This window comes from Zonotrichia leucophrys, chromosome 3 (assembly GCF_028769735.1).
Source record: "Zonotrichia leucophrys gambelii isolate GWCS_2022_RI chromosome 3, RI_Zleu_2.0, whole genome shotgun sequence".
NCBI classification, from domain to species: Eukaryota; Metazoa; Chordata; class Aves; order Passeriformes; family Passerellidae; genus Zonotrichia; species Zonotrichia leucophrys.
In genome coordinates this window covers 33,969,478-34,041,566 of record NC_088172.1, presented here as the reverse complement: position 1 = coordinate 34,041,566, position 72,089 = coordinate 33,969,478, and the positions used below count along the sequence as shown (strand labels likewise).

The following is a 72,089-nucleotide window of genomic DNA, read 5'->3' as shown; positions in this document are numbered from 1 at the left end:
ATGGGTAAACAGGAAAGAGGTGATTGCACAGACTTCACCATGGATTGTGCAACTGCATGGGGGATCTGAGGCACATGCTTTGGTTCCTCTCCTACTCTGACATCATCTTCAAATAGTGTATTTCATGCTTCCTTGGACCATTCTCCCCTGCAGTCACACATGCAGTTGCAGTGTCAACAGACATAGAGAAAAGCTTCTGTGAATTCTCAAAAATAGCAAGACTGAAAGCCAAGCTATGTACCAGGTCCTTTTAGCTAAAAATGTGTGAAATAAAAAAAAAAAAAAAAAAAAAAGGAAGAAAAAAGTTGGAACCAGATTCAGTGAGAAATACTGTTTTGAAGATTTTTGTTTTTCTTAATGGTCTTAGCATTTTGGGGAGTTGCCCCTCCAAACCCCCCTGAAAAAACCAAGCCAAAACATTAATTGGAGCAATTTGGGAGCAATGAATTTATTGAATCAATTCAGTTATTGAAGCTGAAAATCAGGCACAAGTATAAACATAATTTTTCTTTAAAATCTAGAACTTTCCAGGAACTTCAACAGATTTGGGATATTTTCTGCTGAATAAAATAAAAATATCATTATTAGGAATTTTCCCCAGCTTTAAATTTTCAATGAATAGTAATTAATAGCTCTGAACTTCTGACACTCTTTCAGAACTCTGTCCTGATCTGCCTTTCTCCTTGGCTTTGATGCTTAGAGTGACACACAAAAATTTTTCATCCAAAATGATGATAATATACATAATACACTGACACAGGTTTTGAAGTTACATAAAACTTTGCAACTTAATGGGTTTTGAGGTTGCACAGACTTTCGATGTTTCTCCCTTAAGCAAATAAATGCTGCCTATTTTGCACCTTAAATGTCAACTTGTCTCTATGATATCTTTTTTCATTTTTTATTAAGCAGACCAGTGTTTGATTTCTTTAACAGTGCCACATCAAGCTTAACATTTTTCACATTATTTGCCTTAAAATAAGAATGTTCACATAGATGCCATTGAAATCACAGAGCTGAGGACAGGCTACTTCTGATAAATTTATTTTCATTTACAGTTCTAATACCTAGCCAAAAACTCGAATGATACTTGGAGTTAATTGGAAATCTGACTTGCTAGATAAGGAAAGAGCAGCACTGTGGTACCAGTGGTTCTCTTAAAAGAAGTTCATCTCACAAGCCTTCCACCTTCATGAACTGTGTTGAAATTCTATCTCAAAACCTTTATTTCACCCTAAATAGAAAAAAATCCTGTAGAACTAAAAGCAAGTGATACTTAGCACCATGTAAACTGGCACCTGTCATTTTCTGTCAAACTAAAAACAATTTTGGAGTGCGCAGATCCATTTTCTATGTCTTTGTTTCCAGTTTCTTCAGAATTGAGGAGGACTTCATGATGGGCATCTCTTAAGTGTTCCTGCTCTAGGAAAGTCTCACTGGATAAGAAATTCATAGCTGCTTGTGACATATATATTTATTTGATTATTTTATTCTTCCCTCATAGGAGATGGTGCTGATGTATGCTATTTAGTCTGTTTGCCCAGATGGACTAAGGCCACATTTCAAGAGTATTCTAAAAAGTAATAAAACCGTGGTTTGAGAAAAGGGTCCTTGCAAACAAATGAATGGTAAAGATGTATTGGTAATTTTCAAGGGAAAAACCCAACATTTTTACAGACAAACTTCACCAACAGGACTACAGAAAATAGGCTAAAGAGAAATTAGGCAAATACATGTGACTTCTCACCTAACCTTTCCTTGGAATCAATAAATAAGTCATAGCCATGGTAATTTTAGGAAGTGAATCACTGAAGATTGACAATATAATTGATCCAATGATAAGGCAGAAGAAATGAAGATTGCTCAGTCTGCACAACAGCACCTTAAAACTTGGAAGACTTTTCCTCAAGTAGTAAACACGCTGTAACTCTTTGCTCAATCACACTAGAAATTTCACATATCTAGAAATCTGAAATCCTGAATTTATCTTGGAGATTGCTATATTGCTAATGATTGTACATTATTACCATGCAATGCTGATAATTAATGCATTCATTATCTTCCTGGACCTTTTTAACCACTAACAATTAGATATTATGGAGCTACAACATAAATGTTGCCCTAAAAAATTTACACATTGATATCATGACCCTGACATTATATATGTGGGCACTCTTTATTGATGTGATTTAGTCTACAAATAGTAGATTTATTGGCCTATATTTATTCCAGGAGTCAGACTAATGAAAAAAGCTGCCTTTAATCACGATATCAGGTCTAGGGGAGTTATTCCTTTTCATGGAGTATTCTTAAAACTACATCTGAGATAGTGTCCTGAGGCTCTGAAGTAGAAGAGAGGAACTGACAAACTGAAGAGTCTGGAGGAAAGCTGATAACAGGGTTGGGACTGTGAAGCATGTGATGTGGGATGTGGGACAGCTGATTTTGTCCAGCCTTGGAAAAAGAGAACTACATAGTGGTCTTGTTGCTACCTCCAGCTACCTCATGGACACATCTTTGAGGAAGTGGAGCAGCCCACATCCAGGGGTGAAACAGTGAAACACTGAGGGAGATGAAGTGCAGCAAGGGAAATTCCAGTTACATCCAGAAAAGAAAGTTCAGCATGATCAAATGAGTTCAGCATGATCAAATGGTAGCCCAGGTTTCCCAGAGAGATTGTGAAATCTCCAGCCTTAGAGATTATTCAGAAGTCGTCTGGATGTGGTCCTAAGGAGCCTGATGGAGACAAAGTCTCCTAAGGAGACTTTGAATTCAGCTGTGTTTTGAGAAATGGTTGGACCAAATAGCAACCTGATTTCTCTGCCTGTCTAATTTCCTGTGTAATTCCATAATCAAACCAGTAAACCTTTCAATGCTTACCCCTGCATAATATCTGAACTTTCCTGTAGAAAGTTTGGATTATAGGATTCTTCCTACCACAAATCAAGATAAAATATACATAATATATCCATAATTGTTAAACTAATTTATTTTCTGTGTAAGGAAATAGGAAAACTAAAATTCGACTACATAAATAGCACAGAATCTCTCAAAAATATAAAGGAAAAATAAAGTTTATGGTGCAAATTTACATGACATTTCATCTAAGTTGATTTCAAGTATAAGAAAGAAATGTATTTTGGTTGGTCCAGATTCAAAAGATGCAGCTTTTGTAAACATTCTTTGGCTGTCTCAATTGGATGGTTTGCAATCCCGGTAATGTCACAGAAATATCTCTGTATTCTGAAACTATTTTAAAAACATTTCAGAACACAGGGATATGACTTGGAAATACCTTCTTCACCTTGAATAGCAGTAACTCCAATATTACTAGTGGCATTATCATTCATGTCAGTGCTTTTTAACCAAAATATCCAGTGTAGTGTATTTATAGTATACCTATTAAAATCCTAAATCCCTCAGGAATTAAATGTTCTTAACTGCCAGTTCCATGTAGCCATAAGTAACTGCCTGCCATAGAAATGGATTCTGGAAGAGGAGATCATTTGGTTTTGGCCCTTTCCAGTTGCCTGTCCTTTTGGAAAGGGGGAGCCAAGGTGCTGTTACTCTTTTGTCTGTGTATTTCCTTCCCACCTGAGATGAAAGGAATGAACATGCACTGAACCTGCCCATGTGTAATGCTAAGAAACAGGCACTGGGGAAAAAACAAAACTGAAATACAGTTTGGTCTGTCATGGTTTTATACATCAGCACATATCTGAGCCATGAAACTGTACTGGGCAGAGCCACCACTGTGTCACCAGCTGTCACAAGAAATTAAAGGGAACCTATTCTTTGGAAGTAGAAGGATTTCAGTACCAGTTATTTATAGAGTATGATGGTCTTGCAGTTAATAGCAACCATCACAGTAGCAGCTCTGACAACTGAAAAATGGGCATGATAATAATGAGATAATAATGAGATTTTGATAAATTTGTACTAGTTCCTGGTAACACTAAGACCATTATCTGGGAGTGGAACGTAAGTGATTTCTTTTCTGTACTTAGTCAGGAGTGTGTTTAAACTCTTGTTGATGAGTGTATACTTGCTGATTTGCTTATCTCACTTTTACAGCTAGAGTTTATAATTCCCTCTGTGATTTTTTTTTTCCTCTTCTTAGTTTTATCATCCAGTGGAGAATGAGGTGAGATGAGTACTTGTGATGTCTAGCTCATGGTAGACAACAGAATTACCTAGATACAATGGTTCAGATTCAGTTCTATTGGAAACATTCCCAGCACTATCTCCTGGTACTTCCTCTCAGTTATATGGATTTGGAGATGCCCAGGCAGAGTCATTACAGTAGATGCAAGCACAGTGTAGTAGATTTTTAGCTGAAAATAATTTTGACAAATAGCCTAGTGGTTTTTCTCAACTGCAAGGCCTGTGAAGTATTTGTACAGGGAGCAGGAGCCTTATCAGCAGTGCTGACTCCAGTGTCGTTTATCAGGATTGCGCATGTAGGTTAAAGCTGGGTCCGTGAGTGAACGAGCGCGAGCCTGAAACCAGGGACTGCCTGCACCTCCTGTTTACCCCAGCCCTTATCACAGAGGTTATAAAGAAGCTGTTCCACCTGAACTCACTCGGATTATAAAGAAGCAGCAAGAAATACTACTTAGCTTTGATTGCTAAGATGCCAGATACCTGAACTTTGCACTTAACAAATCTCTGTTGGCTGCAACCTTTGCACGGCACAATAAATATGTCTGCTGCGTGGCACTGAGCTCAGGGAGTTAGTAACAGAAAAACAAAGACATTACTTGAAATTAGTCATGTAAAATAACACTTAAATGCAGAAGGAAGCACTGCTGTACAGAAAATATATGGTCTAATTTGTTGAATAAAGAAGTTAATGGAGGAAAAAAGTCCTTGTATTTCAGTACTGTTAATTGATAGAAGCTTTATAGCAGTGTTTGAATTTTACTCAGACATGAAAGTGAAATGTAAATAAATAAAAAAAGGACCTTTTGCCCAGAAAAAACACTTAATGTGTTCCAACTCTAATGCTGGACTGATACCCTTTTTGGAAAACTAAAAAAGGTAAATAATGAATTGATAAACAGATAAATAATTCAAATTGTATTTTATCTGCTTTCACCTTAATTTTTTTTTTACCCCTGTGAAGAGCAAAGAAAATTCATGTGATATTTCAATAAATGTCACCTTTACATTTTTCAGTCAAGTAAACAGACCTAATTTTATAGTTTTAAGAGTTGGAATTTTAAAGAGAGCTGCCCTGGGAAGACAATTCTTTAAGGCATCCAGGCAGCATAAGTAAGTGGGATTGCTTGAAGTAGTGGCATAAATGTAAAACATAAACTGGTGTTTCCATTAGGTGCCTTTATGTATCACAAGATTCTTAAATGCTTTTGTAAACTGGCTGTAGCCATTGCTCTCTTTTCTTCGGGTTTTATTGTTTTAGATTAGAAAAACTAGGTGCAAGCTATTAGCAAAACATTATTTTTTAAAACAAAATAAACCCAAATAAACCAGGCGTAAATTTCAGAAATATTCATGTTGTTATTTCCCAGTATTCATACTTATCTGGTTGTTTTTCACATTCATGTTTTACAGGCAGATTGCATAGAATACTGTTTATGGAAGTGCACTGGATTTGCCCAAAGCCTGAATTTCATCCATTTGTTCTCAAAGGGCAAGGGAAAAAAGAACCACCTTTGGGTACATGATATTGAATGCAGTTAGGATCTCAAACAACAGAGCTCATTAGAGTTGTTTATATAAATCTTATCTGGGCACCTACAGTTTTGTGAGTGCTTGTTATTTTAGTGAAAACTTAATTTGGTGCCAAAATGCTTTATGTTCCCTGAAGCATCACTGTCCTGGCTTCTCTGTTCAGGCTGTTTATGATTTCCAAACAAGGCATTTCAACCTCAGCTTCTCTGGGAGGTCAGTTCAACCAGTGGTCTCCCGGCACCTCTAACACACATGGACAGCATTTATTTCAACACAAAGTACAGCAGTCACAGACAGTTTCATCCAAGAGTACAGCTGGAGGAAGCATCAGACTTGTGTATAACAGTCTAGAGAGTTAAACCAACTGTCCAGGAAATGGGAGTTAGGATTTCCAGACTCTCCTCAGTCCATACATGTTCTATCTGACTTTTCTCAGCTTCCAGGTGACTGCTCAGCCCCTTAGCTGTTAGACAAACATGTAATGCAAACCAGTTATCACTTCTCTTACTCAATAATTTAGAAAATTAATCTGAAGAAAATTTTATTTTTATTCAGATATTAGGTCTGTGTAGCTCAGCCCTGCATTGCATGCTGTGTCAAAATTCTTCCCCGGGCAAGCAGTTGGGCAAGCAAAGAATACCAGGCTAAGCTTTGTTTCCTACAAAGGTAGGTAGCATTGACAAAAGAAGGCTATCTTTTACCACCATCTTTTCCATTTCTAAGGAAGTGTTAATAATAGTGATAACATACTGATTCTTTGAATTGACCTTAGCTTAAAATACTAATTTTCATACTTAATCTTACTTGTTCTTTAGTGGAGAAGACACTGTAGCCCTTTTACTTGCCTAAGTGCGCAAAATAAAAGCAAAGAAATTAAAAAGAAACAACCAAAATAAATAGGGGAAAAACCAACCAACCAAAACAAAACAAAACTAAACCAAACTAACAAAAAACCACAAAAGAAAATAAGAGGAAACAAAATAGCCAAACCATGAATAACTAAACTTCCGCAGTGACAGCTGCCAGTGTTTCAGGAGTAAAAGGACAAGACACTTATTTTAACTATTATTCTGGTTGTCTCTATTATGAGGAAGAGACAGGGGAATAAGAAATGGATTGTGATGCAGGTAGATACTCTAAAAAGGAGTAAATCACTTCAGATGATCTGAAGATGCAACTACATTCACTTCTTAATCTGGAGCAGCACATGCTCCTAAAGAAACCCCCCCTTACTCTTGCTTTGATTCACATCAGAGCTGTCTTGGGGTGCACAAACTGGATTCCTTTGAAATGAGATTAAAGCAGGAGTGCACTTTAAGATCTCCAGTCCTTGCATTGTCTGTGGGACCAGATAAAAACTGGTCTGAAGTCTGCAAACGTGCCTGCTTATGGCTGCTGAGTCCCCAGCATGGGCAGTTCTGCTCTGCATGGTCACTGCTTTGGGTATGCAGCACTTGCAGGTGAAGGAGTAGAATGATAAATGCCCAGGAAGAAAGTACATATTTCTAATGTCTATAATTGAATCTCAAAAGATTTGTCAGATCAGTGTCCAAGAACAAGAGGCTGAATAGGATCAGTTAATCCCAGGACTTTTTCTACTTTTGTGTTAGGCATCACATAAACCTGCTCCTCCATATTGTCAATGTGTGACAAATCCAAGGTTCAGTTCCAAAAGAGTAACATTTTGAAAGATTAATATGAAGTTCTTTCTATCCTTAGTATTTGTTGTGCCTCACATAATTTTTTTCCTGTTAGGAATGTGATCACCATTTTTTACCACTTATGCTGTTTTTAGGAGTGGTAGATGTAAAGTGCAGATAGAGCATAAGGATTGTAATCAAATTGTGATCCACCTAAGAAATCCCTGAGCAAAATACTGTATTTATTAAAACAAAAAAACTAAATATTGGTGTTCAGCTTTTAGCTCTGATAAAGACTCAATATATACTGGCTTGAGAAGTTATTTCATGTCAGCTAAGCTGATCTTGCTGTTGACATATATATGCTTAAATCTATGGAGATGTGAACTTAACCTGACATTGAGTTGCATTTGCTGCAAGCTGGGAGTGAGCACAGGGAGAATTACTCTGGTAACTTTTCAACCAAACCTTCATTCTAGTCCTAGTGGATAAGCATTCAGTCATATGAGAAAACCTTACAGCCATGTACGTTACATATTATTTCTTTAAGATAATAGGGATTTATGTGCTTTATGATTCACTATAGAGCAGTGGGAATGGTTCATGACCTAAACTACATTAAGCTGCAAACCCCAAGATTTTGAATCATCAGTTCTGTGATTTATGTTTAACAGACAAAACTTTCTTTCCACCTCTTTGTAGATAGAATAGTTTTGTACTCACTGGCACTCATAGAAACAAATGGTTAATGGTGAGGATAGCAAAATAAGCTTTGTAGAAACAGTGGTCACCAAATAAATGTTTAACTAAAATAAATTTGCCCTAGATTTCTTTGGCAAAATAACCAGGACACTGAAAAACACACAGAAGTTTTCCCAGCACCTTTCATTCCCTTTTCATGGAAAACAATAGTTTAAAATTCAAGAAAAAGTGTTCCAGTCTCAAAACACTTTGCTTTCTATTAGTATGTTTTCATGAGAAATTCTTCTTAAGTCTGTAGAGAATTTTCTAGGAAAAGTTTTCTGTCTTTAGAAAGTATTTAAAAACTCATCAAAAACATGGTGAATTTCAGTTTGAAAGAGACGAGTTCAGTGTTTTGCTTTGGGTTTTGGGGTGAGTTTTTAAATTTTGGTTTCATTTTATGGTTTTGCTCTTTTTTTTTGTGATGCATCTTTAAATATTTGTGGCTTCTGCATAGTGTTGTAAAGGAGCAGAAGTGCAAATCCACCACTGGGAGGGTCCATGGCAACATGGCACATAACTGCTTTAGGCAGAGGATTCTAGGAGAGCTGTAATCCCAATAGACCCTGAGTGTAACTTTGGGCCAAAAACTGTATTTCAGTAGCCTTTACCTGCTGTCACCTATTTGGTTTGAGAGGCTCAATCTGAGCATTTTTTGTGCCAACCCTTGTCCAAATCAGAGATCTGTTAGTGTGCTGATAATACAAAAATGGAGAAACTGGGATTTTTTTGGCTTAATCTCTTCCCTTAGCAGATTTTTTTTTAATGGCTAAGTAGTGAAATCTTACAGGCCTGAAAGCTTCTTGAAGGCCCTTCCTAAGGCGAGCTGTATTGCTCTCTGTGAACAAAAACTCAAAGGATGAAATCCTGGCTCTCTCGTAGTTGATGGCAAAACTCCCATTGACTTCAATGGGGATAGGATTTCTTCCAAAGTGCATGGAGTATTCCCAGGTCCAAATGTAAGCACACCAGCTTATTAATAAATGCACAGTAACACAGCAAGCCAAAGGCAGTATAAATACTTCCATGGAGTGTGATTCAGTTTAAATGCCAATAACAGACTTACTTCTGGAATCTGTGAGGGATCCAGATGCCACAGCTAAGATCTCTCACATTCAAACATCTGGATTCACTGATTGCTATTCAAAAGGAAATAATTAATAAAGAAAAAGTGGCAGAGTGGTGCTATATATCTAATGGCACAGGACTTTATGGTGATTACGAGCTTTTTTCTAATGTTTAAGTAAGTGAGAACTGGATTCCTTTTCTGCAGTCCTTACTCTACCTTTTTCCAAGAGAAAGTGAAAAATAACAACTGGAGTTAACAGAGTGCATATGAAAATGTCAAAAAGTTTTAAAATTGCAGTTGAAAAATACAAGAGAATATGAGTATTTTAATTAATATATTTTTCATTGTATTGCTATCTCTACAAAATAGCTGGCATTTATGTCTATGTTTGAGTTAGAGATGAGTATCCCACTATTAACGGGTTTATACCAAAAAAACCCCAAATCATATATGGTCTGGGGACATCTTTCCTGTATAGGGCAGTGGTCTGTTCATTTTCTATCTGCTTTGAAAGAGCACATTTGCTAATTAATTTGATTCAAATAAGAAAATTATCTCATACAATAGTTGAATTTGCATGTTAATTTTCAATGTCTCTTATCAAAGAAAAGTCTTGAAATTGTTCTTTCTGCCTGTAAGTGCCACAGAAAAGATATTTCATGCCTGAGAGAAGGAGCGAGGGAGCAAAAGGGAGAAGTCTTTTACATAAGCTGTTTTTTCTGGTTTTTTCTTTCCTATCTTTGGAGACTGGTGACCCTAACCAGGGGATGCAGCAACAACCTTTAACAGTGGACTGATAAGCCTGTGAAGTAATCACCTTTTGTCTAATCATTTCCACCACCATCCTGTAATGAAAGCATTTGCAAGGCAGGGAGCTAGTCAGTAAAAAAAAATTCTTTGCACTCATTGCTACATGATTTTTAGTTTAGGAAAACTATTTTTACCAGCTTGTATAATCATATGAAATGCATCATACTAAGACTGCACTAGAAATTCTTACATGTTCTTGTGACACAGGCCTTCAAGCAGCGCTCATTTTTATACTGCAGGTATCAAACACAAGCAAATGCTGACTTCCTCTCAGTTGTAATTTATGTTGAGTGGAGAACGTCACACATGAACTCTGTAGTTTTTTACAGTGAGTTTTATATTTAGTTTCTTCTTTTTAAATGCCTTTGTTATCTGTTAGGTTAAAAAGTTTATGCTGTGTTTACTTTGATCTTTCTTCATTTTATCCCATGTACTTTGCTCCTTGAGCCCTTCCTCAGACTGAGCTCAGCTTGGCATATGTTCTGTGTGGCAAGGCTGCAGAGCATGGAGATGATCTTGAACTCAGTGATCCCGGTTCTGTTCTCAGGCAGAGCCAGCCCAGGCTGAGCTCAGGGCACCTTTGCTGCCAGTCAATCACCCAGCTTCTAAGGTGGGCTTTGCTGCTTTGTTGGCACGACTGGCAACAATCTAAAATTGCCCCTCCCTCTATTTTACTATTAAAATCCAGAGTTGGTACTTGGATGGTAGCAAGACACTAGAAAATTAAAATCTTAGCAGATTTACTGCTAATGATGCTGCAATAATTGCTGTTGTGTATTTCTTTAATGTCTGTAACTGCAGAAATAAATTGAATTCAGATTCAAAGACAAAGTGGTTTTGATGACACTGCTTGCTTTCTCAGAGATATTCCATGGAAGCAGCTGCTGCTCTGGCCAAGAAGCAATTGTCCTAAGCCTGGGCCTCTCTTCAGGGTTTCACATGAACTCCCAGTCAACACAGGACACACATTTCACATGCAGTGAAACGGTATATCAGGAGTTATACCTTTAAGCAACTTCATATACTTGAGGAAATTTCACCATTGTGGTTAAGAACTCTGAAAACTAATTTATTCCACAGGTTTTCAAATACATTAGTGGACAAAAAGCATCTCACTAGTGCCTTTTAAAATGCACCCCAAAAAAGAATTAAATGTATCACTGAACATCCAAACATTTGGCCAAAGAAAACCAAAAGTTTTTTGAAAGTTTTTTTTTATTTTAATTTTTTAAAAATGTTAAGCTTCTAAGTCTGTAATAAGTATTGGAAGCTGATTTTCATTCAATCAACTTTGTAATCAACTTTTTAAAATTTAATGGAGGCTTGATTCTGAAAAAAATCTCTGTAGTACTTACTTTAATTGGTTACCTATGCACTCATATTTAGAGCAGTTAGCAGCCTCGCTTTAGTTACTACAGTCTTTCAAAATCCTTCTCAACATTACTTTTTATGAGTTTGTCTATGTTTATATCAGATATATGACTTAAGAATATCTGTCTTTTAACTGTGTCCATGACATAATGAGTTTTCCACACTTTAATTTATACCTGTGTTAATGAAGCACAATGTACATGTTTTTCCGCCAAATCATCTGAATATCATTTCTTGGTTGACATAGGCAGCCAGCTATACGCCAATAGAAAACAAATCTTTATTAATAATAATTATCATGAGTAATGGCAGCATAATAGAGTAATACACACACACACAATCCTGCAAATGTGAGTAGTCACTACTTTCTACCAGCAAAGTGTCAACATTAATTTGCAACATTTAGTACTTTATTAAGCTCTTTGCATTGCCATCACATTTCCCAAATTATAACCAGAAAGATAAATTAAAGTTTTGTGGGAGTTTTGGGAATTCCGTTGTCATTGAACAGTTGATTGAAATGCCTTCTATTCCTTATAATTCTTGTCACAAAATGGTATGGATTGCCAGGTGTATCCTAATAAGCAGTGATCCAGAAAGTTGTTTTTTTAATAAAATTTCTTTAAAATGAAAATTACCACTGAAGGGAAGAAAAAATTACGAGCACTTTGAAAGAAAGGGTGGCAAGGTGTGACTGTCAGCAGAGGTGGCTAAACCTTCCTGCTGAAGGGAGCTGGGATAATCCATGGGAATGAATCTCTTTAAATCCTGTTCACCACTTGCTCCAGACCTTATAAAATACTTCAAAGGAAATTATTTTAAATATTATTCCTCTTCATTAATTAATAATAAGTAATGTTTAATAAACACAGTGTTTCATGCAGGCAGTGTTCTTGGGAGCAGGCTGCCTGACTGGTTTATTAGATGATTTATAAGAATAACATTGTCACATTTAACTAGATACCTTATTGAAAATGGCTGTTTTCTACCAGTTTCTGTCATTGTAGGATAACGGGTCTATTTTAATATTGCTTTGCATTATAAAAGCATTTCTTTTTGTTTGAAATGTAATGAAACCAATTTCTTTCATGAAGACAAAATTTGACTAAAGATTTTGAGGGAAAGGAAAAACATGTCCAATTGTGGAACAGTTGGTCTGACAGAAGTCCTAGACTTGTTGCTATGATTGTGTGCATTTTTTTCTATATAACTGGTAGCCCTATCTACATCACTAATTGCAGAAACTATGGAATCTATATGTAAAAATATAATAACCCTTAGACACCTGATTTCTATTGATAAGCAGTTCTTGGTGCCTTTGAAATTATTTCTTTTTGTCTTCCTCTGTGGTTGTGCATTCCCTGACATAATCATGAATCGAATAATGAAACATAAAAAGCGCAATACTGGACTTGAGTATTTCAATGTCATGAACTTTATTAATGTGTGTTTTTCTCCATAGTTGTTAGCCATAGATATCTACAGTTTGTATTTTAAAAGCATTCCTAAAATCTTTGGTGTAGGTTGTTAGTAGGACATTTTTTGTCTTTTTATTTTTCTAAAAACCCATCAGTGTTTGAGGAAAAATACCATCTGATGTTGCAATGAGTGGCTTCACCTTTCAGGGTAATGTTTAACCGTAGGTGTAAATGTGCACAAACAGAAAAGCTTTTCTGTAAGAACTCTGTAGTTTTAGTCTAAGAAGCAGAGAATGTGTATTTTCATCATTCTCTTAATTATTTCTGCTTAGTTAAGTTCTGCAGCATTTCTGAAGAAAAAAAATAAAATTGGAAACGACTATCAAAATCCTTAGGATCATAGTCCTGCTTCCTGTCACAAATAACTGTGTTTTCTTCTGCTGGTCATAAATGTATTAAACTAGGCTCTAAAAATGTTTAGGTTTGGTTCCTTAAATGCCACTGTTTTTCTGCAAAGGCTCATAAACTAATGCATAATTTCCAGTCTTCGGCCTTGATGTACCATTGTCTGCTTTATTTTGCGCCTGTAACACCACCATCCTTAAGCTTATATGGCTCCTCTCTCTTTCTGTCAATTTACAGGGATCAGTAATCACCCTCTTAGACTTTTCTAGGATAGATGTGTCAGGCTGCTTTCTCTCTTCTTAGAGAAAGACGTTTTGCTTCCATATTGATTTGCATGGTCGTTCCATTCCCATCTAGTTTGAATTCATGTTTGCTGAATATAAAGAACAAGAAGTGCTTATAGTGTTCTGCATGAAATCCCAGAGGTATCAGGGAAAATAAACAGCAATTATGATTATATTGTAGTGTATAATAATACCACCAGTACAATACTTTCAATTCCTCCTTTCTGCTCCTAAATGAATGACCTTTCCTTTTTTACTACAGAAACTGATTCCTAATATTTCAATTAAGTTAATTTACTTCCTTCCTGGGCCACTTTCTGACCTCTTCAATGCTGACTATATCCTAGATAACAGAGAGATGTGATAGGATTCAGTCTCAGTTTTAGGTTTGCTCTTTGGCTAGGTTGCTTCCCATCTCTAATGGCAATGTCATTGTGAAGTATCTCTATCACTAGAAAGCATCACAGCAGTTCTGCCACTGTGTGTGCCCCAAGCTCTGATAGAGAGTTGAGTTTAATGCCAATTTAATTTTCAGACCAAGCTTAACAGTAGCTTTCTGTCAACTACTTTCTTCCTATCCTTCCTTTGCTGTTTTTTTTCTTGCGGCGTTCATACATTCCCTCTGGAGTTTTGACACAACTCCCTCAACCTTCCAAGACAGAATTTTTTGCCTCTCCTTTTCTTTGTCATTGTTAATATTGTATTATATATTTTTATATTTAAATATTTATATTCTGTTGAAATACTTTAACAGTATTTTCTGACATTTTTGATATGATTTATTCAGTTAGGCTAGGAGTTCTTAATTTCAAGTTTTATCCTCTTGTTTAATATGGAAATTCTGGAGCAGTATTGCTCTAAAGAAATTACATTCTATTTCCAAGTGCTGAAGATCAGTCTCTTAATTTGATTTTTCTTCCCTAACAATATTCTCTTTTCATAAATGCTCGTTGTTGGCTGACATTGTTGGCTCTGTTTCCTAGAAATTCATAATCTACCTATTTTCCTTCCCTTTTCAAGTTTTTATTCTCATTTGTAATTAAAATTCTCTGCAATTGCACTAGAAGAATTATTGGAGATAACACTTTCTTGACTGTTTTCCCTAAACTGAACTAAATAGAACTACTTTAGTATGAAACCAGCAGAATCATTGCTTTCCACTTACCTAAAATTTAATAGAAAGTTTTTCAGGTTTCCTCAATTTGTATCTCATATCCTTACTTTTGTTTAGCATTGTATATTTTTGTTTACTGCCTACACTTTGATGACAATATATAATTATTTGATGCCTTATTGACTAATTCTAGGCAAGCTGCTTCCCAGGTTTTTTAGATCCGGCCTCTCCCAGATTTGAGAGGAATTGCAGCATTTCTCCTCCCTGCTTTTCTTTGGTCCTTGGGTGATGGCATTCCATTGCAATTCTCTGTATATTATCTTCATGTCTTCTTGGACTCTCCTCTCCCAGGCTACACCTACACTGGGAAACTAAGCAAAACCCTTAATTTTTTGACCCTTACTTTTTCTCACTACTAAATACAGAATCAACAGCAGGGTTTAGTGCCCAGGCACTATTTCATACTTCTCTCGTGTCAGGAATCATTCCCAGTACACAGCTTGCATGTGAGCATTTCATGTCAATGACAGGATTTAAGTTGATGGACATGGATTGTGCTATGACCCTTTGACCCAGAAAATTATCCTTGGCCCATTTTATGTGTGAGCTCATTTTTTAGGTACAAACAAACCCAACTGTCCTCATCAACCTTTCCCCCTGTTACTAGTTTAATTTCTTGTTTTTGCCAGACACTTTCTGTTTGTGTCTTTCATATTGTCCACTACAGCAAATCTGTTTGTCAAAGCAGTCTTTCTGTAGCAAGGGGTGTCTGAATTTCTCTTCATGCAATTTACTATCTGCATTTCTGGACATCTTTAGGTGTGTGAATATTTGAGCATCATATTCACTCTCCTAAATTCTGTGTTCCATCCCTACTTGAACACCATCTTTCCACTCTTCTGATATTTTTCCTCTTATATTCTAATTTTTCAAATATGTCGCTTCATCCAAGTAGTCATCCAGAGATAATACACCTCCTTGCTTTCTGGACCCACTCTTTCCTAACCATCATCACCTTCTCTCTATGGACCCAAACTTTGAAGAAATAGGAGGAAAATCCCATCCAAAGTAACCTGTTTGTAGACTATTTGACTGCTGACCATTTGGTGTTTCAATCTAATCCTGCTTCTGTGCTTTGGCTGAGTTGGATGTCCATCAGCAGTCATTAAAAGCTGAAAGTTTCCAGCACTGGTTGACCTAAGAGCTGCTAAGCCCATATGTAAATTCACCTCAGAATAATATTTTTACCAAAGTGTAAAGTCATGGGAAAATTTAAAGCACTTTCCCAACGTAAATCTCAGGTAACTGAAATTCAACATTAGGCTTGATATTAATCCCATGAAAATGAATAATAAAAATGCTAACTAGAAATTTTAAGTACAATTTCAATTTCAAAGACTTGGAGAAGTTTAACATTCTCATATTTACCTCCTTTAAACTCTATCATCCATCAACAAGTAACGTCATTCTACCCTCTACGTTCTCCCTCAATTCTACACTTTTGAATGCATCAGGAATTATTCCACTTAAGCACAGAAAAACAAATGTCTGCCTATGTAAGCCTGTTAAGTGAAAATTCTATGTGAGGATGCAGCTGTATCTTTTATTTTCCAGCCCCACCAGAATCAGACCTTATGAATTACTATTTAGACTGAAAGATGGATTTTTATCGAATATAAAGTAGACTTACAGAAACAGATACACTCTTTCCACAGCAATGTAAGGTGATTCTGAGAGGTATGCTGGAAAGTATTAGAAGGAGCTATAGAATTACCTTGCTCTGAAGGGAAATTTGTAGTTCATGTGCTTAAGCATGGCAGTTTGGACCATTTCAAAACTGTTATGTGTGATGTAGGTGTGTGCAGGTAATAGAAATATTTACATTTGCATTGTACTCTGTGGAGATCTAAGTGTTTAATCAGATGAGTACCTAATGCTATCTGAGCTTCCTTGTGTTCCTCAACAATGGCAGCTATTTTATAAACAAGTGTTTATAAACTTTTGATGTGGCAGCTGGAAACCAGACAAGATCCTCTAGGATATGAATTTATTTAAGGTCTTCAAGTTTGAAAATACATAAATTACATCCTTTCTGTATTCTTGCATTGTTGTATCCACCTGCTTCAGTATCTTTAGGTTGTATTCAGATCACCAGCTCAGTCAAGAGAAGTCTTCTTTCATATCTTTGTAAAACACTACTTCACAGTCCAACCAGAATAGGACTTCCAGGAGGTAAGCAAAACCAGAAGGTACATTAATAAATATATTTAAACCTGAGATCTCAAAAGCTACCTGTGGGTCATACTTATTCTTCAGTTTTGTTTAATTAGATTAGGTTTTACATTCAGATATATTGCCAACTTTCTAGTTCATTGAATGCAAGATTGAAGGCTTGTGTATCTAGTATACTTTCATCCATGGTGGATTGTCTTGTTTGAGCTTCAGCTGCTAGCTGAGATGGCTACAAATCTTCTGTAAAATTCATATATTGTTTCCAGCCACCATATAAAGTGTCCTTGATAGCCAAGGAGCTAAAAATACATTTGGCTGGCCCTGTGTCATGAATGGATTTCACACACAGGCACCTTCCAAATGTCTTCAGTACTGCAAGAAGAGTAGACCCTCAGTGCTTCTAATTGGTTTGTGTGTCTTTATCTTAGTTCTTCTTATCTGTTTTTCAAACCACACAATTAGAGCCTCTTCAGTCTCTCTCAGATAAGAGGTGGTGTGGCTCTGACCTGTGTTTCTCTGATCCTTCTTAGCTTCCAGCACATGTTCATTGAACTGGAACCACTGGAACTGAATAATACCTCTGTTTGCTTTCTATTATTTTTATTGTTGCTGCTGAGAACATATCATTGCTTGCATTACTACAGTACTGATATATTATTTTAACACTGTTCTCCATTTTCTTGCTTCATTATGTTACTTTTCTTTTTTTACACCTCTACACATTGACCACAATCCTGAAGTGCTCGCAACTATATGCACGTTCTCTGCCCACCAAATCCTTACTGTTATGATAGAATTCATCTCACCTGAATTTAACATCTGAATATTGGAGGCCTGAAGTCTACTCTACACTAGGAAACAAGGCACAAATGTTGCATCACGAGCTTGGGAAATGGGCAGAGGGATGTTTCAGGAAGCTCCACAGTAAAGCACTCTCTGAGGTTATGCATGGTTTAATGCCACAAAAGTGAGCACTTTAAGGAGCTGAAGTGGTGTATGATAAGAATCTGTTAGGTTGTCCTAGCAAAGGAATTCTGGAGACGATAATGGATTACAAGGGCTTAGTGAACAGGGAAATGAGGAGATTTCAGCAGTGTAGCACTAAAGCAAGACAGCAAAATTCTATCTATTAGGAAGAAGTAAAGATAACAATGAGATAGTGCGTGGTATGGGTAATGTGCTGAAACAGAAAATAGGAAGAAGAAATGGAAGAACAATATTAGAAAATAAAATTCTTTAGGTGCAATTGTGGCAAAGAAAAAATAAACAGGGGTACTGGATACAAGGAGAAAATGGTAAAAGGTCAAGAAATAGAAAGCAAAATGTGGGGCAGTCAACAGAGAAATAGCTGCTGAGAACATCAGATGACAACAAAGAGGCAACTTCAGAATAGAGCCCAGTCCTTCTGTCAGATAGATTAACATAACTCCATCATGGTCAACCAATTCATTCTTGCAGATAAAGTGACCCTACTGTTACATGTCTCTTCCTTTTTCATTAAAATACGGCCTAATTGGCATGCCGATATGTTGGAAGTATATGCCAAAAAGTCTAAATAAGAAATCCTCACTCTTGCCAACCAAATAAATAGTTAGATATTTTATTTACCTTGACTAAGCATGTTTGCAAAGAACTTTAAAAAAAATTAACTTCTGAAAGTTTTCTTTCTGTTACTAAATAACATCTGAACTGAATACTATTTGAACAACAGGATGTTCCCAATTTTTTTTTTCCTGAGCTCCTGCTGCTATTGAAAGATAAACCTTAACCTATCTTCACAGTTTATACCTTATCTTAGTGTTAAATGAGGTTTGGTTTCATTTGAGTGATCAGCATAATGAATCACTACACTGCTGATAGCAGAGACAATTGGACAGTCATGCACTAACATGAGACAAAATGTTCCTGAAATCTTTGAATAAAGAAGTTTTAGCTTAAGGGGCAACTGTCTTCAACTCACTATTATCCTGAGAGGCATGTTTTCCACAGATGTCATGGGCTGATTTTTAAAGCTGCAGACCCCAAAGCAGAAGCTCTGTACAGAATCCTGTTACGATGGCAGTCTAGCCCTGGAACATCATCCAATGGGTAGGCAGGGCCAGCAAAGGGTAGCATGCTTATTTCCAGCACCATTCTTTCTGACTCTGTGGTGGAGTTAAAAAAAAACAGATTTTACTGAGAAAAATGTAGTGATATTGGAAATAATTTTTAACCAAATCTTTAGATTTGGAACCCCCTTGATTTATCAGAAGTCTGTATTAATCGATGTATGGAAGTTTGTATCTGTAGACAAGTAAGGAAATAACCGTTCCACATGTAAGATATTTACAGTAGAACTCCTATTTGCTGTGTGAAATAATAGAGACAATTTACTATACTGAATAAATACACCTCTCTCATGCTGATTTATATTCCATCAAGGTTATAATTCATCAAAACTGAACTTCCTTTGCAAACATATAACTGTTACTAATATGACTTTTAGGAGACACATTTCCTTCTTCAGAAATACAATAACAACAAAAAAAGTCTTATCCTAGTTAGAAGACTGATAATTTTTTTTGAAGTCCAAACTGATAATAATAGAATCATAGAAACACATAATCAAGGACAAGAAATAAAATAAAGTAAAATAAATTAAATAAAATGAATAAAAAAATCATGAAGTACAGCAAATGCTTTACTTACAAAAATACATTAAAATACGTTGCAAAAGTTTAGATTTTACAGCATATTTTAGATGTCTTGTTCCTGTGATAGGGAAATACGTAGTATTTTTATGCACCACAATATTGTCCATATATTGTCTCATCCAATTAAGAGTACAATTATTTCATGCACTAATATTACCTTAGTATTAAAATATATTAAAATATATTTAAAATATCGTTTTCGTTTCTGTTAGTTTTATGTTCATCTAGGGTGGTGTATTGCGTTTAGAAAGGAACTCAGAGGTTAAAAAATCCTTTCTTTTCAGATGCCTTCTAAAAATGAATGATTTTGGATACCATCAGTAGTTTGTGCTGTTTAACCAGTAAAATACTCAGGTGTATGGGTGAGCTGAAGATATTTCAATGATGCAAGCCATGTTTAGAGATAAAAGGCAGGGATTTTTTCAAATCTCTGTGACTCTTGGCCTGTCCTATAATTTAAAATCACAACCACTACAATAATGTTTCTAATTTTGAAAGCATTTTTACCCAGGAAAGGGAGTTGAACCTACTGTTTATTAAGGCTACATTTTCAAAGGTGACCAGAAAGTGAAAAACCTTTGATGTCAGCACCAATCAGATGTAGAACATGTCCCCCTTCTTTCTAACTTTTCAGAGCCTCTGGCCCAACAGGCGCAGTTCTTCATCCAGGAATGAGAATTATAACCTGGTCAATATAGAGATTAAAGTTCAGTCCCCACCTGACAGCCATATCTGCTGTCGTCACCCTTGTGGCTTCACGTGTTTTGTTTTCATTTCTGGTATCATGCAAAAGCACTGACTCATTTTTCTTCTTCCTTGTATTTCATCTGCACCTTAGTAAAGGAAAAAATTATGTCTTGATACCTTTTTCTCCTCCTCAGATGAGACACTGGCTGTCACACCTATTTCCTTAGCTGTCATAGATGAGTTCAGTCCACAGAGACTTCCTTGTGGCTTCGAGCTCCTGGTATGTCACAGGCGCACCTTCTGCAGTATCAATTACCTAACATTAGGGACAGCTGATACTGAGGGCTTCCTATGCTCTGTAAGGCAAATTATAGTCTGCTTGTGGTTTTATTCCCTATCACTAATATGAAGATGGATTTTTTTTTTTTTGCCCTCTCCAAGGAGAACAATGTCCTAAAAAGACTCAGGAATGATCTAGTAAAATTACGTATAATGTTGTGTAGAAAGCTGTGTTGCACAATATCAATCAGCTTAAACTGATGGATCAAATTGATGGATCAGCTCAGAGAGAGTGAAAGAAACCTGTCGGAGTCTTTGGCTTTGAATGATTACTGAACAGCACTCAAAAGGAGAAAGAAAAATGAACTGCTCAGAGTGATGGAAAAAATGAGCTCCCAAAACAACTGGAAAATATTTAAACATTACTCCTCAGTGTATTTGTGAGCAGTAGAAGCCAGCAAAAAGATAAACAGCAAGGCACAATTACTGAATTGTGCCATGAATGATAATTCTCACATTCAAAGCTTCCATTTAATTGAAGTGCAGAAGGCTATTTTGCTATAGTGTGATTCTTTGAGGAACATGGTATTCTGTAGAAAATTGACATGTGACAGATAAATATTTGAAAAGAGATAACAATAATAATTTTTTTAAAAAACCAAAACTTAAATAAACTGTTTCTGTTTTGATGAATTCAGCTTGTAAGTCTGGAAAAAAAATTGAGACTCTGAGAAGTGGCCAGATGGAGAGATGAGGAAAAGCATCATAGAAAGCACAGTGGTGGTGTGAATTAATTTTGGGAAAGCAGTTGGAATTTTGCAGGCAGGGATGGCATCCTGTGTACATGAAAGCCTGTGGGCACAGCATGAGCTCCAGCAGTATGAAAATGATGGAGAGCTGAAACCATGGGAGAGATGAAGCAAAAAGGTGCACAGAGTTTCAGGTTGGAGCTCTCAAAAACCATGGCTCACTGAACCCCTTATGTCGTGAATACAATGTTTTGGCAGGGCAGGCACTACTGAAACATGTTGCAACCTGGACAGAAAGGATGACAAAGTGCCACTGGTTCAATGGAAGTTACTGGAACAGCAGCATGTAATTTTACTACAGGAAATCCCCAGATTGTCATTCTGAGAGTAAATGGGTTATTTCTTAGCCTTACCTTTTTTGCAGATGAACTGAACATCTGTACCAGAAACAGTATTATTAATACTAAAAGAGACAATACATGATCAGTCTTCCAGTGGTGAGCTAAAAAACAAGCATATGAATAGAAAGTATGGACAAATAAGAAAGAAACAGAGAAAAAATACTGGTTTAGAAATACATCAAGCACTTCATAATGTCACCTTGTTGATGAGAGATGTTTGCTACATCTTTGTTGGGATGTCTTGGGAAAATTAAAAACTGAATTTAGAGATCCAACCTACCACAGTTTTGAAAAGCAAATTCCTTTGCCTAATGACAAAACAAAATGAAGGAACTGAGGAGGTTTAATACTTTGAAAAGAGAGTAGGAATAAAAGGTTCAAAGGATTCAGTACATTTTCTTGTTAGTGCTAAAAGAAGTCAGACCCTTTGCCCAAGAACATACTCCAAAGAACTAAATAAATATGTAAAAAGGAAACATTTTCCACTACCTACAAGGAGAGAAATTCTGGAGGAGATGGCTTATGCCAAATATTTTTCAACTCTTGATGCCTCAGCAGGCTTCTGGCAGCGTTTCTTAGACAAACAGAGGGTATGTTTGTGCACCTCCAACACCTCCTTTGGGACACACAGTTTCCCCCAATTGCCACTGGGTTATAGTTAGCACCAGAAGTGTTTCACCAAAAAATACAACCATTTTTCTCTGATGAGGGACATGCCAAGACCTGAACAGATGAAACTGTGAACTGGGAAATGCACTATAAGGCTAAGACCAATGTTTCCCAAATAACAGAAGTGCTGGGCCTTGACCTGAACGAGATAAAAATAAATTTGAACGCCTTATAGTGGGTATATTTCTTAGAAGAGAAAAGAAGAAAGAAGGAAGAAAATGGACAGACAAGAAGGAAGGAGAGAAAAAACAAAGAAGAGAGAGGAACAGAAGGAAAGACAAAAATAATTATTTGGAATTTAAGTAGGAAGGAATATAAGGAATATAAGTAACTTAGTACTAACCATAACTGCTCCTATAAACTGTCTGTTTTGTTTTCTTGCAAAAGTCATTGAATGAAAATGAGATACAAAACTTAATAAAGTGGTTCAATGAGTTAATTAAAGAAGACTTATCCTAAGACTATGCAAAAACCTCTCCTAAAAGTACTGTGAAAACATCTGAGCAGTCTCCAGAGAGACAAAGAAACTCTCAGTATCACCAAGCAGACAAAAAGACTACATTCTATAATATCTATAATATAATCATGCCATATATAATATATGCACGTACATAATAGATACAATTTTATATATATATAAATATACCTACACTGTAGAATATATAATTAAAGGTTAATGGAATTTCTCTAATTATATCAGCATTTAGAAAATATTGTTACATTGCCAAAACAGGCACAACTAAAGTAGCTCCTCTCTAGAAGACAGAAATGTAGGATGGAGTGAATTCAGATGAGTGATTTGATGTGGATTTTTCTATGCAGTTGTGGGAAAAGATGAAGTCTGAAGACAGGGTTTCATAAAATAAATTGATCTTTTAAGAAACTAATCTAGATTCTGAATGTCAGAAGAACTACAACATAGAGTTTTCAAAAAATAAAGTGTTAATGCACAACCTGGTTTGGAAACAAAATTTAAACCCAAATCAGTTTAATCGGCTTGATTGAAGTTTGAATGTTAAATGGGTTTTTTTGTTCAATTCTATACATTTAACAATTCCATAATTGCTAAGGCTTTCACAGCATGTAAGAGATTTGGTATATCCATAATATACACCCACAAATTATCTCTCTGTATCAAATTAATTCAGCATATCAGAAGTATTGTTCTTTTTCCTACATTTCCTAAGACCATTGATTCAGTCCATAGGCAGAATGTCTCAGGAATGCGCAAACAATGGGTTTTGTGAACCAGAAGTATTGTAAAGAATAGGAGAGAAATAAAACCCAAGGGAAACAAACAAGTGATGCTCAGTACAATTTCTCATCACTCACTGACCAATGCCCAGCCCATCCCTGAGCAGTGATTGGCAGCTCCCAGCCAACTCCCCCCAGTTCATACACCAGGCATGAGGTTCCTTGGTATGGAATATCACTTTGGCCAGTTTGGGACAGCTGTCCTGGCCATGCTCCCTCACAGGCTCCTGTGAACCTCCTCACTGGCAGAGCATGGGAAACTGAAAAGATCATGACTTTGGGTAAACACTACTTAGCAACAAGCAAAACTTCATTGAGTTGTTAACATTATTGTCATGCTAAATCCAAACTACAGCACTGCATCAGCTACTAAAGAAGAAAATTAATTCTATCCCAGCCAAAACCAGGACACTAGGTAATACAGCAGTATAGAACTGTCACAGCAGATTGGTGTATCATGACCTGCATGCTTATGGGCTGAGTCATAACTTTTGTAACCTTTTTATAGCCATGCAACATGATATTAATACAGTCAGGTTCAACTTCAGGGTGAATAACCACTTGAAGGCAGTAAGAAGACGCAGGCAAAATAGGGAAATATCTAACTCTGAATGGTGGGCACTCCACAGCTCTCTTTATTTACAGTGCTACAGTGAACAAGTAAATAGATTTTAGGAAATAGTCAAAGTCATTATGTTTGCATGCAAAAATTAATCGAATGCTATGAACAAAATGCCATCTTTGGTACAATCTTACTATAAGAAAAAGTAATTTTTACACATCACAGCACATATTGGGGCAGCTGTGGACACAAAAGTAAACAAAACACATTACTTTTTGGAAGTGAAAAAATAAAAATCTGTATTGATTTTTATTGAAATCTGTATCTGTGTTAGTATAAGCCAAGGACAGAAACCAGAACGGTAAAATCAAAGAAATGACTGCTTTTTGGTGTCTCCAACACCAATGAATCCACAAAAGGAATTTTTGCAGGAAATGTCTATGAAATGGCATACTTTTGTTAATGTTATCAGACAAAATCCTGATTACAAGAAAGATGCCTCTCTTATTGGAAAATACAGGCCATCATACATCAATGGTTACCATTTGGCTGAGCTGATGTTAGGAGTTACATGATCTCAGTGCACCCTGGGAAATGTAATCCTTAAGTCCAAGAGAAAGCGTATGAAGAAACATGAGACTTTAAAGATAACTGCCATGATGTATGGTAAAATAGTAACATTGCAGAGTTATAGGAATTACTGTTTAGCTAAGCCAAAATTTGATTTTTGATTCAACAAGCTAAGGAAAAATATTTAAATATGTGAATGTCAAAACATTTCCATTTGATCAGATATATGAAAAATTAAATTTACTGAACAAAATGTTCTTAAATATTTCCATAGTCAATTTTTTTACTACAGTTAGCTTTGATAAATATGAATAGAGAAAGAATTCAAACTACTAGAATTTCTCATGACATAAACCTTGTCTTTTTTGCCAATACACATAAACTTTAAAAAGGGGGATTAGTTTGCATTTAATCAAGTTTATTCTCTTCATAGGTTTATCTTCTTCATTAAGATAAAATGTATCATCTAGTTTTGATATTTTTGCTGTTATTAGCAAAAAAAAATGAACCTAAAAATAAGGAAACAAAAGAATTATGGAGAGCTTACTTTCAATAGGCAGGACCTGTTTTACCTGAATATTGTAAGTCAAAGTAAAATATTTTTTAAAAGGCATATGACAACAGAATATTTTTTAAAAGGCATATGACAACAGAACCAAGTTCTGTTCCAAAGGAAAAAAAACCCTTTCAATCTCCTGCCAGTAGTTGCACAATATTCTGATTTTGTCAAGTACTTATATTCTCGAGCTTATCAACATCTGTGCTAAAGCACGATGCAATGATAATTTCTTCCATCTCCAATTTATGCATTGTAATCACTTATGTAGATGTGGTGCATTTATTTGAATACATTGTTAGAGTCTCTAGCTGGGGGATTTGGCTCTTAAAACTCTGCTTAAGGGAAAGACCAGTGAACTGGAAGTGACTTATCTCCAGCTCAGTCTTGTGCCTTCAGATAAGCCTGGGGGCAGCATGCCAGTGCTTGAGAGACCATGTCCTACCGCAGTCCCTGATCTGCCTCTGCAACAGATGTAGGGCATGGGGACCCGCTTCCATGGCAGCAAAGACACAGGAGCTGTTGATGTGTTACAAACAGGGGATGCACCTGAGAATCATCACATAGGATTTAGAATGCCTCCCCTCAAAAGGTGGCAGGACCAGAAGCAAAACTCTAGTGCACCAACACCAATGCACACAGCGTGGGTATCGAACAGGAGGCGCTGGAAGCCGTCGTGCAGCAGGGATTTTGTGATGTTGTGGCCATCATGGGAACATGGTGGGATGACTTGAATTACTGGACAGCCATAGTGGAGGGCTCTAAACTCTTCAGAAGATGCAGTCAATGAAGAGAAGGCACTTGGATAACGCTGTATTTTAGGAGTGTTGGGATTCATCATGAAATCAGAGTTCACAAAATCATAGTTTTGGATTCTCAGAGGAGGAAGGATGAGGAGCTAGCAGGAGTGCTCACTGAGCCATTGTCAATCATTTATGAACAGTCCTGACTAACTGGAGAATCCCGAGTTTACTGGAGGTTAGCTCAATATCTTAGAGGTTTTTTCCAACCTAAATGTTTCTGTGACTATCAGCAACCAAAGCAGGGCATGGTGTGGAGCGCAGAGAGGATCTGGGACTCTCACCTTTGGACCTTTGGCAATTTGCTCTGAGCTTTCTAAACTGTTTGACTCAGCTGCTTGCTACAGACTATATAAATGAAGGTCCAAGTGAGAAGGCTCACTCTCCCTGAGGCAGCAGGGAAGACTTGAGGAGGGAAGAAAAAGGAGATAAAGAAAGAGCAGCAAGAGGGACCAGGGCTCACCATGGGCCCTGTGCAGCTCTTGCTGCTCTCCCTGCTGCTTAGCAGTGGTGTTCTCACACGTAAGTATTCTCTTTTATGTCAGTGATCTCTACTGCTTTATTTATGAGCCCAATAAAACAACAATATTGGAAAAAAAAAGTCAAAAGGACCAAGGCTTTTAGAATTAGAAAGGTTCAGTGTGGCAAAGATATAATTTCTTCCCTTCATGGGAATGGGCAGTCATAGGAGGATCCCATTGTAGGAAAGTCATTCATGTTGCCTGTTGGCTTTTGATTTAATGTATTTTGCAAGGCAAGGCATTCATTTGTGAGGCATTCACTGTTTTTCTGTAGCATTGTCTTTTTAAACCCTCGTGGAGCTACCATAGCTTGGAGATACCATGCAGACTTGGCCCAGCTGTTGCTAACCTATTTTGCAGCAAATGTGAAGAGAGAGAGCAGTACAGCAAATTGTATTGGCCGGCAATTTAAATGCAATTTTGTATTGAAGGGATACAGTCATCAGAAAAAGAAGTAGGCCACTAGAGGATTTTTCCTAAGACCAGAAAAGACAACTGAGATCAATATGATGCTACGGATTGGGAGCTATCCTCGCTTCCCAAGAAGTGGCTTTTTAGAATACAGCTCTGTAGTGTTACCTAAGGCTTCAAGGAGCTTAAGGAGAAAAGTGAGTCTAGAGGTAATTATTTAGGTCTGGTTTTATACAAAGGTCTAATTCATCATATGGACATCTTTCTTGAACTAATGTTCTGTTCCTGACTGATGTTACACGAATGTATTGCTATACAATAAACCTTGTTTCTAATTGCTATTAATGATATTATTAATTTTATTTTCATAGCAATAGTAGTATTTCTGATGCTGTTGTTACTGTGACTAATGTTACAGTCTATTTCTATAGAGTGGTCTACTTAGAATTTCCAGAATGAAAATGTGGAAAGTGTGCAGAGAACATTGTAAAAAGTGCTGGCCTTCATGTGTGATATCCCAAAGAATGACATAGCATCCAATAAATGCCAAAAATTTAGTAGATTATGTTTAATTTAATTTTTTTTTTTAAATAGAGTCATATGGAACATATCTAAGACTGATTGGAGCAAATAATTCTTAACTTGAATAAGCTTCCAACCAGCATTCTTTTCCTCCAAGGAATAAACTCTCAATATCCAGAAAAGATTTCTTGGCAGAGAATTTTTGTATTAACCTTCAAAGTTGTCCCATTTTAAACATACAAAAAACCAGAGTATAGCCATTCATCCATTTTGCAGTATTTTTGTGTGGTCAAATAGACCAAAATTTAAAAGTAAAATGTGTTATATGGTACATTTTATCTGTCTTGATTTACAAACTTTTTTGCAAACAGCTTTTCCAGTTTTTAATGTTGTTTGTTTGGGTTGTTTACAGAAGAAGAATTGCCTGAAAGTGCAAATCCAGGATGTTCAAGTGAGTGATTTTTTGCATTTCCTTTTTTTATCTTAAGTTAGTATTTTGACTGAAAACATCTTTCAAAGCCTGAGTTTTCTTAATCTCTTCTTCTGAAATAACTTAAATGAAAGTGATGGTAATATTCTTAAGCCCTTCTTGCCATTTATTTTAAGTATTCAATTATCCATTAGGCTTGGTTCAAATAATTTTAAAACTTTCCTAAGACTGGACAAGCTGAGGTTAAGTTTCTGAACCTTCTTAAAGAAACTATTTTCTGTTGGGTTTGTGGGTTTGTTTTTCGGTTGGGTTTTTTTTATTTATTTCTTAATTGTCAGATGCAAATTCCTTGGCCTAGAAATCCCTGGTTACCAAATGTGAAGATTTAACAGTGAGGTTAAGTACACTACACCTCCATGTGGACTGAATCTCACATTTTATTTACCTTTCACAGCTGCTGCTAAGCCCGCATAATTGCATATAGATTTCTAACTAAATACCTGTAGAATAAATCATCAACTCTGTCAGCAAGGACAGCAATTTTTTTAAACAAGCCAAGAGTCAGGAAATGCTGACTTTATGCACTATCTTTGTCATGAACTCTGACTGGTGCTGACTGCTCGGTTAGATACATAATGTTCCACCACAGGGTCAAAGTACTGGATGAGTTAGTTTGTTCTTAGTCTTCAGGGGCTTTTTTTCTCCCTTTGTTGGGTGCTTTAGCACCACCTCCAGGCAATTTGGTTTACTTCAGATGGCTGAACCCCCTGAAAGACTGCTGGGCTTCATTGCCAATTTCTTGTTTATTTTTTGAAAAAATTACTTATTTGTTATGTGTATGTGTAAGCTTATAATTTCTCTATTCCTTTTTTGTTGGTTTCTGTTTAAAAGCAGGATATGAAGCAATAATTTTCACTCTAGCAATATAGATATTGGTATTTCAAATTTTTTTGAGTGCAGTTAGAGACTAAGATAGCCAAAAGTGACAGGATTAGTGATAAATCTTTTAATGGCAGCTAATTCTAGGGTTAAATAGATAATTTAATTTAGTTCTCAAATGTTTTCAAGATGCTGATTACTGTATGACAGTTAGTTATTATTGCAAAAATTCTGTTTAGCAATTACATGAAAATAATCTCAGCTAAAGTATGCAAAGCTTATAAAAGTGATAGTGCAGTGAGGAAATGAGATTTATAGTATTAATTTGTTGTCCTCCCTGTATATGAAATGGTGTGACATAAAGGGCAATGTTAACATTGCCATTGGCTTCTGATGTGACAAAGATTTGATAAAAGAAGATTAAGCTACATTTCTGCTAGCACAGGCAGGCAAAGTCACACAGATTTGATGGTGGGTATTTGGGTTTACACCAGCATTACCTATCTTTGTTTTTTTCTATAAAAATGAATCGGGACTGCATATAGTCAGGCAGTCACAAACAACCACAGAGGAGCAATTTAGGAAATTACCTTTCATGCAGGATCACAACAGAATCAGTTCCAGTGAGTTGCTCAGTCTGAACCAAGGGAACAGTAATTTTTGCTTCAGATTGATCTAAACTGTTCCAACACAGACACTTCAAGTGCCTGATCATCATCTTTAGTTTGAAACAATGGCTGCAGTTTTAGTGGGAGTGATTTGTTATTGAGGATATTGTTTGGGTTATGTTATTAATTTCAGACACTAAAGTAATGTCTTGTATTTCTGTATTTGACATAGAGACTATTTTTTTTCTTTATATTTCTATTAGCACTTTCATTCGTGCTTGCAGGGTTTAAAATTACAGAGGGTTGGGTTTGAGGGCAACAGGGAGAGGTTAAATACAGGTGGAATTCATTCTTTTTAGGAAGTCTATTAGGTTTTTGATAGAAAGAGAAACACCTCTGGAAATATTTCCTCCTGCAATAGTTCTTAATAGGTCATAATTTAGTGGTGTTCCCTTGTTCTGGACGTTCTCTGATTAACTAAAGCTTGTGCCCATTAAAAATAATCTACCCGAGTAAAATTTTCTGATCTAATAAGTGAATTAGAGTAAATCATATTTCAGAGAGTCTGAAGCAGAAAGATTGTCCATAAATTCAGGTGAAATTGTACTGAGGAATGGTAGTTTTGGTGTGTTGTCTATTTCTATGGTTTTTGCTTTCAGTCTCATTCATGTGACTGGTAAAGCAGCCCCTTGTATTTGCATTATGATGGAAAAATCTGAGCTGAAAGGAATCTTTTTATTACCAATTTGAAAATTACAATTTTATTGGCTCAATTTAGAAGCCATAGGGTAGTTTTTAAACAGTTTCAGACTTCAAGTTTTCTCCTGTCTTTCTCATTTGCTTTTTGGGCATGATTTGAAGGACAGGTGGGGTCACACTGTCAGATCCTATCTGAGCAGTGGACCCCAAAATTTATGCTGCTCCCAGAAGTTTTGTCCTATGCTTCAGAAAGTATCCAACTGACATGAAGGCATCACTTCTCTGTCTGAAAGATATTCTGTATAAGGAAATAGTTGGAGCATGGGTCTTCAGGCTTCCTTTTTCTGGCATTTATTTTAGTTACACAACACTAAGCATGCACTGTAAGGATTACATATGCATATCCTACTCAGGTCATAAAACCACTCTTATTTTCCCAATTGCAGAGGATGCAACCAGATTTAAACCCCTGAGAAAATATGTTTACTCATATGAAGCAGAGACATCAAGTGGGATCACAGGAACAGCAGATTCTCGAAGTGGTTCAAAGATCACTTGCAAGGTAGGCAAAGAGGAGTAAATACACCCAGCTGGGGACTGTGTACTTAACAGCATGGGAGCTGGCAGCTGGGGAGCATCCTTCAATGATTTTACAAACAAGATCATCTTTTTGGAGGGCACATATTGAGAATCATGAAGACTAAGCCCCCCCTGTTCTAGACAGAGGCACTGAGGATGGCAAAAGTCCTTCATACCTCTGTGCCCGTGCATTTCAATCCCTGACTGTACTTTTACATGAGAAAGGGGCAAGATCTGCTACTTCATTTTTCCTTAGCTCCCAGGCTCAGTCTACCAATTTCCATCAAACATTCTAGAAGTTGAATTAAAATAACTCATTGATGCCATGAAGACCACATGAGAGCCTGCTGATGGTAACTCAAAACAATATCAGGCCGGTAGGAGTAAAGGGAACCATAGGCCATTTAACTACCCAGTGTCTCCTTATCTTGCCCAAAACTTTCTCAACATAATGTTGGTTTTGAGGTTTTTTTTTTTTCCTGAAATGGAGTAACTGTGAAAGGTATTTTTATTTAGCACATACTGTTCTGATAAAGTCTAAACACATTGATCAGTGTAATGACTCAAGTTTTCATACAGTGATAATGCTCAAAACTCTCAGAAGCTAAGTTGCTCATTTAGTATGATGTCATGCTATTAGCCAAGCAAATACTTGCCCTCTTATCTCCTCCATGGAATTACCTTAAACTGTTTAGAGCACTTTGGAGTCTTTCCCAACAGCTGGTAGCAGGGTGATCCTGACACTTTACAAATCCCAAGGAATTTTCAAAGCAGTAGCAGAGTGATCCTGGAAATGTGATAATGCTAAAAAGAATAACATATAATATTTGTATTTTCAGGTTGAGCTGGAGGTACCCCAGCTATGCCGCTTCATTCTGAGGACAATGCATTGCTCCCTGAGGGAGACATTTGGTGTTGACACCGAGGGAAGGGCTATTCTGAAAAAGTCCAAGAACTCTGAGGACTTTGCAAATGCCATGTCAAAGTAAGCAGTGTCAATTATCAATACTTGGGACCTTAACATGGAACAGGCTGCAGTGTAAACAGTCCATCCTGATTATGTTTTTTCTAGGCATGGAACACATTTCATGATCACATGATAGGTTTGTAAGCTGGTTCCACAGCAGAACTATGCCTGATACTCTGAAGAGTTTACATAGTTCTCATATGCCAGTAGGGAAGGGAATTTTACATAAAACATTTTTACCTGGAATGGTTTCTTAATTTCTGTCATCTACATCAGGAAGTTGTTGGGTAGGGGTAGTGGCTCAAAAGATTATTGCAAGTGTAATTATTATTACTTCTTGTAAGCACATTCTCAAATGGCTGCACTCAGCTGGTTTAAGATAATTTTCCTTTGCTAACAGACTGTGCAATAGAAAGGCATTTGAGACTGAAGTCCAGATTTCCAATCCCAGTCTGTGTAGCTAATCTTTTCCCTACCTATTTGCTTTTGTAAGTAATTTCTTCTACTCCCTCCACTCAGCTAGTCTCTAGTGCTTGTCAGTGCATATTTTAGTCATGCCACCTTCATGCTTTTTTCAGCGCCTCAGTAATTTTGTCTCACTAGTTATCGATCTCAAACCAACTAGAGACAGTGTTAAAATATGTTTTACAGAAAACAGTTAAAGTTTTCTTTAAAGACTCAGACTAGTAGTGAATTCTTTCCATCATTTCGTAGTTTATTGCAGTAGTTAATAATTATCCCAGTCTAAAAGTTTATCTCCTCTCTGCATTTATGCAACTCCAACTTTCAGCCATTGCTCTTGATATTTGCTTGCCCTTAGATGACATAATCTGGCGAAATCAAAATGTCCTTGGTTAGAATTTTGTTGCTTTAATAGTAGTACTTTCTGTTAGTAACTGCAGTGAATAGTAAATAGTGATAGACCAAGATAAACATGATGCTTTATCTCTAGCCCAGTAAGGTTATTGATAAAATGTTCTTCACTGTGTGGCCTTAATATGTTTTCATACTAATTTTGTTTTTCTGGGGGGCAGGAATGAGCTAAAATTCAGCATTCAGGATGGAACCAAAGTCAAGCTGTATCCTGAGAAGGATGAGCCTCTGAATATACTGAATCTCAAGAGAGGTATCATCTCAGCTCTCCTTGTGCCAACAGAAACGATGGAAAACATGAAAACAATTCCAATGGTAGGTCTTTTGAAAGCATTCACTTTATTGTGTTAACCAATGGAAAAAAGCTCACCTAGACAGAGTTATTCCTGAACATCATTTTCAAAAGGCCTGGACATTCAGATCAGAAAGGGTGCCTTGCAGGTAGATCAGAAAATGTCTGACAGCACAAGCAAAGGCATTGACTTCTTTCTTCTTTCCAGGATACTGTGTATGGAAAGTGTGACAGTGAAGTTGAATTCAAGTCCAGAAAAGGGAATGTTGCAGAAGATATTTCAATTACCAGGTACCTGAAAGGCTGTGACAGCTTCAGTCCCATCAGAGATCATGTCAGCCCCATTGCCATTGTAAAAGGACTAGTAAGTATGCCATTAAAAAATATATAATATAACATTTTTCACACCAGAACTTAAAATGATAAATAACCACTACCATGACTACTTTTATATTTATTTTTTGAAAACGTAGTTTTATTGCACCCTTCCATTAGATCAGACTGCAGTATTGTTGGTTGTCAATAGAAAAAAACCAATGCAGAGCAAGAGTGTGATTACCTTCTTCAATGTTCTTCTCTATTTTAAAGGACAGCTTTTCATATATGGAGCTAGTCCTATTGATTATTCAATAATCTATCAGAGCATAGCCAAATTGGGTCAAAATTTTCAAAATTCCGATTTTATTTAAAACATGTAGACCTCTAAAACTCTTAAAGTATGTGTAAGGTCCAGGAGGATAAGGATCTAGCTGCCCTGAAGTAAGTGGTTTGACAAAATGTTTGATCTGCCTGTTAATCCTCAATGATCAGATGCAGTTGCTTGCATGAACATGGTCAGATTTCTTTCTGATATGAAGGCATCTGTGCTTTTGGGTGTTTTAAATAAAAAAAAAAGTTTCATATAATGTGGAAAACACATTTTATAACTTCTGCCACTTCTACAGCTTTTTGTAGAAATCTTTAAAGTTTGTGTCATGAGACTGAACATCGCAATTGTTACAAGGGACTGAACTACTCCAAAAATTCAAATTTGTTTTATGAAGGAGCCTTTATTGTAGGCAGCAGGGGATCAGTCATGAAGTAACTACTAACCCAAGCACCTCAATAAGGCCTGAGGGAACATTTCAGTGGGATTTTTGCCTGAGAAGAGACTTAAGTCCAAAGATTATTACTGGCACAATTTTGTCTTTTGTGATTCCAGTTATGCGCCTCCATTTCCAATATGTAACTGTTAATCTTACAGTAAAACTGTGTCAACCTTTAAAACCATGATTGCTTCCCATTCTACTCAGTAAGCTGTCAAACTATTTATTTTACAGAGCACCCCATTATCTGCCCTTCTGAAGAGCACTCAGTTCTGTCATTACAATATTGATGCAAAGAAAAGGCACATAAGAGATGTTGTCTGCAGTGAAAAACACCTGTTTCTGCCTTCCTCATACAAGTAGGTTGCTCACTATTTATCATTAGCCTATATTTATAAATCCATTTTAAATGGTGATGTATCACATTCTGCCCTGACTTCATCCCTAAATGGACATTTTGTTTTTAAGAAGGCAGGAGGCCTGTCAAGACCTTACAAAAGCACTTGGACTTAACTAAAGCACTAAATTTGTCTTTCTTTCCTAGAAATCGCTATGGTGTCATGACAGAGGTCAACCAGACTCTGAAGCTTGAAGATACCCCAAAGATCACTAACAAGAATTTTGATGGAGGTATAGCTGCAGTTCTCAATATTATAAATACAGAGACAAATACAAATACAGGGAACATTTTTGGGTGAATTTTTTTATAGTTAATTAATTAAAGAAGAGGGGACCAAATAAACTCATCATTTTAAATGAAATTTTACCAACTTAGTAGGGAAAAGTTTGAGTATAAAATGAGAAAACCCGAGAAGTTTAAATACACCCCTAATTTTAAATAATCTTTGTGTTTTCATTTTAATTTTAAAATTATTCTTTAAAAATTAAAAATATATAATTTACTTGAAAAGTAATTTTAATCTTATTGGAAATTAGTTAAATGAACCCTTTTCAGCGACCCATGATTTCTTAAGCATCTTTTCGCTTCAGTGCCAAATGTAAACAATCCATTATTACTACATATTTTGTTCTGAAACATACTTTTCTGACCTGTTAATCCCAGTCATAAAATACTTCTTACAACATATATTTATTAAAATTTTAAAAAGAAAAATATGCTAATCTGAGAGGTGTGAAGGAATAATCTTCATTAAAATACAAAAGAATGTATACAAATATTCAACTTTTGGGACAATTATATGAAAATCCACATGTTCAACAGTTATTAAATAATGTACAGACTTTGTATTTATACTGAATGTATGACAGAAGATAAAAATTAACATAGCTCCCTGAAAAAGACATAAAGAATGCATTTTTTTTCCAATTTCTAGATGCACTGGAAGAGAAGGGACTTGCACTGGAAAGAACAGATGCCAAACTGTCCAGGCAGGGTGATGCTGTTCTGAAAATCCTGCAGGAAATTCAGAAACTTGCAGCCTCCCAGGAGAACCAGCAGAGAGCAAGACTCTTTTACAGATTTGTTTCTGGGCTGAGGAGTTTGCATAACAGCACTCTTGGCCTTCTTGTACCAAAGATGATGGAAACCTCAAGGTGTGTTTGAGCAGTTCACAGTGCAAAAACAATATACATCAATGCCACAGCAAAACCATGCTATGGTTGACGATTTGCTGTAAATTGTTTTAAATTAGAGATGTATTGGATGTAATGAGTGTCTTTCAGAAAGATAAGTGTTATAAGAACTATACATTGAGGTAAATAAGGAAGGGAGCCTCAGGCCAACTGTGTGTGCCTGACACAATCCTTTGGATGTGTTTTTATAGCCAAATATCTTTCATGCAGCTTTGCTCAAAGACAATGGCTGTAATTCCAAACCCCCAAATGTAACTTATAGCACAGAACACAGTTTTGAGTGCAAGACTTCACATGGAAGAGTGCTACTGTTTGGTCTGACCCTGCCCTCCACTCCACACCCTTACTCTTTTGTCCGAGCTGGACTTGAGCCAGTTTACATATCCTTTATGTCCTCCATCTGTAAAGGAGCTAGAGCCTCAGTCTGGGTCAATATATTAGATGATAATACTTAAAGTTGTAGAAAAGTCTGTTCTGAAGGAAAAAAAAAAGATATGTCCATGTAATGATCATATCATTAATACTTATTCTAATTTAATTGGGTTATTAGTATAACTTGTAAAACTAAGAAACTTCTTTTTTGGTAAGAATTTACATAATTTCCTTCCTGACACACATAAGCTTACATCATTTTGATTAAAACACCTTAATAAACCTGCCATATGTTTGTTTCAAACAGTCAACATGCAGCAATAACTGCAAACAGGGAATTAATTAATAAAAGTAATCTCTTCTCCTTTCAGCTCCATCACTGTCCAGGCCCTGGCCCAGTGTGGGACTCCAGAGTGCTACAGTGCAATCCTTCAAATCCTGAGAACTGGAAATGTGAATCCACTTGTGGCAGACCTGGTCACATACACCCTGGGACTGTTGCCTTCTCCAACTCCACAAAGAATACGGGAAATTCTTAACATGGCCCAGTATCAGCCAAGTAGAGCTTCATTCTATGGCTTGAGTCATTCTGTTACTAAGTAAGTAAGGATAGCATGCAATTGTACAAAATTACAGTGCTTTGAGTAAACCCAAAGTGTGTTCACTTTTGTTTTATTTTTATTTTCATGTATTTGCCCTTTAGGAATAAAATGTAGACATTTCCCAATTTCCTCTTCTGTTTCTGATGTGTTTATCTATTTCTTTAGGTTCTACAATGAGAAGAAGATTGTGACAGAAGAAATAGCAGATGTTGCAGACTTCATGGTATCACTGCTTGGCACTGATTGTTCTGGGGAAGATGAACTCACATACCTCACACTTCGGGTATTTTTATTTCCTTCTTTCCTTATGCAGGCTATTATTATAATACTAATATTAAATTGTATTATATGATATGATATTATAAGATATTATAAGATATTATATGATAATCTATGATTGATATGATATGATATGATATGATATGATATGATATGATATGATATGATTGATATGATATGATGATATGATATTTATTATCACATTACTTCTCTTGGTGGAGAGGAAGTTTTTATCATCTTTCTGTGTTTTCGTCACTGCCAGGCTATTGGAAACATGGGTGCAGTAATGGAGAAAGCTAAACCCAGTGTGAAATCTTCTCTGAAGACATGTATCAGAAATGAAGCTGCATCACTTTCAGTTCAGAAAGCGGCCATCCAGGCATTCAGGAAAATGACAATTACTGAAGAGGTAAATCGGTGCAAGAACCAGGATAAACTGTCTCAGTTCACTTTGACTGTTTACAGGAGTTATTGAATATGCAAAACTATTCCCATTTTTTAAATTCTGCTGTCTCCCTTTTAGCTGGCTCCAGTTTTCAGAATCCCTTTAGTAAGTTTCCATACACATAGCTGGGAAACCTCCTGGTGTAGTGGGTGTTGCTCTTTTGAGATGCAGTTTCTTTGTCTAGTTATTCTCAGTTTAAATGGGAAGACCAAATCTGTTCCTTTTAGTGTCTTAAGTGTCTTCTGCTTATTTAAAAGTGGTGTTAACTAAGAAATTACCCCAGACTTAAATGTATTCAACTAAGAAAAAAGTCATGCCCCTATTTTATACTTGCATTTTGTCGTCATTGTTAACAGTACTGGGTAGATGTGTGTTTACAATGCAGTGACATTACAGCATCCCTTACAAAATAGGTATCATTAAACAGAGCATTTCTGCTCAGTATGGTGAGATAGTTTCAATATTGAAAAATTTCATCTCTAAAAGATATGCTGTCATTTCCAGATAAGGCTTAAAAAGTCTGGGAGACTGGAAACACCTGAAACTCATATCCTCAGATTCAGTTTAATACATTTAAATTTTTTAATTATTACTTAGTTTTAAATTATGTTTTTTTTATTTTTCCTGCAGCAGTAGATTTTGAGCATCTCCTTTTCCTAAATTGAATTATTTTTTTTCCAAATTTTGATAGTTTGTCTGCACACGATTCCCAATTATCAAAAATCAGAATTCTTAAGTAAAAGTGTAACCTGTATGTACAAGATAAAAAATAAAAGATAAAAAAAAAAGCAAACAAAAAAGATAAAGAGAAAAAAGAGGGGAAGCGTAAATTAAAAATATAAGAAAATAAAGGATAAGAGAGACTATTTACAGGATCATTTAGTGACAGGACAAGGGAGAATGTGCTCCTATTAAAAGAGAGTAGTTTTAGATTAGACATTAGAAATAAATTCTTTACTGTGGGGGTGTGAGGCTCTGGCTCAGAGAAGCTGTGGATGCCCCATCTCTGGAAGTGTCCAAGGCCAGGTTAGAGAGGGGTTTGAGCAGCCTGGTCCAGTGAAAGGTGTCCCTGCCCATGGCAGAGGAACTGGAACTAGATGGTTCTTAAAGGTCCCTTCCAATACAAATGATTTTGTGATCCTCTGATTCTATGAAAATCACTTTCAATAAAGCCGTAATTCCTATGATGTTTTCTAGCAAAAGAAAGTTTAACAAAATAACTTCAAAAAAACTATTGTGATAGGCTGTAGAAATAAGGTATAAAAATAGGTATGCGGTCACTAAAGACTTGGACTGGTGATCCTTATGGGTCCCTTCCAGTCAAGAATATTCTGTGATTATTTCACCCTATATATCCCCAAAAGGGTTTAGCAATATCATCCATGAGCCAGTTCATCAATGCAAACCTCTCTCTATTTGTGTAGGACCGTTCAGCCCTTCTCAAAGCATTCCAAGAACTGGATGCACCCGCAGACAAACGTCTAGCAGCCTATCTCCTAGTGATGAAAAATCCCTCTCCAAGTGATCTTGCAAAGATTTTGAGAGTCCTCACAAAGGAGAAGAGTGAGCAGGTGAAAAGCTTTGTTGCCTCACACATTGCAAACATCCTGGACTCTGAAGAGCTGGGCATCGAAGAGTAAGTGAAATTTAGGTCTATATTGGTCTCATTGGAAGAAAAAAGTTTTGCCGTAGCTGCAGTAGTAGTTATCTAGCAGTGCAGTTTTGGACTGGTTTTTCTGTTTATTTGGACAAACAAGCACATGAGCTGAGTAAACTGGCTTTGTCAGGACAGTGCCAGATTATAGTCTTTTCCTTAAGTCTTATGTTTACTGTTAAATATGTGCAAAGACCTACCCATTAGCAATCAGCACAGCTGTATGAATGTCTGCAAAGGCATTAAAAAACCATTAACTAAGACTAAATGAGTGTATGGAATATATACTAATCATATTTTAATTGCTATCCTCTTCACTAGTCTAAAAAGCCAAGTTGAAGAAGCTCTGAAAGGAAATCAGCTCCCAACAGCCAAAGATTTCAGAAAATTCTCACAAAATTATCAGATTTCAAAAAGAGTTTCTGTACCTGGAATTGACCCCATCTCTGCCAAAGTAGAAGGAAACGTGATATTTGATCCAAACAGCTATATTCCTAAAGAGACCATGCTGAAAACCACCCTGCATGCCTATGGATTCGACCCAAGTGATGTCTTTGAGGTACAACAATTACCAAAAACATTTGCTAGTATTCAGCTGCTTTCTTTCTCATTTTTCTTTTCTTATAACAACTTTCTGTGAATAATGTATTTTTTTTACAAGCCTTGGGAGAAATCACTGTGACTTCAAGGGTACTTTGATTTTGTCTCACTGGGCTTTAAAGCAAGCCATCCATTATGTGATGTCACTTGCCACTGACTGGATGGACGACCCTGTGGAAGTTATTAGAGGGCTCAGGGTAAAATGAACCCATCCATAACACACTGACTTTGTGCTAATGAATCATCACTGGCACACTTAAGTACTCATAGTAGATTTTAAGTGAGATACAACCAATGCAGATATTTTTTGTTGAACCTCACCATAGAGATAAAATCAATTACAAGACATAGTGTTCCATATCTTCTGTTAAGAGTCATGGGCTTCTAGGATACACTTTAAATGCATTTTTTGCTCCCCAGAAAGTCTATTTGTTGTAAAGTTCCAAAGAAAAGGAGGCAACTGTCTCAGTTATACGTTGTCCTTTCTGTTCATTTCAGCTTGGCTTGGATGGAAAGGGATTTGAACCAACAGTGGAAGCATTGTTTGGAGAGAATGGATTTTTCCCAGACACTGCAACCAAGGCCTTGTACTGGGTTGATGGCAAAGTGCCAGAGAAGGTTTCCAAGGCACTTTTTGACTATTTTGGTTACTCGCAGGATGGCAAGCAGGATCAGGTACAGCTTGAAAACATTCTCTGTGCAGCACAGCATTCCTATCTTTACACAGTAATCACAGCACTTAGTGCTTTACTCTATATGTTCCTTCTACTCTATTGTGAGATAAACAGAAATCCTTAATGTTATTTAACAGCATGGTTTCTTAATTGTATTTGGAGGGACCTTTGTGTGGGGAGAAATCTATAAGTGCATGTGCAGAATAGCTGACCTTCATGACGTACCTGTTCTAGATATATGACATTTCATACCTCATAAAAGTCTGTTTTATTGCTTTCTGACTGAATTTTCAGGATATTGCGAAAGGAATAATACTTAACCTTGAAAAACTGATAAAAGAATTGGGCAGCAAACAAGCTCCAGAAGGAAGAGCGTATCTAAGGATCCTGGGAGAAGAACTTGGGTACATGAAACTCAATGATTTTAAACTGCTGGGAAGCTTGATTTTAAAGAGTGTTAAAACTCTTCAGATTGTTCCTGAAATGGTATGTTTCTGATGTAGCAATGTGCAGTATCAACCTTTTTTTTTTTAACAGATTTTTTTAAGATTTAGATTGTATTTAACTATTATGCAAAAATATTTGATACCAGCATGAAAATATAATTATTTAAAATAAAATACCCAGGCTTATGTAGAAGGACTGAGAAAACTATGAAGACTCCCCAGTAACCATGTGGCATCCTCCTGGAGGATTGGTGAGGGGAAGAAAAAAGGGAAAGTTCAGATCATATTGTATTATTGAGACATCTACTGGAACAATTCCCAAAACTTTGGTACTGGCTATTAAGTTACATGACTAAATTTTAAATTATGTAAATATGTGTTAATATTAAAAATGTCATCCTTGTCAAGTTAAAAAGAAAAGATGTAGTAAATTTTGGGAATATTTGGCAATATCCTTCTTTCATTGAAGTAAAATAATGCTTTGCCATTATCTTTGGGGAAACCAGAATATTACATGGTATCTAAACCAATTCACCTTTGTATGTGCATGTTAAGGTAGACAACCTGTGTGTGTCAAGGCTGGTAAAAAATCTGCCATTAATTTAAATTTCAGCTTTTGCTGACAGTTTTTAGTATATTTTTTGAAGCAGTGAATCTGTGGAAGTTAGATTCTTACTCCATATGAAGTTAACTTTTGGATTATAGAGTTGCAATCATTCCCTGATCAGTTTGAAAAGTACAAAATGTGCATATTCCAAAGATTTGTTAGTGTTCATTTCCTTGTTTGATTCCCAGATTGCACAAGCCATCTCAAAAGGTGTTGACAGGGATCTATTTGTCCACTACATATTCATGGACAATGAGTTTGAGCTTCCAACTGGAGCAGGTTTGCAATTGAATTTTGCCTTGTCTGGAATAGCAACACCTGGGGCAAGAGTAGCTGCAAAGCTTCATCAAAAAAGCGTAAGTTCCAATAGTTGTCTATATTTTTGCTCCTCTTAATAATCTACATTTTAATTTATGAGTTAAGCTGTAACACTAGAAGCATTTTAATGATTGCAAAATGTTCTCGAAATTAAAAACTCTAACTCATTGGAGGTCTTTGGTAATTTGTGGATGACATTTAGCTTAGATTAAGTAATACATATAATAAATTACAAATGAGACATAATAAAGTGTATGAATTAAAAGTATTTCAATCACTCTTTCAAAAATAACACTTTTTGATCTGTTTATTTCTCTCCCCTTGCACTCAAAATACAACAGTAGAAAAGCTACACTATGTGAATTTGCTGTTTGAGCCTAAAAGTAAACAAAACATTTTGTTGGGGCCAATTCAAAGAGAAAAATTTGATTAGCAGTTAAAAGAAATATTGAAAATTGAGTCAAGTAAAATATTTTTTCACCTGAGAGGGAACATCTTAAAATTGTAGCAAGAAAAAAAGCATGTGACACAAAATTCATTATCCACTTAAAATTAAAAGAAAATAAATTTTTCTATTCCTTTTTACAGTTTTAATTACTATCTTGCTCTAACTTAGTCAATATGTTCTAAGAATTTCTTATCAGTGTCAGTTAACCTAAACTTTTCATTTTCTACCATATACAAGATCTAAATCAAAATAAGAAATAAATTCTCAAATTTAGTACTTGTTGCCCTTCAGTTAGCTTTGGAATATTTTCCAGAATTTTGCATTCTGTCCTTTCTTTCTTAATGGCCAAAGCAAAAGGTTGACAATAAGCCAGTGTGTGTTTGGAGAGATTCAAATCTTGGATCCATTTATTTTTTGTCATTTTGTTTGTTTCCTCATTGTCTTTGAAAACTGCTATTTTTTTCTTACAATGGAGAACTGGCTCATGTCTTCAGATTTATAAATACATGCAAGTAGCTCCATGTATAAAATCTTTCTGAAGCATGAGTATTTTTACATTAAAATACGTAGGGATTCTTGCTGATTTGTATACCACAGTTACCACTTATACATTCCATTTGATTATGTGATTTGGGAATCAGATTTTTTGAATAGCAAAATCAATTCTGTAAAATTTTCCTCGGTATTAACAGGAGTGGTATGGGTTATTTTTTTTGTATAACCAGCAAGAAGTGTATTGGACCAATAAATACCCCCTTTTTATTTTATTATTAAATAGATGCAAGCAGATCTCATTGCTAAACCTTCAGTAGCAGTGGAGTTTGTGACACACCTGGGAATAAATATGCCTGAATTTGCTGGAAGTGGTGTGGAGATGAATTCTAATATTTTCCATGAATCTGGAATAGAGGCACATGTTAGTGTAAAAGCTGGACAATTGAAATTCAGCATTCCTGCTCCCAAGAGTCCAGTAAAACTCCTCAGTATCAGGTAATGAGAACTGAATGAGAACTTTCAAGGCTATGTTCTTCCTTCTGTTCTTGGTTTTTATTGTGGTGGAATTGAAAATCTAGGGCAGGCATGGAGAAATTTTCAGTTCAGAAAAATCCCAGACATTGTAAAACTGCAATAACTTCTTTTGTAAGACAAGCAAATATGCCAGATAAGTGGTGACTTGAAGTCATGGCTTACAGATTATTTGTTACTATTTTTTAAATTTTATACAATACTCTTACTATTTCCATTATTTTGTTTCATTTCATATCAAATTATTATAATAGCAATACATATTTTAAAATTGAATTTAAATGAACTACTTACATTAATTTTAGACAGAGCAAATGGCTCAATACACTAAATTATAATTATCAATAACAAGACCTACATCATGTAAAGCCAGATGTTATTTTAGTTAGCTCCTACATCAATAGGGGAATTTTATCCAGAAGTAACTGTGTTAATGGGACATCTGAGCACCTGTCCTGGGAATAAATTGCTGACTTTTCTGTTCCAGCAATACACTGCATTTGGTGTCTCCAGCCAAAACTGAAGAGATTCCAACTCTGATAGAGAACCAAGAAACCTCAACTTCTTGTAAGCCTTTCATTCCTGGTCTAAATTTCTGCACCAAAGTATTGTACCCTAATTCCACTGACGCAGAGGCAGTTCCTTATTTTCCCTTGACTGGAGAATCCAGGTAAGTCATGTCAACTTAGACTATGTTTATTTTGTGCTAACTACCTTCCTGCTTAGTCTCCAATAGTCTCTCACATCAAGCTTACCTTTAAAAAATCATTCAAAACTTACTGGCAGCAGCAGCAGCTCAGAAAGAGAGCTGTTGAGAACTGTATTATTTCTTATGTTTGTGGTCATGGATAAAAAATTTACATTTGTTTGCTTCTTCTGTAGATTTGAGGTTGAATTAGTGTCCACAGGCAAAGTAAAGGAATACTCTGCAAGTGCAAACTACGAACTGCAGAGAGAGGGAAATGACCAGATTGACACCTTAAAGTTTGCTGTCCAGGCAGAAGGTAAGTGTCAAAAAAAAAAACACCCAAAAAACCTGTGTGTCTTTTCTCAGTTTTGAACTGTCATTTTATAGAAAAGACATTTTTAGTAACAAATCTTAATAGTATTCTTAACAGTGTAAGATGGAATACCATCTTCCCCCCAGGCAGGCCCACAATTTAACTAGATTTCCTTTCATGCAATCTCAGTGCAAGATTTTCATGATGAGAGGCTGATTTTGTACTTTGAATGATTTTAATAAAAGTGTGACTTTGGTGAATGGAAGCAAGGAAGAGGAGATAATGAGGGGGTCTACATAAGCATGAGAAAAATATGTTTCTTATGAAATACAGAATGAAAGCATACAAAACATCTGTGGGGTCATTTAAATAATAAAAGTATTGATGGATCAGTGGGTCAGTCCATGGTGTGTTTAGAAGATGAGAAGAAAAAAGATGGCCCAGTTGCAAGTCAGACTCATTAAAAGTTGTGTTAGATCTTTAGTGAGATATAATTGTCAGCTGATTTTTTTTGTTCTCCTTTTAAGAAAAGTCCAAACAGATTCCACAGTTGTGAATAAATAAAGTACATTATATTTTCTAGGTATAAACCAGCATGAGGCCACATTGACCTTCAGGTACAACAGAGGCAAAAAAATTTTGACCAGTGATGTCCAGATTCCGGATGTTGGTGTTGACTTTGGTACAAACTTCAGAATTACTGATGAATCCATTTCTGGGAAGAAAGCATACACCTTTGTCTTAGACGTCAACAACAAGAAGATTACAGAAGTTACTCTTACTGGCCAGATAAGGTAACCCAGGAAAACATTTAGAATTTAAGAGCTATCTTTGAAAAGGTTTCACTGGATTTAAAAATTGGGCAAAATTTTATCTTGTTTTGGAGAATTTTCCTAAATACAGATACAGATAAACTTGCCATTGAAACCCCATTATAGAAAAATTTTAAAGTATTTTATTTTTAATGTATCAAATGCATACATATAACACATTGATTGATCTTTCCTACTGTATATATATATATATATATATGTATGTATGTATGTATAATTTGTATTACAAGTTCCTTGAAGTAGTTCTTCCATGTTTGCATGCACATGACTACAAGAATGCATTGTACTACTGTTATTGCAGGTGTGATAATCCAAGGATATAAACAAGGCAAGGTTTGTTCAGAGAGGTATTATCTTTTACTGGATATGCTTGGCTCTAAAAAAAGTTATTACATCTCCACATGAAGAAATCCAATGGCACTCAGTAAGGAACAAAACCAAAAATAACTGAGAGCTTCCTGTAAAAATTCCCACGCTTCTCGATGAGAATATTTCCGGGAACATCTACAGGGGAGCTAACAAAAATGTTCAGCCTGCCAGGGTTTCTAAAATTGTCTGCCTCAGAAGCCCATAGTGAAATGGGCTGATCACATTCTTTAATAAACCTCAGTCTTCCATGGAATTCTGTGATCTTGATGGTGCCCCAGGGAGTCTTTGTCTTTGCTGTTCATGTGGAATTGCCTCTGATATCAGTGGGAGCTTTGGACAGATGTCAGAGACCTCAATTCCCTTTCATTTGCACTAACATAACATTAGAAGCTTGCTCGAGTCAACAAAGTTACAGATATAAAATAAATGTGAATAAAGGAAAATTAAGCCCACTGGCATAATATATTTTGCCAAGTGTTTTGTTTCTATGTGATTCATGGCCACAGTCTGTATCCTGAGTAGAGAATTAGCTTGAGTAAGGCATTTAGAATTTGGTTCAGTTGCAACTTTACCAGGACAGGTACATATTTCCATCCTTTTCACTCCTTTAAAATTAACACAGACTCATTACTGTGTGTATCTGAGCAGTGGCATTATAATAGTCTACTACAAGTTTTCCAAAGTAACTAGCATAAGCTGAAAATACTCATTGAATTAGAACAGTGTTTACAAGTTTGATTCGATCTAATTTTTTTATAACACCTATTATACCTTTGCTATAGATTTAAATGCTGAAATTGCTCCTGAAAAAATATAATTAAATATTTTATTCACATGCATTTTTTCTTTCACAGATATGCTGGAGTGGAAGAGGCAACATTAAGAGGCATCATTGCTTTTCCTCGCCTGGAAACTGAACTTGAAAGTGAAGCATTGGTTAATTATTCACCAAACAAAGCATATCTTCAGATCAGCTCAGCTGCAACAATTCGTGGAAACTCAATTTCAAAAAGAGTTGTTCTCAGATATGGTAGGAGCAAAAACATGATCCACATACACAACCTGTACATTTAAGCATCTTTTTTTATTAGTTCATAGTATTTCTCAAAATAAGAATATTACTAATTTTACCTTTTTTTTTTTAAATTTGAATTTTAGATGCTGAGAAAGTTGAGCTAGAGTGGAATTCAAGTGCTAGTGCTGCTGTGAAAAAACTGTCTTCTGCCTTCCCAGCTGACTTTTCAGACTACCCAAAAACTCTGGAGAAGCATACCAACGAACTTCTGGATCAGAAAGTGGCTCACACAGATATGACAATGCGACATATCGTGTCACAATTTATAGTGGTATGGTTTTCAACCTGCAGTAGATATCCAGTACATAGCCCTGAGGAATTTTTGCCTCCCCCATGAAAGCCAAAATAAGAACTAATTGTAAAATCACTCATCAAATTGAATAAGCTTTGTATTTCCAGCTTTGATAAGAATGAGTCACTTTATTTTTTGCAGATACCTAGACCCCAGTATTTGGGTAGTTCAAATAACTTTCAAATACCTTCACAGAGAAGTCCTAAAACTTTTTATTTACTTTACAAAACTTTTCTCCTCATTGCAGGCAACCAACACCTGGCTGCAAAAGGCATCAAAAGATATCCCTTATGCCCAGACTCTGCAAGACAAACTAAGTGCACTGCAGGAACTGAACATTCAGAAACTTAACCTGCCTGTTTTCACCATTCCTGAAGAACTTTTCCTGAAAAGGTAGGGAATAAAATTAGGATAGTGAAACAGGAAACTGAAAATAGATATTTGTTCACACTTTAGTGTTACTTTTTTTGCTTTGGTTTTATAAAACAGCATGGAATTGCTGTAAACATTAGCATTAGATTTGGAATGATAACAAAGAACTTTACAGTCAGAGAAATGAAATTATATGGAGGAATTGATGTACATATTTAATACAGATTCGACTTCATGTCGCATGTGAATAGATCCCAAAGTATTGTATTGTAAGGCATACCGAATAAAAATACAGCATTCAACAGTCTTTAAGCCACAGAACTACCGAAGCCATGTCTCTCATAGATTTGTGTCCTACATCCTTGCTGACACTTTGGCCATCACCCTCATAGCTCTACATTTTCCTGTGCAGTCCTGTTGGACAGTTCTTCCCATTCCCCTACACATAATGGTTAACCTCCACCAACAGAGCAACCTGACCTCCTCCCATGCCTGACATGCTCAGAGGGAAGGTGTACTCATATGGACTGGACGCGTGCACTAGTTTGGTCCCATCCCTTCTACTCACAAGAATTTCACAGGACTTGTATGAATGTCATTACCCTTCTGTTAAATTTCATAGAAATGAAATGCTGAAATAAATGCAAAGGGCAACAGAGGCTAGTGTAAGATTGGATTCGAAAAACAAGTGGAGAAGGGTCTTCAATTTTGTATGTCTTGCATCTGTTTTCCCATGTATTCTCTTTTATTGTGCTAATATGGTATGGTGTGTTAGTGCTACACATCTCTATTGCTACCATTGTGCTCCTGAGCTAGTATAAGCAAGGAAAAACTTGGTTTTTTCTCCTAGGTTGTTATCATCTGTGCAAATAATAATGGTAATAATGGGGTATTTTACTGCTCTTTTATGTAGCTTTTTAAAGGACCAAATTTCCTTTTGTAAAGGAACAGAATTTCAAAGGCATTTGCTTAATTTTCATCTTAGGATGTAGCTCTAAGTGTAAAAATTCAAGATTTTGCAATATGAAAGACCAGTTACGAAAACAAGAAAAGTATCTTTGCCAGCCTATTGTTCATTCAGAAATTAAGGCCAAGTTTCTTTCTGTTTTGCCTTTTCCTAATTACACTTTTTCAGCCAATGATCCATTTTTCAGTCCTAGTTCCTGGTCGCATGCTTAGATTTTATTCCCTTTTATTCAGAATTTTAAAAAATGCTGAATATTTAGATGAAACTTTTGAAATTGTTATAATGGGAAAGATAAATTCTTAACACTAATATGATTTCATGCATTTCTCTAAGAATACATCACTTTTTATAAAAACATAATTGCCTTTTTCTGGTACTCAGCATCCCACAAGTGTGCCAGTAATTTTGGAGGATTTTTTAAAATTTTACCTGCATGTCCCTTTGTTTATGAAATAAGAGGAAAAAACATTGAAAAAACTCCCTGGTATCAAAAATACTTTTGATAAATACTGATGAAGGAGTGCTTGAAAATGTTGACATTGAAGTTTGATTGTTACATTTCTCTCTAAAACTAAAATCAGGACATTGATATAAGCATGTAAGGAAGCTCAGTATCTTGGGCAGAGGAGGAAATCATGAAAACTCCTGTATATGTTTTATGAACTTAGTTTCTAACAGCCTATCTTTCTATCTTTATTTTCCAGTGATGGCCGGATCAGATACAACTTCAATAAAAACAGTTTTGTAATTGATATTCCACTGCCATTTGCGGGAAAATCATCTGATGAGATATGGATGCCGAAGACTGTTAAAACACCTCCTCTGGTAGTGGAGTCCATGGGAATAAGTTTGCCATCTCAGGAATACAGAATCCCAACATTTACTGTTCCAAAATCCTATCCTTTCCGTGTGCCTTTGCTGGGCAAGTTGGAGGTGTCTGCTAATGTGTACAGCAACTATTACAACTGGACAGCCGCGTACACCGTGACTAACAGCACCACAGAGAGAGCAACCAGTGTAAAAGCTACCTATAACACAAATGCTGATTCAGTTTTGGAGCTGCTTTCCTACAGTGTGAAAGGTAAGGATGTTTGCTAGACATCAGTGCTTGCAAACCTGCTTTAATTATTTTGTATCCCTTATATCAGGTACAGTACCTTCATTCCTATTTAAAGACAGGTGTTGCATGATCTTGAATCACTTTCCCTTTGATTTTAAAGATATTGGGTGTGTCTGTTTATTCAGGCACTGAAAGTGAAGAAGTCAGTTTAATTCAGTTAAGACTTTTACAGTCCATGTTTTCCTGCATGTTCCTTACTGAAGAAAATATCCTTCAAAACTGAAGGCATGATTCTACAAACACTTGTGCAGCTGGTAAATCAACTGTTTTCAAAATCAGGTGTGCAAATGTATGTGTAGGTATGCCCACAATTTATTTCTCAGTCTATTAATATGTGTATATATGTATATAAAATTGTCTTATCTTTTCTTGTGTCCATATATTGTCATAATATGTTATTTTTAAGTTGGTTCCCCTAAAATTGCAGTTTGGGTTCTTAAACAGCAAAAGGACAACCTGACTTCATTTTCTTCTAAGCTCCTCACCCTAACTGAGGCACGATAAACAAAACACTAAAATCTAGGAATGTTAGATATGGGCTATTCTTGAGTCCATCTTCTTAATTTAAATAATGACATAATTTTATGCTATCTCACATTACTATATTTAGTAGTGTAGTGTAGAAACTTAATTTACTTTTAGTTCAAAACTTTAGCTTCAAAAAACAAAATAGTAGCCATTTTTACTGAAATATTCAGTATTTACCAAAGCACTTAGGCCTTTAAAACAAAATATCATCACAGAAATTGCAATTCAAGCAGTAGTATAGAAGTTCAGTGGCATCAGACAAGTTCTCAAAGATGAAAAGGTATAGACACACTTACCTTTTGTCTCTTTTTTCCTATTAAAGGTTCTGGAGAAGCATCATATAACAGAAACGGATTCATCTGTGCATACGAAAATCACCTGAAGCACAGAGTCTTAACATCAGTTTTTAAGCTGTCTGGCAGAAAGAATTATGAACCTGTTCCAGTTTCAAACTACACCTTATCACTTACAGCAACAAGTACTCTGGGTCCTCAGCTTTCATTTTCCAGTGACATTGTTTCTGAAAAGATCAATAACATGAATACCAATAATGTCAATATGGAAGGGCAGCTGGAAGTGGCTTCAGTGTATGCAAAAAGCATTTACACTCTGTCTACCACATACAATGAAAAGAGGCGGGTTTTAGAAGGAAAATCAAATCTGAAGTTGGAGTCTTCTTACCTTCAGGCTACCAATCAGATATCTGGCAGATACAGTGATGGTTCATTTTCCATTACTTCAGTTTCTGATGTACAAAATGAGCTATTAAAGAACACAGCTACACTGAAGTTTGAAAACAGCCAGCTGAAAATGTCATCTGAAACCAACGGGAGGTATCAACATACTGCAGGTGTCAATAAGCTTGAAATAATTTTGTCAAAGAAGATGGCAGCACTTCGATCCGAATACCAAGCCGCTTACAAGCAAATCCAGTATTTTGCCGTGTTTGCAGGTTCTCTCAATTCCCAGGACCTTGTTCTCAACACTGATATCTCCCTGACTGATCAGAAGAATCGAGCTGCACATAAGTCATCACTCAATGTCAATCGGTATGGTCTAGCCAGCAGTGCAACCACCAATATGCAGTTTAGTCCCTTGGCAATTCAGAGTGAAATGAATGCCAAGCTCGACACTGCTGGAGGCTCCATGTCACTGTCCTCTTCCGGGCGCTATGGGAAAAACAATGCAAAATTCAATGTAGGTGGAAGAGTGAGCCTAACAGAAATAATGCTGGGAAGTGAATATCAGAGTACGGTTCTGGGTATGGACAACAAACATGTTTTAAATTTCAGAGTTAATAGAGAAGGACTCAAGTTTTCAAATAATTTGCAGGGATCATTCAAAGAGATTAAGTTGGAGTACACAAATGATTTGAATATTCCAGGCTTATCCTTAGCATTTGTTTCAAAATTGGACAACAGCTTCGGCTTTGACAAGTTTCACAAACATGTTTTTGACCTTCAACTGGAGCCTAGCTCACTAACAGCTAAACTGAGCAATAATCTTAAATACACTAAAACGGAAGTTTCCAACAAAGCAGAACTCCTTCTCGAGCCTCTGAATATGAACTTGGGTGGCAATGTCAGAGGAGCCCATGGAGCAGATGAAATAAGGCACACCTACACCCTTTCATGTGCTGGTCTAACTGCAGACTTGAAAACAGACACCGTGGCAAACGTTCAAGGTGCAGCAGTGAGTCACAGAGTTCATCTGGATGTGGCAGGACTTTCTTCCTCAGTTACCATGAACACAAACTGTGATTCCAAACCTCTCCGTTTCAGCAATGTTCTGCGTTCCACTATGGCCCCATTTGTCATCACGGCTGACGTACACACCAATGCTAATGGAAAGCTGGTTGCTGTGGGTGAACACACAGGAGATTTGTACAGCAAATTGCTGTTTAAAGCAGAGCCTCTTGCTTTCACTTTCTCCCATGATTACAGAGGCTCCACCAGCCATAGCCTGAAGTCTAGAGGAAGGTACACTACCCTGCTTGACAACAAAGTTCAGATGCTTTTTACTCCATCGGAGCAGTCAAGTTCTTGGAAACTGAAAAGTCAGCTAAACAATAACGTATATTCACAAGATTTCAGCACTTACAATAATGCAGAAAAGATTGGTGTGGAACTTAATGGAAGAGCTTTAGCAGATCTCTCTGTAATGGATAGACCAGTCATGCTGCCATTAACATCTGAAGAAGTTAATTTAATTGATCTATTGGGTCTCAGGAACAGCGTATCGGAGCCTCAAGAATTCAGCATCTCTGGCTTTGTGAAGTATGACAAAAATAAAGATATGCATGTTATCAGCCTACCCTTCTTGGAAAATTTGCCAGTTTACTTTGAAAAACTCAGAGGCGCCATTCTATCCACACTGGAGCCCATACAACGTTATCTGAAGAGCGTAGATATAGAACAACACATGAAAAGATACAAGGCAACTTTGAGCAAACTGCCACAGGACATTAACGATTACATGGACAAATTAGATATCAAAGGCAAAGTTAGCAGCATGAAAAACAATTTTGTTGCTTTCACAAAGGACTACAGAATAACATCTGATGATCTCCAAATTATGCTGGAAAAAGCCATGGACAATCTTCAAGAAATACTGTCGCAGCTGCAGATCTATCTGATAAAAGTTGAGCAATACATCAAAGACTATTATGAGCAGTATGACATTAAAGCACTTATTGCACAGCTTCTTGATCAAATAGTTGAAACAATGACAGCTCTAGAAAACAAATATCAGGTAAGAACAATTATAATCAACATCATTGAAAAATTGCGGGTTTTTTTCCAACAATATGATCTTAACAAAATCGGAAGCAGCACTTTGGCTTGGATTAAAAATCTTGATGATGAGTACGGAATTACAGCTAAAATACAAGAAAAACTAGAATCACTCAAGATTCAGATTCAGAATATTGATCTCAGAAGCGTTGCGGAAAATTTGAAACGACAGATTAAAGCGTTTGATGCTAAAGAATGTTTAGAAAAATTTAAGCGATCATTGCCAATCGAAAAAATTAATGAAATTCTTGAACAAATCAAAGACTTTATTCTAAATTGGATAGAGGAATATGAATTATCTGAGAAGATCAGCGCTTTCCGTGGTCGTATGCACAAATTGATTATAAAATATGAAATTGATAAGCAGATATATTTTTTAATTGACAGAATGATAGAACTGCTTAAAACGTACAGGATAAAAGAAACTGTCCAGAAACTGACCATCTACCTGCAAAATGCTGATGTGAAGTCATACTTTGATAAAGTTGTTGCTTTTGTTGATGATGCTGTCAAGAAAGTGCAAACCTTTGATTATGAAAAGATGATAAAGCAAGTCAACAAGTTCCTTGACATGGTTATTAAAAAGCTCAAGGCTTTTGATTATGACCAATTTGTAGACGACACAAATAAAAGAATTCGAGAAGTGACTCAGAAAATAAATGAGGAACTCAGAAATCTAGAACTTCCACAGAAAGCAGAAGCCCTGAAACAGTATATAAGAGATTTCAGAGCTGTGATTTCAAAATACATGGAACAGCTAAAGGACACGAAGCTTGCTGCAGTAATTAACTGGCTCAGGGAGCTCATAGACTCAACAACATTTGCTAATCTTAAAGCCAAGGTAAATGAACATCTGGAAGACCTGCAAGAGAGGATTTCTGAAATGGATATTTCTCAGGAACTCCAGTGGTGTCTTCAGAAGATAAGCCAATTCTACAATTCTGTTGTTATATACATCTCTGACCAATGGAACACAGCTTCCAAAAAAATCACTGCTTTGGCTGAAGAGTATGATCTAAAAAATTGGGCTGAAAATGTAAAACAGTTTGTTGAAACTGGATTTAAAGTCCCTGAAATCAGGGCAGTTATAGTCACTATACCTGCCTTTGAGGTTAGTCTCCGAAGTCTTCGGGAAGCAACATTTCGAACACCAGAATTCATTGTCCCACTGACTGATCTCCGTATCCCCTCCTATGAGATCAATATTAAGAGACTAAAGGACATGAAAATCCCAATGAAATTTACTACCCCAGAATTTAAAATTCTAAATACCTTTCAAGTTCCTTCCTTCACAATTGACCTGATTGAAGTTAAGCTTCTGATTGTGAGAACAATAGACAAATTCATGTCTGCAGAATTTCAGTTCCCATCTATCGATGTCTATTTGAAAGATCTGAAGATGAAAGATATGCCTTTTTCTGATATTTCTTTCCCAGAAATACAAATGCCTCAGTTTCAAATACCAGAATTATTGATTCCAAAGCTAAATCTAAATGAGCTCCAGATTCCTAACATGAAGATACCAGAGTTCCAGCTCCCACATATCCCACATACTGTGACTGTCCCTACATTTGGCAAGTTGTCTGGTGCTTTCAGAGTCACCTCTCCATTTTTCACGCTGTCTACACAAGCTGAGCTTCGTAATACCACAACATCTGCAAACAGTCCAGAATTTGTTACCTCCATTTCAGCTCAAACAACTTCCAAATTAGACTTCCTAGTTTTTAGCATTACTGCAGATTCACGTCTGCTGGCCCCTGACATGAAACAGCTGAACCTTAAAAATGCCATGAAAGTCAACCATAGGTTCCTTAAAGTTGATCACACCAATGAAGTGGTATTTTTAGGGACCTCAGTAGTAGGTGAAGCTGAAACTAGAGCAAACCTAAATACAAAGAAAAATTCAGTAGAGCTACAGAATAACTTAATGGTCAAGCTGCAAAGAAAAATTTGGATGCAGAGTGGAATGGCATATTCTCACAGACTGAATATTCCACAAGCTGATTTCTCTAGCCAGGCTGATCTGATCAATAACATGACAACAGAGGTAGAAGCCGGACGTATATCATTTGCCACTGCTGGTAAAGGAAACTGGAAATGGGCTTCACCTAATTTCTCCGATGAAGGCACTCATGATTCACTAGCCACTTTCAAGATTGAGGGCCCCAGTATTACATTTTCTGCCAACAACAGAATAAATGATAAGTACCTGAAAGTCAACCAAGCTATGAGATATGAATGTCATTCCTTGATGTTTGTAGTGTTTCAGATTCAGTCTGAAATGGAGTCGCAGCGTGTGGGACGTAGCCTTCTGAATGTGCAAGGCACAGGAGAGCTTCTAGGAATGAAAGTAGAATTAACAGGCTCTCACAATGCTCGGCTCCATGGACGGATTACCGGAACTATAAATAATGAGCTTTCCTTCTTGGCAAACCCTTTCAAAATTCATCTTTCTACAAACAATGATGGAAACGTGAAAATCAGCTTCCCGATGAAACTAACTGGCAAAATTGACTTCCTGAATAACTATGGGTTTGCTCTCAGTTCTTCTGTTCAGCAGGTCAACTGGCAAGCTACTGGCAGATTCAATCAGTACAGATATTCCCATAATATGTCTGCTGGCAACAATGATGACAGAATTGAAGCTCATATTGAAATGAATGGAGATGCCAACCTGGACTTCCTAAACGTTCCTCTAAGCATTCCTCAGATGCAGATTCCCTACACTGGAATCAAAACTCCTCAGCTGAAAGATTATTCACTGTGGGAACAGCTAGGCCTGAAGGAATTACTGAAGACAACAAGACAATCCTTTGAATTAAATTTGAATGCTCAGTATGAGAAAAACAAAGACATGCATGCAATCCCACTTCCTTTAGCAAAAGTGCATGAAGTACTTAATAAGAACATCCTTTTATTCAACAAGCATTTTGAGAAAGGGAGAAATGCAGCTTTAGATTTTCTTACAAAGTCATATAATGACGCCAAAACAAAACTGGACAAATACAAAATACAAACATCACTGAACAAAATACCACGGACCCTCACAATTCCAGGATACACCATTCCAGTTGTGAATATTGAAGTTTCTCCTTTCACTGCTGAGATGCCAGCCTTTGGTTTCACGCTTCCAAAAGAAATAAGCACAAGAGGATTCACAGTCCCAATAATTGGCTTTTCAGTTCCATCTTACACACTAGTTGTACCTTCTTTTGAGCTTCCAGTCCTTCATATCCCCCAGGATCTACGCACTCTAAAGCTTCCTAGATTCAGAATCAACAACTCAGCAAACAACATCTTAGTTCCTGCCATGGGCAACATTACTTATGACTTCTCATTTAAATCCAGTGTAATCACTCTAACTGCAAATGCTGGACTGTTCAATCAGTCAGATATTGTTGGACATCTCGGTGTCTCATCCTCTTCTGTCATTGAGGCTCTGCAATTTAAGCTGGATGGTTCAACAAGTTTGACAAGAAAAAGGGGGTTGAAGCTGGCCACAGCATTGTCCCTGAGTAATAACAAATACCTAGGAGGAAACCATGATAGCACTATCACTCTCTTAAAGAGGATGATGGAAGCTACCGTGGCAACAAATATAGAAGTTGACACACCACTTTTAAAAATGAATTTCAGCCAAGAACTTTCTGGAAATACGAAATCTAAACCTACTCTTTCCTCAGTGATAAAATTAATGTATGATTTTAATACTCTCAAATATGGTACCAGTGCTAAGGGAGAAATTGCTCACAAATTTGCTTTAGAGAGCCTGACATATTACATATCAGTAGAATCTTCTACAACTGGGGGTATTGACGGAGTATTTTACACTGGAAATGCATTTTCTGGGAGTTTAGACCATGAGGTAAATGGCTATTTAAATGCTAATGGAGCTCGGTCATCCCTCAGATTCGAGGCCCACTCTAAAGCAGATGGACTCTGGATGATTGAAATCAAAGAATTACTTGCAGTTGAAGCATCTACCCGTCGTATTTATGCAGTCTGGGAGCACAATGGGAAGAATTATGCACGATGCACATCTCGTTTCACAACAACGGGGACTCAGAGATGCAAAGCAACCCTAGAGCTGGCTCCTTGGGATGTATCAGCAGATCTTCAGATTCAAGCCATTCAGCCAAATCCCTTCCTGGGCATGGCATCAGTTAATGAGGCTGTTGTAGTGAAAATCAGTCCTACAAACCAGAAAGCTAGCTGGAAGGGTGAAGGCCAAATTCACTCACTATCTCTCAGTCATGATATGCAGTTATCAAATGAAAACTCAAAAGCAAAATTTGATATTTCTGGTTCTTTGGAAGGATACATGGACTTTCTCAAAGTCATCAAGTGTCCCATTTCTGAGAAGAGCTTATGGGATATTTTGAAGCTGGACGTCACTACCAGTGCTGACAGGAAACAGTACTTGAATGGCTCAGCATCCCTCGTGTACACCAAGAGTGAGGATGGTTACTTTTTCCCCATACCTGTGAATAAGCTGACCGATGGCTTCACTGTCACTATTCCTGGGTTGCACCTAAAGGCTCCAAGCCCTGTCCTCAGCACTCCAGAGTTCAGCCTTCCTTTCACCACTCTCCAGGTCCCAGCATACACTGTTGACTTGCGCAACATAAAAATTCCACAGACACTAAGCACAATGCCATTTGATGTCCATTTACCCACACTGCCAAAGCTGAGATTCCCCAAAGTGGATGTAGGAGCAAATTATATTACATTAGAAGAATATAAAATGCCTTTTTTTGAGGTGACAATACCTGAATACCAAATAACCATGTCTCAATTCACTTTACCAAAGAGTGTTTCATTTGGCAGTTTCTCTGTAGATCTAGATGAAGTAGCTAATAAAATTGCAGATTTTGAAATGCCTACAATTACCATTCCTGAACAGAAAATTGAGATCCCCCCTCTGAAAATATCCTTGCCTGCTGGAATTTACATCCCATCATTTGGTGCCTTGACTGGATCTTTCAAAGTTGTTTCCCCTTTGTACAACGTCACCTGGAGAACAGACTTGACAAATAAGAAGGATTCTTTTGAGCATTCCATTGACTCTACCTGCAGCTCAACATTGCAATTCCTGGAATATGACCTGAATGGTAAGACATTAAAATTCTATATGCCATGATTTTGAGGGAAAAAATTACTGTATTCTAGGATTTTCCAGATCTTTTTTCCCCAGAGTGTTGCATATGAAGGTGTTTCTGTCTGTTTAGCATTGATTTTAGAAGACATTTCTTTTATCAGGAGTGGTATTTTTTCATAAATTAGTATCAGAGTCTCAGTCAGCCACCCTGAAGGCTAATGACTATATAGATATATCGTGTGTGTCAGTCATATCTATGTTGAGATATAATGTGAATTTTAAAATGCTCCAGTTAAGAAAATGTTTTCATGTCTTTTTATTTGGGACATTGTGGGCATTCAGTTTCTTGAAGCATAATTTGACATATCAGTGAAATACCCCAAAACTGGCCATCTAACATACAACTGGATATGTCTTTTTTATTTTTTGTTGGTAATATACACATTTGAAATCTTTTTCACAGTTGTTTCAAACTATGAATATAAAGAAGGTGTGTTTGTCATGAAGACAACTGGCAGCTTTTCACATCGTGACCTGAGTGCAAACTACCAGGAAAATCTAACTATTTCAGGATTTCGGTAAAGATTTGCTCTAATAATGTAATTTATAATGCACGTAATTGCAAATGATATGTCGTTGCTTTGATCTCTAATACCCCAGGGTGCTTTGCAGTCCTTGCCATTATGGGCTGTGTCCTTTTCCTTCTCAAAGTAACTTGAAAGCTGTTCCCTCTCAGGGTTTCTAGAACAGCTTTTCTCACCACCTCAGTGGTCAGAAAACCACTGAGACATAAACACAGTATTTTATAATCAGAGAAGTTCTAGATCTAACCATCAACATAGCTGGGTTTCTTCCCAGTGGATCCCTCTGCCACCACAAGCCAGTACAGAGTAATTTTTTTTCACAAGTGCCCACACCAGGAATTAGACTTGTCTCTCTTTCTGCCTGTTTCAATCTGCAAGCGTTGTGCTGATACATCCAAGGGACGGAATCAGTGAAGGCAAGTACAAATGCAGATAAACAGTAGTGTCCATACTCGTGTTGGTGGAAAAATTGTCGTCAGTTTGTAGAAATCTGTAGAAAGCTGACAATGGTACAGCTACAGGCTTTGTTTACCTGCCCTAATTTAATGAAAATTCACAACAGAGCTCAATATAGCTTTATCTGAAACATGAAAATTGGAGTGACAGGAAGTTTTGAATATGTCAGGCTAAATTTTAAGAAATGTGGATAATAAACCTGATATTTTATTTTCATCACAAAAGCATTTTTTACTAATATTTATATATATATATATTTATATGAAATTATAAGTGGTACTATGTTCAGACATACATCATTGGGGTTGTGCTTTCTGAATTACTTCATAGCTGTGTATTTACTGTGGTTGCAGAGGCACGGAGGACTCTTTATCACTAGACATCATCAGCCCAGCTTTCACAGATGTTCATGTGCGTTACCAAGAGAATGAATGGAAATCATCAGGCTCAATATCCTCACCCTCAGCTGGGACCCTTGCTTATGTAATGGAAAGGGACAATGAAACTTTAGTTGCCAGAGTGTACTACCAAACTCAGGTAAGCTTGATATGAGCAATAAAAACCAAAAATGTTTGATGTGGTCAGAGGAAAAGTTCCCTTTTAAGTTTTGTGTGTGTTTATGTTGAGATAGAAATTAACCACCAAATAAAAACTATAGTATCAGTAATTAATAGTTTTATTTCCTACACTGGACTTTCCAGTACTAAAAATAGTATCTGTGTAAAGAGGTGTTTTCAAGCCCTTCACAGAGTTATTTTTTTCCATCTCTGTGGTTAAGAAGGCACATCCACTGAAAGTGAAGAATGTACAAAGTCAGTTCTAGATAAGCTACCCATCAGGTTTAATAGATAGCCATCAGGCTACTTGGAATTACTACATAAGTGACCATTATAAGAATAAGGCGACTAGAAGAGGTCAGACCATCTGTGAAGTATCTTTTTTAATCTGTTAATATTAATTTTTAATCTGTTACAATATATGTTTTTATTATTGGCATACTACAATAATTTCCAAACTAAAATATTAGGTTCCAAAATTATATACTAATTTAGGGATCAGAAGCAACTCATAATTTGCTATTTATTATAAAAATGGAAAAACTATACAGGTAAATATATTCTCATTTGAGGATTTATTAACTTCTCTGAATAACTGTCTAAATTGTCTCATTTATTTAAATGATTACAAAATTAAATCCTCTAATATTTTCATATGAAAAAGATCCTTTTTGAATTCACTTTAATTGATTTCAGGAATGAGAAGAAGGCTCATTTTCCCAAGTAATTCACCTGCCTTATAAGACATGATAGGCATTTAATACAAAGGAAGGAAAAATCTTATTTGCAGTCAGATATTAAAGACCAGACTAAGTTATGTTCTAGTCTTGTGCTTTGAAGGAGCTTGGTACAAGATAATTTCTTCCAAAATAAACTTTCAAGATGAGAGCAAACAGACAGCAGACAGACAGTGAACAAAAAATTGGAGAGTGATTGTCTTAATAAATGGTAAAATTAAAGATACAATAATGAGAATGTAAAAATACACTCATGAATAATACTGGAGTTTTCTTACCCTGTTTTGTATTTTCAGTCTGCTCCCCAGAATGACATCGACATACTAAAAGGTGAGATATCCCTTAAAGAACCTGACCAGATTCAAGTGAAATTCAACTGGAACGAGGATGCTGCCAAAGACTTGCTGTTGGGTCTGAAAGCAAGAGTGCCTAAAATGACAAATGCAGTCTATAGGTATGTTAATCGGTACCATAAGGAGCATACGGGACTGGAAATTAGTGCTGCCACCTTAAAGATGAAGAATATCATGCAGAATAATGCTGAAAAAGCATACACTTTTGCTGCAAATCAAATAGATGAACTAGATGCTCAGCTTCGCACAGCTGCCAATGAGGCCTCGGACAAATATCAGGAGCTGAAGTTCAAAGCTAAACGGCTTTATCGAAGAGCAGCAGATCAGGCCGAACACTTTGACTATGAAAGAATAAAAGCAGAACTTTTGAATGTTTTAATTGACATAATAAAACAGTACCACCAGAAAATAAAGCACATAATTGACTCAGCCACTGAATTCCTGAAAACCACAAAATTTCAGGTCCCTGGGTTGTCTGAAAAGTACAGTGGTGCAGAAATTTACCTCATGACTACAGAGAAGGCAGCAAAAACTGCTGATGTATGCCTTTCAAAACTTCAGGAGTACTTTGATGCCTTGATTGCAGCTATCAATGAGCTGGAAGTCAGACTTCCTGCTTCTGAAACAATTCTTAGAGGCCGTAATGTACTTGATCAAATCAAAGAAATGCTGAAAGATTTGCAGAACAAAATCAGGCAGACATTTGCTACTCTTCAGGAAGCTGACTTTGCGGGAAGGCTGAAGCAACTGAAACAAGCAGTGCAGCAAGTTTTTCAGAAGGTAGAAGAAATGGTTAGAAGCTTGCAATCCAAAACTTTTGAAGACATCAAAGTCGAAACACAACAGCTGTACAAAGATGCAATGGCTTCAGAACTTGCCCAGAAGCTGAGATCCTTGACAAAAGATGTTAAAAAATACATTTCTCAATTCAAGGACTTTAGCCAGAAGACATTCCAGGACCTTTCAAAGAAGCTGCACCAGCTACTCCTCTATGTAAAGTCATTGCGGGAGGAATATTTTGATCCAACTACACTTGGACTGTCAGTGAAATACTATGAGGTGGAAGAAAAAGTACTGGGGTGGCTGAAGAATATCATAGATCTTGTCGTAGATTGGCACAACCAGCGTATTGGAGAGCTTGCTGGCATTGCTACACACCTGACAGACCAAGTAAGAGAATTAGTGGAAATCTACAGTCAGGAATATTATGACCTTATAACTGATTTTGAAGGAAAAGGAAAACAGAAGATCATGGAACTCTCATCTGCTGCTCAAGAAAAAATCCGATCTTGGTCTGCAGCTGCTAAGAGGAAAATCGATGAACATAACAAGCAACTCAAAGAAAAATTCCGGGAGATCTATGGGCAGCTTAGTCAGTCCCAAGAAAAGCTAATCAGTGAAGCCAAAAGGTTAATTGATCTAACTATAGAGAATTACTCCGCTTTCCTGCAATATCTCTCAGAGCTTCTTCACTGGCTTGAGCAAATAACAGCTGAGAGCATAAAGCCGTATGTAGCTGTTCGTCAAGGAGAGCTCAGAATACAGGTGCCCATGTGACTGGCAGGCCATTTACCAAATGCCCCAAAAAAGCAGGCAGGCACTCAGGAATAAAGTTGAAATGGCACACATACTGATTCAGCAAGACATTGAGAAAGGCTCCAAGAAATGGAACGAAATGCAACACTTCACTAATGAACAACTTGACACTGAGCGAGTCCTCAGGAGATTATGGAAAATATCCAGCACCTGAACACCTGAATGGGCATGTAGAAGAGGAGGAGTAACAAGTTTCTACCAAAATGTATTTAAATATAACAGCAATCAGTATACTGGAGCTTCAGGTATATATGTTTGAATCTGAATTTGTAAATGAAAACTTGGTAATCTACACTAGGTTATTTTAATAAGCTTAATAAGCCAATAAATGAGTTCTTTATTACATTTTTGTGTCATTTATTATAACTACTTTTACTTGGACCATAAAGCTTAATCCAACAATTTTCAAGGTCAATGGGACGTCTTTTCTGTAATTTCACAATATGTTGGATCAAGTTAATAATGTGCAATGCATATTGTAAATAGTCACAAAAGCTATGGAATACATAGAATAAACAGGTTTTAAGATAAAGGTCACATTCATAAGCCAGTTGAAGGAAGACTTGGAAACACATCTATTTCCCAGCATAGAGATACCTTCATATATAAGTAAGGAAAAGAGCATGTGTAAAAACATGAATTTAAAAAATTAGAAATTCTGAAAATGGCATCAAAAATTGAAAATTAACATACAAATATGAACATATGTATAAATCTGACTCCTGGAAATTTTCAGATAATAATACAAAGGTTTTTTTAATAAGAATTAATTTATGCTTGTGTCAGTTTTCAGACAACTATACCAAGAATTTTATATGAGTTTTCTTTCTACTGGCTAATTTATATTTCAGAAATACAGGGTTTTCTCACCTGTTTCCCCATGATATTTCTGGTTTCACTTTAAATTGTCTATGTTTTACTTATTATGAGTTTACTCAAGTGTCAAAGTTTCGTGGACATCACTGTGTGTGACAGAAGTCAAAAAGTTTTCCCCTCTTAGGCAGACGCTTAGGCCATTTAAATGAATTTTCAGTTTAAAAGATGAATTTAAGATGTTGAAGAAGTCCCTCACAAAATAACACTGTTTCTAAGTGAAAAATATGTTGAGCAGCAGTGGTGTACTATACAGACAGTCCTAGAGAAATGCATGCTTGGGCTGAAATAATGTTGCCTTTTTGAGAATAAACTTTTTGACAAAGAACACTAGAAATTTTGTGCACATGTCTGTTTTGATACAATCAATTCACACTGTAACATGGTTCTTGCTTGTTCATTAATGGGAAAAACAGAGCTCTGTTCATTCCATGGTGTGGTGGACTACATGCATGAAGCAATGGAGCACCCAGACTTTGATATCCCTATTGATAGATAATATTATTATCTGAGTAACTTCACCAGTAATAATTTTTATCAGATAATCATTCTTATCAAATACTTATCAGATTCTTATCTTTAACCCAGAAGTCAGAATCTCACAAGCATGGTATTATACACACACCTATCTAGCTGCCAGCAAGTGGTTATCTCTTAGAAAGTAAGGTAAATCAATTTTCTCTTCAGAGTTTTCAGACATCACAGCAAAAATTCGCAGAATAAGAGATAGAATAGTCCCCTGTGAACTATAAAATATGTTTTGATTCTGAATAGAATTAATCTGCATACGTTGCCCTGCCCAGAGGAACCAAAGGTATAAAATTCCCTTTTTACGTGTTCTACTGAGCATCCCAGTAAAAAATATGTTGGCTGCAGAGCCCTTTTACCTTCATTCACAAGGAAACCAAAGCCTATGGGTCACCTGATCTTTACTGGATATCAGACTGCACAACTCATTTCCCTGAATTTTCCCCTGAATTTTAACACAAATGTTTAAACACAACCAGATTTCTCAGCCACTGACTGATTGTTGTCTCCCTTCATCAAGACAAACAACCCTGTGAAACAAAGGACAATAGAATAAATTATAATAGTTATGGGAGAAGAGCGATTTAAATTTTGTTTTCTTTTGTTTTTCCCCTCATGTCTATTTATTTCTGTCCATCATCCATTGTTCTTGGAAGGATTTTAAATGCTAAAAAAATTATTTACTTATAAGGAATGGGTTAACTGAATAATAAATATGCCAAATAGTATAAATACTGGCTCCTGTTGGCAAGAGTGAAGCTTCCCAAGAGCAAACACAATAGTTTGCACACTAAAATGTGGTTAGAGGTTAGAGGAGATTTCCAAGTCTCATAGCAGCATTGCTGCCAACTGGATTAAAGCTCTCAATCCTGTAATCGATGTGCCATCTTGCAGTCATCCCACAGTTGGTCTGGGAGGGCCTGGAAGCAGAACACTGCTCTCAAAATTGATCTTACTGGAACTTATCTGTTTTGTAAATCTCCAAACCAGAAAGGTCATCTCAAGCACCCCTTTGAAACTCGGGAAATATTTTGACACAGGAAGAGGTTGCTTATGTTTGTGTGTGTGCATCACATGTGACACAAGCACTACAACCAGGTGACTCTTTAATTTCCATTCTTTTTCCTGTTGTTTGGTTGTTGTTGCTGTTTTCTTTCAGAATCTAGAAAATTTTAGTCTTATTTCCCATGTAGTAAGCTACAGAAATGTAGAAAAAACCCACCAATTATTCAAATTGTGTTGCAACTAATGAAATGTTTGCAATATCATAATTTGTAATATTAATAGTTCTATTTTGGCTTCTTTTCAGTCTCGTTTATATAACAGGAAATATTCTATTTCATTAAATCAAATTGTGTGGGAGATAACAGGGAAACAGCAACTATTTGGGGCTCAGTGACACTGCTTCTTTCTTTTCTTTTTCTCTGTAGTCTTCATCATCTGAATTCTCATAAATGCCAGAGAGGTTTTTCTTTATAATTTACAGCAGGTATCAGACATAGAGCAGAACTGGTTGTAAAAGTTTAATTACGTGAAACATTTTAACAAGAAATTGAGAGAACAATATGCCCTGCTCTAAGTGATTGTAGAAATAACATTGACAGGAAATGTGTGTGTTCCTAAATGAAAAACTTTTGCAGACGTAGGACAGCAAAAATGTTCCAGAATTTTAGATTATGCAACCAACTAGAGCTGATTTTTTATTAAGTGATTTAAAAGTACATGCATAGTTTGCTGCATATCCAGAGATTCTTCATACTTATCCACATCCACACACACTATCTTCCACCTCTGGCTCTAAATTGTGCTATTGATACTTTTAGAGCAACTGCAATTATGGCCTACTGATACCTTTCAAAATTTATATTAAAATATTTAGTTGTTCAGTAAGTGACACCAAAATTTGTACTACTCTTCTGCTGGCAGATTTATTGCCCAGGTGGGAAACCAGAATTTATTAAAGGCCATGCGGACATACAGAATTGCTCATATTCCATTTCTATACAGCCAAATCCTGGCCCAAATGAAATCAATAGCAAAATGTCTGTTGGCCTCAACAGAAGTAGGCTTTGGCCAGTTAGATGTATAACTTGAGAAGCACTCTGGGATACTGTAGGACAAAGCTATATTATTATCTATTAAAATCTACACAAAAATATCATTGAAAAAACATGCAGACAAGAAAATGAATCACTAACAAATTTGAGTCAGATCAGAATGAAACTTGCCTGTACAACATTAACCAGAGCTTCTTTACAATTTTTTACACAGTATTACTTAGTATCACAGAGAAAGTCTGTCAGGGCCAAGAATTCTAGGTTCTGGTCCCAGGCCTTAGACATGGAAATATACATCTCATCACCTTTTCCCTCTTTTCATTATCCATTCAAGGTGTTAAGGGAATCTGGGACAGAATAAAAACTTATGTTGATGTTTGCAAGACCCAACTGGGCAAATTCTTGAGCAACACAATCTGATTTAAAGCTTGCCTCTGTTTAGAGAAGTAGGTTGTAGAGACTTCCCAGAGTCCCCTACAACTTCAGTTACTTTGTGATTCTCTTGTGACTAAATTGATATGGCTTTAGGTTGCCATCTCTAACACTTTGCCTACCCTTTGGTAAATGGTTTACAAGCAATTTGCTGCATCATTATTGTAATATATCATTATACATAGACAGAAAAGTTTCATGGTACCCCTGCATGTAAACACAACCTCATTCTGATTGCAACCATGAGGCATCCTAAAATTCCCTGAAGCTTTCTAGCAATTGAAGCCTTCTCAATTGGCTCTGCATCTTTCCTCTTCCATGCTTTTCATGTGAATACCTCTGTCATACCAAATCATAGAGGTTTTCCCAATATGCAGGAATTGATGTTATGGCTATAACCATTCATATTCTGACAGCATGATCGTTGTAGCTGTTAGAAGGATAAGATGCACATCTTCTCAGAGCAGCTAAAGAAGGGTCCTCTGCTAAGCTGAGCCTTCTCAGAGTGAGAGGATCAAGTACATGAGTAGCAGATCCACCACAACTTGGGAAAGTAGCAAAGGTCAAATGTCTATACCATGCATCTGTTGTGAAGAATCTGCCAGGTATTTATTTGCTGTAAGCAGAGACCCACCACAAGTTATAGACTCATATTGATGTCCCAGCGAATGAATTCAAGGAGACATGTTTAATACAATCTTGAATTTATGGATAAATCTCTTAATCTATACTGCCTTTGGGACTCAAGGAGCAAGATCTAGTCTCTGAACAAGTGATACAAACTAGCTCAAACATTATATAGCATATAGGAAATAAGACTTGGAACAACTGTCTGTTCAAGTGTCCAAGTTTCCTCTAAGAGTGAGCCAAAAGCCATATGCAGCATAGGTGCCTGGGGGACCTGAGACTTGGTCTGAAGCAAGGAGTGAACCAAATGTGCAGCAGAGAGAGCATGAAGTACTAAAATATTCACTGCATCTACCAGACAAATGGCACGGTTAGATACTTAGAAGAGGCCACTGGGATGAGTAAAGATGGTCTTAATTAAGGCCATTCATGGGGAAAAGTATCAGACCGATAACTTTTTAAGTGCTGCCTGCTACTTCTATTATGCTACTGAATGAGGCTGGTGACTCCTGGGTTTCTGGGCAACATGGTTATTCTTACAGGGATAATATTCTGCTCTGCTTTCTGTGCAGCTTTGACTAAGGATGGAAAGGAAACACTTAGCCTCCATACTTTTCTTTCCCCACGTTTTCCCTGCTTCCACTACCTCTGCCACAGTTAAGATGTATTCCAATGCTGGTGCCAATTAGAGGGAAATTGTTAACATACTTGCTAACTTGTTATTTTGCTCTAGTATTTTTAATGACTGCAGAACGTTATTTCTTAAAAAATAGATACTGCTTTTATTCAGAACTGTTTTCTGTAGAAAGTATTTTATGGGTGTCTTTCTATTCAGCTCTGCCAAAAGCAGTGGCAATTGTAGTTCTTTTGGTTGGTTTCATCTGTGGAAGGTTTTTGCACTGGAACCCTCAGAAATCTCTTTATCTGCTAACATGTTGTTTTGTCATCAGTCTCATAAACAGCCCCCCACTATGCCAGCCAGTCACTCTGAAAGGTTATTTATTTCTTTGCTTCTAATACCTGTAATACTCTTAAGTTTTAAATCAGTGGCTCTCCTGGCTGGAAGTGAAGATCCAAAGCCAGTTACAAGGTGCCATCAGGCCCCTACACTAATGCCATCAGATCAAACTTCTGCATTTAGCCAGAAACTCCCCATTTCCCTGGTGTATGCACACTCCTTTCCACTTCACAATCCCATTGAGACTGCATCATATTATTCTGCTGAAAAGGAAGAAAAATGGAAAGGTGGTATCACTGTCTCCAAAGTTCAGCATAGTTATTAATTTAATTTATTTCAAGATTACTACCTTTGAATGTTCTCAAAGAGAAGCTGGATAAAAAAAAGCTCTCACTTCTTTGTTGCATGACACTTTGAACAGACATTTCCCATTTTTAGCAGGCTGTTTGTCTCTCCATAGTGTTCTTTCCCTGTTGTTACTATATTTGTTTATTTAATAAGTCTTTGTTTTTCTCTATGGAAATGACTGGCTTATAACTATTCACAAACAATATGGACAGTTATGCAAAAGCATTTGATTTTAAAGCTGAAGAACAGAAAACCAGCCAAGTCTGAAGGAACACATAGCTCTCACACATAGCCCATATTCCAGCAGTACAAACCCACAATGTCTCTCTCTCAGACACATCTGTCTATATGTGCAAACGTCCATGCAAACACACACACGTACTATGTACATTACTGTCAAGTTAAAAGCCTGAAGTTAATCCTTAATCCTTAGGTCATCCCCTTCATTTCAGCACATCGAGCCGTCCAAGCCTTCCCATCAGCAGTGAGCTGATGTAGCTCTTCCCACTCAGGACCTATTAATCCAGCAGTTTCACCAGTGGTGTTCCACCAGGTTCATCTTCCAAAACTTCAATTTTTGTTTAAACTCTGAATCAGAAAGTTATAGTTTTTGGGTCCTGCAGGGAGGTAGCTTTCCTTTTTTTTTTTTGCAGTCCATTTCAGCTGAAATGTGCTGATGAAAACATTGCACAATTTTGTAAAGTGATACAGCTGATCTTATTCAACAATGGCCAGTTCCTCTTCCAAAAGATTGAGCTTAAATTTTCCAATCCTTTTAGAAAAACACTTTTTTTTTTTAATAAAAATTTTGTTGATATTCTGCTAGACCAGTATTGACCTGGTAACCTCTTTGTGGCCATGTGTATGTGTGTCATCTGCACTCTGTGTTGTCCCTCTTCAGGTTTTCACTGAACATCACTATCTTTTTGCTTTTTACAAATCTTCTTGATGTATACCCCATTCCTGACTTCCCTTGAAATGTGTTACCCATTGAAGAGACAGGTTCAAGTTTTAATAACTCACTTTCTGTATTTGGGTTCAGTTCCTAGGCCAGTTTTTTATCCACTGCATCATTCATCCACCTCATTTTCTCATATTTTAGTTTCCCATGAGTAAAATGGGAATTATACTTCTCTGCTTTTCAATGGAATTGTCAGAATGAAACTAACTCATGACTTGGAGATAATCTGATAAATCTCATAGTGCTGAAGACCATGAAGTAGATAGACACACTGTAATGGCAACAAGAAATCAAGATACAGATATTGACTTCCCTCTCCCATCATCATGTTTATTGTTTTAGAAACTTGGAGTTGATTTCATGTGCTAAATCACTCAGAAACACTCTAGTCCACCCCAAAACCATCATACATACCAGGCATCAAACATATAACACTCTCATACAGATAAATGATCCGAGGAATGGACTCAACGGCTGCTAGCAGTTAATTTATATCGTGGTTTCACCATAAACTTTTAACTTTGGAAATAATCTGCCACCCATTTCAGCTTTTTGGCTGCCACATAATGCACCTTTGTGAAGTCACTTTTCTGTCTAATAGAGATATTTCTTTTTATGGGTGAACATTTGTTTAAAAATAACAAATAGTAATCTCATTTACCGTGCACAAAGAGTGAGCTACTTAACTGTATGTAACCAAGTCCCATTTTGTCTGGTTTAATGTTTAGCAAGGCATGAAAACTAGTTGATGTTACAGGGAGAAGATGATTTATTTAATAAAATTACATTCCTTTTTTTCCCCCATTAAAAAAACCAAATAATTGTAACCAAAAAAAAAAAAAAGTGTTTAAAGTAGAGAAGCATAGCCTGCAAAGATTGATACTGAAAAGTCAGCACATATTAGAAAATCTGATGCTAAGCTCAGCTGCTTCTTTACCCCCACTTCTGTTCTGAGTCTGGTTTGCAGCCAGTCTGTGTTTCTGAAGTCGAGTACTCCCATAGTGATTACTGATATTCACCATAATGTAGTTAGCAGATAGCCCATTTGTTCCGCTCTGGATAGCGTTGCAAGAGAACATTTTAAGCCCACTTTTTTCCTTTGGGGAGGATAAAATTTAGGATATATATAGATATAATATGTAATGTGCAATGTCTAATATATGCATTTACATGTTATATCTACCTGTCTGTACTCTCCTTGCGACAAGAAGTTGAACAGGAGTCAGCAGTATGGTCTTTTGCTCAAGAAGGCCAACCACATACTGGGAAGCTGGAGCTAGGAGGTCTGTGAGGAGATCCTTCTCCTCTTTTTGGCATTTGTGAGCCCACATCTGGATTACTGTGTCTGGTTTGGGGATCCCCAGTGAAAGAGAACCATGGACATACCAGAGTGACTTCAGCAGTGGCCAGCAACCTACTCAGGGGGCTGGAGTGCACAGCATGCAAACAAGTGGTAGATGGATGAGTTTGCTGAGCCTTAAGAGGAAAAGACTGAGGAGAGACATTATTTCTGTTTTCCATGACCTGTTGCATGGTTATAGAGAAGACGGTCAAGCTCTTCTCAGAGCAGAAAGACAAAAAGCAATGAATAAAAGCCATATGAAGGATAAAAAAAAATTGCCCTGGGAATAATCAAACATTAGCATAGATCCAGGAGAGGTTGTGGAATGTTCTTCTTTGGACATGTTCAGAACTTAGATGTGAACATTCACAAACTTCATCTGACTTCAAAAGTCAACACAACTTCCAAGTTAATCCTACATTGTGTAGGGTGTTGAATCAGATGATCACAAGAGGTACTTTGAATTATTCTGTTTATGTTAAGACCGAAACCCCTTTTTGGAGTTGGGCTCCCAAAACCACTGAAAGGCTGAAAATTCACACCCATTGAATGACAGAGATTTCTCAAAGAAAACCTTAACCATGAATGTCCTACGCAGGAATATCTTCCAGTGGAACTCATATTCAACCATGCAGCACAAATGTGTATCAAACACGGCTTCAGCAATTCTTGTGTTCCCAAAGCTATTCAGTGAAATATATTGAACTGTTTCCCACTAACATTTCAAGTCACAGAAAATTGCCCTACGCAATATTTAGTAGTCATAGAGTCCCTGCTTTGCTGCTGTTGTTTATCTTCAACACATGTAGAAATTGTTTTGGTGGAAAGATGGGCCAGTAAATGTGATCTTTTGTTTTGACGTAATTCATTCCTCTTACTCATTAGATGCCTTTTGAGATTAATCTAAGAATGTTGCTCTTGAAGTCAACCAGATAACACTTCCTTTTTCTTTTGGGGGAGGGAGGGATGGGATGCCCACAATTTTTTTTGCTAGAGCCACTCTGACACTTTATGCATTTGAGCCTTTGTTCTTAAAATAAACACATAAACTTGGCTTAAAGTAAGAAGTAGTAGAATTTGTTTGTTATTAGAATGCACTTGTGATTAGAAGAACCATTAAGCAGCAGCTGTTCTTATGCTCTGTGTGAGACGACCACACTTTCCCTACATATTTTGAAGGGCAAGAATGGCATGTGCTATGATGCTAAGGATCTCACAAATGTCAAGGATGCCTTTTAAATTACTTTTATTGCTCTGTGCTTCTCCAGCCAAAGAAGCACTGTAGGAAAACAAAGAGACCCTGATAAAGACGAAAAGCTTATGTCCAATTATTTTTACCCCTGAGCTGCCTTTTGCTATCAGGCTTCCAAGCATAATTTTCTTGAGACGATTTCCACTCAGAGAAATAATACACAAAAAAAGACCATTCATGCAGACATGCATATCTTCCTGAGACAGTCTGTAGCACTGCTATGTGTACACCAGAGGCTGTGAACCTTTTCCAGAGGGCTGTAATTTCTTCAGTCTCTTCCATTTAAAGTTTTTTATACCTATTTCATGTCCATTCACATACAGCCCCAGAAGTGTCTGGTAGGAAGCCAAGGTGGATTTCTCCATATTTTGCCCTTCATTAGCAAGAGGGCTTTAAGATCATTGAGGGTACCTTTAAGATCATTGAGTCCAACCATCAACCTGACACTGCCAAGTCCACCACTAAACATGTCCCTAAGTGCCACATCTAAATGTCTTTTAAATACCTCCAGGGATGGTGACTCAGCCACTTCCCTGGGCAGTCTGTTCCAGGGCTTGACAACCATGAAGAAATTTTTTTCCAAATAACCAAACTAAATGTCCCCTGATGCAACTTGAGGCTGTTTCCTCTTGCCCATTGCCTGTTATTTGGGAGAACAGAGTGACCCCTTCCTGGCTACAACTTCCTTTTAGGGAATTACAGAGAGCCATAAGGTCTCTCCCAAGCCTTCTTTTCTCCAGGTAAAACACCCCCAGTTCCCACAGCAGCTCCTTATAAGACTTGTGCTTCAGGTCCTGCACCTTTAGGATCTCTCTGTTTCAAAATATCCAATCTTCCTGCACTTCTTTGCCTTTCAGGCAGAGGCATAGTCCCAGCTGGTACCATCATTGTTGTGCTACCAGCAGGTGATAGTTCCTCATAGCCATGTACCACCTTTCATCTCTGTACCCCACCACAGTCCTCCTGGCAGCTGGAAGCTCTATTCACAATAAACCTACCGGGAACAACTGAACAGACATCAAACTAATGCCTTTAAATTAATTATCTATAAAG

The 72,089-nt window shown here is 36.7% G+C and overlaps 1 protein-coding gene across 1 annotated transcript; it reads left to right on the top strand.

Moving 5' to 3' along the window:
* Nucleotides 1-26,462: 26,462 nt before the first annotated feature.
* APOB (apolipoprotein B) lies at nucleotides 26,463-61,820 on the top strand. The gene is given in 31 exon segments (XM_064707173.1): nucleotides 26,463-26,520; nucleotides 27,865-27,903; nucleotides 30,515-30,630; nucleotides 31,487-31,632; nucleotides 32,649-32,802; nucleotides 32,988-33,143; nucleotides 34,099-34,223; nucleotides 34,409-34,494; nucleotides 35,199-35,418; nucleotides 36,201-36,428; nucleotides 36,597-36,714; nucleotides 36,973-37,119; nucleotides 38,580-38,791; nucleotides 39,131-39,368; nucleotides 39,908-40,084; nucleotides 40,378-40,569; nucleotides 41,325-41,492; nucleotides 42,681-42,892; nucleotides 43,416-43,598; nucleotides 43,811-43,932; nucleotides 44,513-44,723; nucleotides 45,986-46,161; nucleotides 46,290-46,477; nucleotides 46,746-46,891; nucleotides 48,542-48,918; nucleotides 49,808-57,388; nucleotides 57,839-57,953; nucleotides 58,769-58,952; nucleotides 60,006-61,616; nucleotides 61,618-61,777; nucleotides 61,780-61,820. Coding segments are annotated over 31 exon segments (13,887 nt in total).
* Nucleotides 61,821-72,089: the final 10,269 nt, after the last annotated feature.